The following is a 72,089-nucleotide window of genomic DNA, read 5'->3' on the forward strand; positions in this document are numbered from 1 at the left end:
CTAAGCAGTGCCAAGTCGATGGCTCCATGAACGTAGTCCATCCTCTCCCCCTGTCACACTGTGGACAACTTGATGTCTCTGAGTTGTAAAACAGTGAGTATTTTCATGTAACTGAAATTCTTGATCTACAAAGTGCAGACTTCTCCCTTGCAGACACTGGCTTTGGCATGCCTAAAACAGTAAGATAGCCTTTTTTATTTCACTCTACAGATATTTACTATATGTTAGTTAGTACAATATAAATAAGGCCATCTATTGAAATCTAGATGTAATTATACTCTACAAAAGGTCTATTTAAAAAAAAAATACCAGCTTATACTTGACTGCTAAAAAAGACAATTTCACATATATGTCCACATAACATACTAAAATACTCAGTACTCAAAGCAAATAGTAAAAATACTAATGATTGGTATACAAAGCAAATAGTAAAAATGTCTTCATTTTGTACAGTTCTAGAGTGCATAGATTCCAGTTACCATGCTTTAGTTAAATAATACCAGTACCCCAACAACACACAGTTCAAATTTCATTTACCATGGTACACTGACTGCCAGTAATTGAATAAAGTACAAACTTTACTGTTAGCTCTTCAATGCCTAAATTACTATGCACATAACAGATATACATTATGGTTAATGACCAATCACATCATTTTTTTTTCAGTCTTTTGGTGATTGGTCACTGAGCATGTATTTTGCTTATATGCAGTGAACAAAGCATGTGTTTATGTTGCCTCTTCATTTCTCACTGATAAACCCACATGACATTTAACAAAAATGTATAATGAAAGAGTGAATTATCCAATAAAGATGAAAGTTCAAAAAAGAAACTAAAAGTGATTTAAAAAAATAATGTATATATTTTTAACTCAATAATAATTAACATAATGTTATACTAGTTTGATGTATACAATATAATGTGAAATAAGTCAGTCAGAGTAAGACAAATACCATATGATTTCACCCATAAGTGGAATTTAAAAACAAATGAACGAGCAAAGAAAATGACAGACTGAGAAAAGAAAGAACCAGACCCTTAAGTGCAGAGAACAAACTGGTGGTTGCCAGAGGGAGGTGAGGGGATGGGTGAAATAGATAAAAGAGATTAAGAGTACACTTACCTTGATGAGTACAATGTATAGAATTATTGAATCATTATATTGTACACCCAAAATTAACAATGCTGTCTGTTAATTATACTTCAATTTTAAAAAAAAGAAAGAAGGAGAGAAAGAAAGAAAAGGGAACAGCTGTTGAGAAGAGACACTGCTGGCAAAGACAAACCTGCCAAAGAAATCCATGAAACTGTTGCCAAGTTTACCAAGAGGACCATCTTGAGAAATCACAATGACTGGGGAGGAGTTAAGATGGCAGAGCAGTAGGAGGACCCTATATGCTTGTCTCGTCCCTTGAACCCAGCTACATAAATATCGAATCATTCTGAACACCCAAGAAATCGATCTAAATGCTGAGAGAACAAACTGCAGAACTAGAGAGAGACAAGAAGCCACATCATAGAAGGTAGGAGGTGGGGAGACACGATTTGGGGTAGAAAAAGACAGTCTCTTCAATAAATGGTGCTGGCAAAATTGGACAGCTACATGCAAAAGAATGAACCTTGACCACTCTCTCACACCATACACAAAAATAAACTCCAAATGGATGAAACCTCAATGTGAGACAGGAATCCATCAAAATTCTAGAGGAGAACATAGGCAACAACTTCTATGACATCGGCCAGAGCAACCTTTTTCATGACACATCTCCAAAGGCAAGAGAAACAAAAGATAAAATGAACTTGTGGGACTTTATCAAGATAAAAAGCTTCTGCAAAGCTAAGGAAACAGTCAAAAAATCTAAAAGGCAGCCCACCGAATGGGAGAAGACATTTGCAAATGACACTACAGATAAAAGAATGGTATCCAAGGTCTACAAAGAACTTCTCAAACTCAATACACGAGAAACAAATAAACAAATCAAAAAATGGGCAGAAGATATAAACAGACAGTTTTCCAATGAAGACATACAAATGGCTAACAGACACATGAAAAAATGTTCTAAATCATTAGCCATTAGGTACATTCAAATCAAAACCACACTAAGATACCACCTTACGCCAGTTAGAATGGCAAAAATTGACAAGGCAAGAAACAATTGTTGAAGAGAATGTGGAGAAAGGGGATCCCTCCTACACTGTTGTTGGGAATGCAAGTTGGTACAGCCACTGTGGAAAACAGTGTGGAGGTCCCTTAAAAAGTTAAAATTGAGCTACCCTATGACCCAGCCATTGCACTACTGGGTGTTTACCCCAAAGATACAGACGTAGTAAAGAGAAGGGCCATATGCACCCCAATGTTCATAGCTGCATTGTCCACAATAGCCAAATCATGGAAGGAGCCGAGATGCCCTTCAACAGATGACTGGATTAAGAAGCTGTGGTCCATATATACAATGGAATATTACTCAGCTATCAGAAAGAACGAATTCTCAACATTTGCTGCAACATGGACGGCACTGGAGGAGATAATGCTAAGTGAAATAAGTCAAGCAGAGAAAGACAATTATCATATGATTTCTCTCATCTATGGAACATAAGAACTAGGATGATCGGTAGGGGAAGAAAGGGATAAAGAAAAGGGGGGTAATCAGAAGGGGGAATGAAACATGAGAGACTATGGACTATGAGAAACAAACTGAAGACTTCAGAGGGGAGGGGGTGGGGGAATGGGATAGACTGGTGATGGGTAGTAAGGAGGGCACGTATTGCATGGTGCACTGGGTGTTATACGCAACTAATGAAGCATCAAACTTTACATCGGAATCTGGGGATGTACTGTATGGTGATTAACANAGCACTGAAGTGCTGACCTGGTCATTAGTATAGGAACAGAGACACCTGCTTGGTGCTAGCTTTTTGCTGTGTTTTACCATAAACTCCAAGCCCAAGCATGGTAGTGCGACTGCTTTTCTGGGACTAACTGGTACCAACTACAGCATGAGAAGACCCTCCCCCAGAGAATCAGCACAGGTCCACGCACCACAGGATCCCTCAAATTCGGAGTTTTGAAACTGCTGTGTGCCTGAGATAAAACACAGAAGTACTGTGCCGCCTAGCAGGCAGTCAGCTAGGACACAGCCAGGGTAAAGGCAGGGACCTGACGGAATCCAGGAACACAAAAAAGGAGATTGTTCACTCTTCTGTGAGGGTTTCCTGAAGAGTGGCAGGTGTGAATCCCCCACTCCGGGGACATGAGAGGGGGATGTTGCCATTTCCCCCATGCCCAACAGCACTTGACAGACTTCAGTGAGAAACACAGCACCCTCAATGGAAGATGGAGCCACTTACACCAAGTCCTACCCCGCTGCAGCCTGCAGGTGAATCTTTACTAGGGCAAGTTGGCCTAAGAACCAGGGCAGCAGTCCCTTCCCAGAAGACCATATGATTTCACTCATAATGTGGAAATTAAGAACCAAAATAGATGAACATAGCAGAAGGGGGGAAAAAGAGAGAGGGAAGCAAACCATAAGACACTCTTAACTATGGGGAACAAACTGAGGGTTGATGGAGGGAGGTGGTCAGGGGTAGGCGAAATGGGTGACAGGTGTTAAGAAGGGCACTTATGATGAGCACCAGGTGTTATATGTAAGTGATGAATCACTAAATTCTACACCTGAAACCAATTTTACCATATATGTTAACTAACTAGAATTAAATAAAAACTTGAAATCAAATAAATAAATAAGAAAATCCCAATGACTGAAATGATAAACTTCAAAGCCTGAGATTTAGAGAAAGGAATCTTTTGTTCAGGACTTGGTTCTGCTTTGGGAGACGTGTGAGAGTCTCAAAGACGCAGCTCTTTCAGACATCATTTATACTTAATTTCATCAGCACCAGAAAGTTTGGGATATTTTTCAGATGAGTAAAGGACCAGGTGAAGACACTGACCTTTTTGATATGGAACAATTCAAAAGTTCATTTAAAAAAATTCTTCAGAGAACATTTAAAAATGTGAGTCAGGGGCGCCTGGGTGGCTCAGTCGTTAAGGCATCTGCCTTTGGCTCAGGGCATGATCCCAGTGTTCTGGGATTGAGCCCTGCATCAGGCTCCCTGCTCTGCTGGGAGCCTGCTTCCTCTCCCACTCCCCCTGCTTGTGTTCCCTCTCTCGCTGGCTGTCTCTCCCTCTGTCAAATAAATAAATAAAATCTTAAAAAAATAAAAATAAAAAATGTGAGTCGCCCTCAGAGATGCTGAGGAAATGCAGTATGGATTCAAGTTGGGATACAGTATAGAAAGCCAAACCAGGGGCGCCTGGGTGGCACCGCGGTTAAGCTTCTGCCTTTGGCTCAGGGCGTGATCCCGGCGTTATGGGATCGAGCCCCACATCAGGCTCCCCTGCTATGAGCCTGCTTCTTCCTCTCCCACTCCCCCTGCTTGTGTTCCCTCTCTCACTGGCTGTCTCTATCTCTGTCGAATAAACAAATAAAAATCTTTAAAAAAAAAAAAAAGAAAGAAAGCCAAACCAGTACAAACCTGGTTATGTGGGGTATTATTCCCAGACTCCTTATGCCTTCACTTCTTCCTGCCAACTGAAGAGCAATGTACCCCTTCTGGGTCAGGCACTAATTGTTGCTAGCAATCACAGTAAAATTGTGAATATGGACCTCTGTAGCCAGCACCTGGGTTCTCTTAAGTCTATTGTTTTTAAAAAGTAAAATCAGACCATTGAAACTCACAGCTCTACTAGACTTCTACAAGAAAGAACACTTGAGCTGGATATACACATGGATTCAATGATCATTCATGAAAAGAGAATAGAGAAAGAAAGTCCAGAGAGTGCCTCAAGAAACTTTTAGAGACTATCCTCAACCGAGACTAGAATTTTCACAAAATAAGTTTGAAACAAAATTCAAAAATGACTTAAATGGAGACATCTTGGCTGAGAGAAAAGAACCCCTCTAGTGCCTAAAAATTTTCTATAGCTCACATCTTCTGGAAGTGTTGAAATGCTTAGCACCAGCTGGTATTGCAAATGCACCACTTCCTCCATTGCAAACTTGCATACCCAATAAGGGAATGTATTATTTTAAAATTAGATATCTCTAATAAGAGGTGTGTGGTTTTGTAAGCACAGTATTCCCTTGACTATACTGCATATGCATTTCAGTTAACAGCTGGCTGGATGGCTTCTGTTTATAAACTTGTGTTTAAGAAATTAACTCTTCGAATTCTCAACATTTGCTGCAACATGGACGGCACTGGAGGAGATAATGCTAAGTGAAATAAGTCAAGCAGAGAAAGACAATTATCATATGGTTTCTCTCATCTATGGAACATAAGAACTAGGATGATCGGTAGGGGAAGAAAGGGATAAAGAAAGGGGGGGTAATCAGAAGGGGGAATGAAACATGAGAGACTATGGACTATGAGAAGCAAACTGAAGACTTCAGAGGGGAGGGGGTGGGGGAATGGGATAGACTGGTGATGGGTAGTAAGGAGGGCACGTATTGCATGGTGCACTGGGTGTTATACGCAACTAATGAAGCATCGAACTTTGCATCGGAATCCGGGGATCTACTGTATGGTGACTAACATAATATAATAATAAAATTTTAAAAAAGAAAAAAAAGAAATGAACTCTTGATATTGACAAGTTTAGAAATGTTCATATGATTGTTGGGACTAATTCTTTCTTCCTCCACTGTAAACTCCTCTCCCCCATACCCCGCAAAGCATAGCAATTGTGTACTTTTAAAAAGTGGCAAGATGCGCTTTTTCTCACACCTCTCTCTCCTCGATCCTGGAGACATCATGTTATAATTGCTTGTTTCCAAGGATTTTATCTTTTTTTTTTTTACAAGATTTAATATCAGTTTATTTGGGTAGTTCCATGTGGATAAATGGATCTTTTTTTAATGTTTTTTTAATTATATTACATTAGTCACCATACAGTACATCCTTGGTTTCTGATGTAAAGTTCGATGATTCTTAGTTGTGTATAACAACCAGTGCACCATGCAATACGTGCCCTCCTTACTACCCATCACCAGTCTATCCCATTACCCTACCCGCCTCCCCTCTGAAGCCCTCAGTTTGTTTCTCAGAGTCCATAGTCTCTCATACTTCATTCCCCCTTCTGATTATCCCCCTTTTTTATCCCTTTCTTCCCCTACTGATCTTCCTAGTTCTTATGTTCCATAGATGAGAGAAATCATATGATAATTGTCTTTCTCTGCTTGACTTATTTCACTTAGCATTATNAGTGCCGTCCATGTTGCAGCAAATGCTGAGAAATCGTTCTTTCTGATAGCTGAGTAATATTCCATTGTATATATGGACCACAACTTCTTAATCCAGTATCTGTTGAAGGGCATCTCTGTTCCTTCCACAATTTAGCTATTGTGGACAATGCTGTTATGAACATTGGGATGCATATGGCCCTTCTCTTCACTACATCTGTATCTTTGGGGTAAATACCCAGTAGTGCAATNTCTCATGTTTCATTCCCCCTTCTGATTACCCCCCTTTTCTTTATCCCTTTCTTCCCCTACCGATCCTCCTAGTTCTTATGTTCCATAGATGAGAGAAATCATATGATAATTGTCTTTCTCTGCTTGACTTATTTCACTTAGCATTATCTCCTCCAGTGCCGTCCATGTTGCAGCAAATGTTGAGAATTCGTTCTTTCTGATAGCTGAGTAATATTCCATTGTATATATGGACCACAGCTTCTTAATCCAGTCATCTGTTGAAGGGCATCTCGGCTCCTTCCATGATTTGGCTATTGTGGACAATGCAGCTATGAACATTGGGGTGCATATGGCCCTTCTCTTTACTACGTCTGTATCTTTGGGGTAAACACCCAGTAGTGCAATGGCTGGGTCATAGGGTAGTTCAATTTTTAACTTTTTAAGGGACCTCCACACTGTTTTCCAGAGTGGCTGTACCAACTTGCATTCCCACCAACAATGAAGTAGGAGGGATCCTCTTTCTCCACATCCTCTTCAACAATTGTTTCTTGCCTTGTCAATTTTTGCCATTCTAACTGGTGTAAGGTGGTATCTTAGTGTGGTTTTGATTTGAATTTCCCTGATGGCTAATGATTTTGAACATTTTTTCATGTGTCTGTTAGCCATTTGTATGTCTTCATTGGAAAAGTGTCTGTTCATATCTTCTGCCCATTTTATGATTTGTTTATTTGTTTCTCGTGTATTGAGTTTGAGAAGTTCTTTGTAGATCTTGGATACCAGTCCTTTATCTGTGGTGTCCTTTGCAAATATATTCTCCCATTCCGTGGGCTGTCTCTTAGTTTTTTTGACTGTTTCCTTGGCTGTGCAGAAGCTCTTTATCCTGATAAAGTCCCATAAGTTCATTTTATCTTTTATTTCTCTTGCCTTTGGAGATGTGTCGTGAAAAAGGTTGCTCTGGCCGATGTCATANATTACCAGTCTTCTGTCTGTAGCATCATTTGCAAATATATTCTCCCATTCCGTGGGCTGCCTCTTAGTTTTTTTGACTGTTTCCTTGGCTGTGCAGAAGCTCTTTATCCTGATAAAGTCCCATAAGTTCATTTTATCTTTTATTTCTCTTGCCTTTGGCGATGTGTCGTGAAAAAGGTTGCTCTGGCCGATGTCATAGAAGTTGTTGCCTATGTTCTCCTCTAGAATTTTGATGGATTCCTGTCTCACATTGAGGTCTTTCATCCATTTGGAGTTTATTTTTGTGTATGGTGTGAAAGAGTGGTCATGTTTCATTCTTTTGCATGTAGCTGTCCGATTTTCCCAGCACCATTTATTGAAGAGACTGTCTTTTTTCCACCGGATGTTTTTTCCTGCTTTATCAAAGATTAGTTGCCCAAAGAGCCGAGGGTCCATTTCTGGGTTCTCTATTCTGTTCCATTGGTCTATGTGTCTGTTTTTGCGCCAGTACCATGATGTCTTTGTGATCACAGCTTTGTAGTACAGCTCGAAATCCGGCATTGTGATGCCCCCAGGTTTGTTTCTCCTTTTCAACACTTCCTTGGCGATTCGGGGCCTTTTTTGATTCCATACAAATTTAAGGACTATTTGTTCCAGTTCCTTGAAAAATGTCATTGGGATTTTGATCGGGATTGAGTTGAAAGTGTAGATTGCTCTGGGTAGCACGGACATTTTAACTATGCTAATTCTTCTGATCCATGAGCATGGAATATTTTTCCATCTTTTTGTGTCTTCCTCAATGTCTTTCAAGAGTGATTTATAGTTTCTAGAATATAGATTCTTTACATCTCTGGTTAAGTTAAAACCAAGGTAACGTATGGTTTTTGGTGCTATTGTAAATGGGATGGATTCCCTAATTTCTTTTTCTTCAGTCTCATTATTCGTGTATAGAAATGCAACTGATTTCTGTGTGTTGATTTTGTATCCCGCCACATTACTGAATTGCTCTATAACTTCTAATAGTTTGGGAGTGGATTCTTTTGGGTTTTCCGTATAGAGTATCATGTCATCTGCGAAGAGAGACATTTTGACTTCTTCTTTGCNCTTTGCCGATTTGGATACCTTTGATCCCTTTTTGTCTTCTGATTGCTGTTGCAAGGACTTCTAGTACTATGTTGAATAATAGTGGCGAGAGTGGGCATCCTTGTCGTGTTCCTGATCTTAAGGGAAAGGCTTCCAGCTTTTCCCCATTGAGAATAATGCTTGCAGTAGGCTTTTCATAGATGGCTTTTATGAGATTGAGAAATGTACCCTCTATTCCTACACTCTGAAGGGTTTTAATCAGGAAAGGATGCTGTATTTTGTCAAATGCTTTTTCTGCATCAATTGAGAGGATCATATGGTTCTTGAGTCTGTTCTTGTTGATATGATGTATCAAGCTGATCGATTTGTGAATGTTGAACCATGCTTGCATCCCAGGGATGAATCCCACTTGGTCATGATGGATAATCCTTTTAATGTACTGTTAGATTCTNCCCTCTATTCCTACACTCTGAAGGGTTTTAATCAGGAAAGGATGCTGTATTTTGTCAAATGCTTTTTCTGCATCAATTGAGAGGATCATATGGTTCTTGAGTCTTTTCTTGTTGATATGATGTATCACATTGATTGATTTGCGAGTGTTGAACCATGCTTGCATCCCAGGTATGAATCCCACTTGGTCATGATGGATAATCCTTTTAATGTACTGTTGGATTCTATGAGCCAGGATCTTGTTGAGGATTTTGGCGTCCATATTCATTAGCAAAATTGGTCGGTAATTCTCCTTTTTGGGGGGGTCTTTGCCTGGTTTGGGGATCAAGGTAATATTGGCCTCATAGAATGAGTTTGGTAGCTTTCCTTCTGTTTCTATTTTTTGAAATAGCTTTAGGAGAATAGGTATTATTTCTTCTTTGAATGTTTGGTAGAATTCCCCAGGAAAACCGTCTGGGCCTGGAGTTTTATTATTTGGAAGGTTGTTTATCACTGACTCAATCTCTTCATAATTAATTGGCCTGTTTAAGAAATCAATTTCTTCCTGTTTCAGTCTTGGTAGTTTATAGGTTTCCAGGAAGGCCTCCATCTCTTCCAGATTGCTTAATTTAGTGGCATAAAGCTGTTGATAAAAGTTTTCTAATAACCCTTCCAATTTCATTGGTGTTGGTTGTGACCTCTCCTTTTTCATTCATAATTTTATTAATTTGGGTCCTTTCGCTATTCTTTTGGATAAGTCTTGCCAGTGGTCTGTCAATTTTATTAATTCTCTCCAAGAACCAGCTTCTAGTTCTGTTGATCTGCTCCTCTGTACTCCTGGTTTTTAATTTCTTGATTTCTGCTCTAATCTTGCTCAACTACTTCCGCATGCATGGATTAGGCCTGTCCCTCTGTTGCTGTTCCAGCTTCTTGAGGTAAGAATATAGAACTGCATTTTTTATTTTTCTCTTCTTTTGAGTGTGGCTTAGATGGCTATGTATTTCCCCCTTAGGACTGCCTTTGCAGTATCCCATAAGTTTTGGACCATTGTGTTTTCATTCTTGTTTGTCTCCATAAATTGTTTAAATTGATTTTTGATTTCCTGGTTTATTGAGTCATTCCTGAGCAGGATGGTTCTTAGTCTCCTCTTTTGGTATCGGTTGAGACCTGTTTCATGACCCAGAAGTTCCAATTTCAGAGCGTTGTGGTCTGAGAATATGCAGGGAATAATTTCAGTCTTTTGGTATCGGTTGAGACCTGTTTCATGACCCAGAACATAGTCTTCTTGAGAATGTTCCATGGGCATTAGAATAGAATGAGTATTCGTTGGTTCTGGGGTGTAATGTTCTATATATATGTATGAGGTCCAACTCGCCGAGTATGGCATTCAAAGCTCTTGTTTCTTTGCTGATTTCTTGCATTGGTGATCTGTCTATTGCTGATAGTGGAGTGTTGAGGTCTCCTGCTATTAGTATATTTTTATCTATAAGTCTCTTTATTGTGGTTATGAGTTAGTTGGCTTGTGTATCTTGCTGTTCCCCTGTTGGGGGCATATACATTTATAATTGTCATATCCACTTGTTGGAAACATCCTTTAAGAATAATATAGTGCCCTTCTGTGTCTCTAACTATAGTCTTTAGTTTAAAATCCAATCTGTCTGATATGAGAATTGCTACCCCAGCTTTCTTTTGAGGCCCATTGGCATGAAAAATTGTATTCCATCCCTTCACTTTCAGTCTGGATGTATCTTTAGGTTCAAAATGAGTCTCTTGTAGACAGCAAATGGATGGGTCATTTCTTTTTATCCAATCTGCAACCCTGTGGCATTTTATGGGAGCATTTAGGCCATTTACATTGAGACTGATTATTGAGAGATATGATTTTAATGATGCCATGTTGCCTGTAAAGTCTTTGTTTCTATGGATGGTGACTTTCTGTTCTGTATCACTCTTGGGGCCTTTCTACTTTTATAGAACCCCCTTTAATATCTCTTGGAGGGCTATTTTTGTGGTTACAAAATTGGTCAATGACTGCGGATTCTGGAACGTCTTTATTTCTCCATCAAATCTGAATGACAGCCTTGCTGGATAAAGGATCCTTGGCTGCATGTTTTTCTCTGAAAGAACTTTAAAAATGCCCCCCCCAACCCTTTCTCACATTCCAGGTCTGTGTAGACAGGTCTGACATAATTCTGATACCTTTGCCTTTCTACGTGAGAAAAATCTTTGCCCTGGCTGCTTTCAATACTGTATCCTTGGATCTAATATTTGCAAATTGCACTATGACATGACATGGTGTAGGTTGTCGTGGTTGAGCTCTGAGGGGTCCTCTCTGCCTCTTGGACTCGAATGTTTGTTTCCATTGCTAGATTAGGGAAGTTTTCAGCTACAATTTGTTCAAATATCTCTTCTAGACCTCTGTTCTTCTCCACCCCCTTGGGGATGCCAATGATTCTGATATTGAAACGTTTCATTGAGTCAGTAATGTCCTGTAACCTCCATTCCTGAGCGTGGATTTTTTTGAGTCCAGATTCTATTTTAGCTTTTTCTTCTACTAACCCATCCTCCAATTCACTGATACGTTCTTCTGCCTCATTCACCCTGGCCGTCAGAGCCTCTAGTTTTGACTGCATTTGGCTCATAGAATTTTTAATTTCTGCCAGATTCGCTCTCATTTCTGCCCTTAGAGATTCTATATTGTCATTAACATGTTCGTTAATACTTTTTTCAAGTCTACACATCATCTTGACCATTGTTACTCTGAATTCCATTTCTGATAATTGGGATACATCCATATGTATTAATTCTGTGGCAGAGGCCACAGACTCATTATCTTTTCTTTGCTGGGGGGGACTTCTCCTTCTCGTCATTCTGATGAGGAGAGGTTGCGGGGTTGTCCAGAGCCCAAATTATTGACTGGGACCCAGGCCACGCGCCCTTGTTTTATAGGGATCTTAGGGATGTGTGCTTCTTGATTTTTCAGCCTGCCATCTGCGGGAGGGGCTTGCCACGCTGATACTCAGGCAACCCTGTTTGGGTAGAATCTCCCTGCCCCCTGTGAGGGGGGATGGGGATAGGCACACTGTGAGCCGGTATTTCCAGTCTTTTGTTCTCTGGCAGCTTTCCCGGGCGGTTTTCTGTGCCTCTTCTGAGAGTCAGAGCAGCAGTGGCCAAATCTCAGCCTCTGTCTCAGAACAGAGGGATCGCGGACCATTCTCCACTGATGTTCTGGCCACTTTAACTCTGTTTCTGTTGGTGCTGTTCAACCCTTCAGCGTCCCGGGATATTGTCCCACACCCGGAGTCTCAGTCCTCACTTCCAGGGCTGGCACATCTCTGTCCTTTGTGTTTCTAACACCACCAGCCACCAGCCGCCCCTGCGTGCTCTGGAGCTCCATTTTTGTGTGGTTCACGCACTCCGCAGCTCCGGTTTTCAGACTGTTCGCACGGGTTCCCTGGCTCACGGTCTCAGTCTGCTCTCTCGCGGGTGCCGGTCCGCGAGTCCGCCCGCTCCTCCGTGCAGGTGGCTACCACTTCCAGGCGCCTGAACGTGGTGGCTCCCTCCCCCTTCCGTTTATCTTCCGATATCTGTGCGTGGTTTCACAGCTCCCCACTTTTACCTCAATACTCAGCACTGGAGATGTTCATTTGTAGAGATCCAGATGTCTCCAAGGATTTTATCTTAAGCCTTGAATCATGGAAAGCAGCAGCAAGAAACTATGCTCAACTCAAAACTTTCTAGGAAAAGTCATAAAACTGGTCCATTCAGAGGGTAGAGTTATGTACATTAAGTTATTGTTGGAGTTAGTGTATCAGATGATTCAGTTATATGAAATAATAGTTTCGTTGTGAATATGATACTTTTTATCATCTGTTTTACCATACATATGACATTCAAATCAATAATACTATACTGATTTGTGAGTAAAGATCTTTAGAAACTAGTAAAAAAAATTGAAAGAAAAAAGGAAAAGGTAAGTGGGGTCATAGAAGAAATAGTCGACCTTGGATCTGGTGACACTGCCACTGGTTGGAGAGGTTTGATGTATGAAGACAGCACATAAATTAGGAATCTGGTAGTGATGACCAACCACTGTTTAAGGTTGATGGCTTGCATCTACATTAGGGACTGTCAGCAATCCAACATAGTGGGTGTTAAAACTGTTTAAATAATAACACATCCCCATGTTGACTTTTAGTTTGAGATTATCGGTGACTGTGATTACTCCTTTTAGTATTAAATATCACTGCAAATAGTGAAATGATCTGTGGATATAAAGTATAAAATTTATATTCATCTTTATCCACATTTCCCAGTGGAGCCCCTGGCCCTGAGAATGTTTAACACTTCCTACTTTCCATTTTCATAGATACAAAGTACATGGTGATGTGGCTTCAACTGTTTTCTAGCTAAATTCTACCACAGAATAAAGTGATCCTCAAATTATTGTAACCCTGGATAATATCCTCTCTGGAGTACTGTGAAAACTAAACACAAAGTTACTAAACAAAACAAACAGTATACTCCACTCATTTTAAGCCCATTATCTTGTTTCCATGAGGTTTCCCCATAGGTTATGTATATCTGGTACTGCAGTGCATGAAACTAATGCCAACTATTATTTTCCAATGGTGTCTAAAAATTAACAAGGCAAAATATTAGAACTCACTTTGACTTTCTTGTGAGACACATCTTTCTTTCTGAGCTGGGGCCACATGATACTTCTGGGTTTTTGGTTTGTTTCATTTATTTAATTTGCTATGTTCTTTCTCCTTAGCATTGCCATCAAAGTGGTCTATTTCAAGTAAGACATTCTCTTTTCCCTCTGACCACTTGGCTAAAACTGAAGGCCTTGTTTGTCAGAGCACATCTTTCCAATTTATACTGTGAACCAGAGAAGGCCTAAGAGGTTTTAAAGGTAAGATTGGTATTGTTCCAGTTTCTCCTAATCCCTTTTCCTGTCCTCTCAGAGACAAAAGGCCTTCTGTTCTCCAGTTTCTTCACCATCTTCTTTCAAAATATGATCTGCTCTTAAAATTTTATCCATTAGTGTTAGGATGGTAAATAAATTTTATCTTGCATGCCAACTTTAAATTATTAATAGTAGCTACCTGAAATGCTATGTAAAGATTATGGGGCTGCATCCAGTTGTTTTGAGTTATGGGAAGAAGAGCGGGCTATTGTAAGGATGAAAAGCAACAATTCAATGGCTTAAACAAATATTCTCTTTCCTACATGACACTCCCAATGTAGAAAATTCAGGTTAGAGGGGAAACTCTATTTTTTAGTCACTCAGGGACTTGCTTTCTTACCAAATAATGGTACTTCCATCTCACAGGGAATGATTGTCATCTGTATGGTTGAAGGTAGGTATCTATTATGTCTATGTTGCAGGTGGTGGGAAGAAGTGAGAGAGTGGAGAGGTAATAATACACTAAGTCTTAAGAGCCAGGCCCAGAAATGGCACACATTACTTCCACTCACGTTTCAGTGGTTGTAACAATCATCTGCATACATGTAAGTGCAAAGGAGGCTGGGAATTGTAGTCTAGCTAGGCAGCCACATTTCAAGCAAGAAGGGACAATTGTATTTTTGTGGGCAACTAGCAGTCTCTAGGGACTAAACTTAGCAGGAATAAGTGCCAAAATTGTTTACTACTATCTGCCATGGGTTGGGAGAAAGAAACTGTGATATATTTATTATACACTGATCTTGCCTTATGTATGAAAATGTTTTCTCTCCTAGTGTGTTCTGAAGTTTAGGTCAAATTCAACAGATATTTGTTGAGCATCACCTATGCACAAGACACTGTTATTAGATTGTGTGCAGGTACAAAAACAAAATAAGCATAGTCCTTGTTTTGTCGCATATCAAAGAATCAAAGACTTATCTATAAATAATGGGATTTCAGACATCAGCTACCAAGAAGGGGAAATATAGGCTTGAGAAATGAGGCCTTCTTGTACCTTGAAGTCACACCACATAGGCACTATATATCTCTATCTGTATGCAAGGCTAGCTCTATAAAAGTGAGTTTATGGTGTTCCAGAGATATTAGGAAATGAACAGGCAGAACTTGGCAAGGTAAAAGCTGTAAATACTAAGGTGAGAAAGGATCAGAATATAAGCAAGGGTTATAGAGGCAACTAAATGGCATTGGTATCTGGTTAATCAGCCTATCAGATAACTGTGCACTCTCCTCCCCCACCAAATTAACATGTTTTGGGCCCCTAGGATATGGGAGTCCTTGCTTGATAACAGGGTCCTTCTGTGGCTTGCTATCCTAAAGCCTGCTGTCACTTCTGTAACTTCCTTTACAGGCTTATTTCCTCTAACACTGGCCATTCCTCCAGCATGCCTTATTCCAAAGATGGGAAGGTAAAGACAAAAAACAAAAACTATCAATCAAAAAGTAACCTGATGGAGGAAAAAGTGCTCAGGGATTGGCATTCGAAAGAGGGAACTGAGCACTGTTTCTGGCTCAATTAAGAATGGCATGAAATGGGACAAGTGCTTGACTTAGCATAATCATGATATTGACTGGAAACATAATCATGATATTGACTATTCTATTTCTTATTTCCACATGGTGTATTTATTCACTGCTTAATCTAGGGTCTGTTTATAGATCATCCAGACTTTCTTCTGGCCATTATCCTCTCCTTAGGAATGCAGGGAAAGGACAAGAAATAGAAGGGAAGAAATAAAGGGACCTCTGATTCCAGATTAGATATGGAAGGGAAATCATGGTTAGAACTTTGCTTTGACTTTTTCTTAGTCTTTTCAGAATAGCTAATGTTATGACTATTGGCTAATGTTATGACCTTTGGGTACTGGTAATCAATCGAGTGCCTAATGGGGTTGTTGTTACTAGAGCTATTTTCTGTCAACATTGTAGAATTCCAGCACACTCTCTTTTGCTAAAAATGGCAGGATTTACTACTTATCCTGAGTTTTCTCCAAAGCCAACTTGCCATCTATCATAATCAGTGGTAATTTCTATTTGGCAATAGTTCAATTAAGTCCCTTATCTCATGTCCTGTTTCTCAGCCCTTAGGTGCCCATGGCCAGAGCCCTTGTCCTAATGGGTGTTTTGGGTTCTAACTCAAAAATAATGTCAGTTGCTGTATCAAGAAATAGGTAGTACCTTTTAAAGAAGGTCTCCTCCATTGTACTGTGGTTCAGGCAATATTAGTCAGTGGCAGCTATATTCTTTATTCTCTTCCCTTTGAAGGCAATAGCTTAGTATAGACAAGATAGCTAAAACCACTTCTATACCTTTCACCACATCTTGGGGTTCCAGAATAACTTAATTCTCAAACTTAACCAGAGAGGTAAAGGATCTATACTCTAGAAACTACAGAGCACTGATGAAAGACATTGAAGAAGACACAAAAAGATGGAAAAACATTCCATGCCCATGGATTGGAAGAATAAACATAGTTAAAATGTCTATGCTACCCAGAGCAATGTACACTTTCAACGCCATCCCAATCAAAATACCAATGACATTTTTCAAAGAGATGAAACAAACAATCCTAAAATTTGTGTGGAACCAGAAAAGACCCCGACTCGCCAAGGAACTGTTGAAAAAGAAAAACAAAGCTGGGGGCATCACGTTGCTGGATTTCAAGCTATATTACAAAGCTGTGATCACCAAGATAGCATGGCGCTGGCATAAAAACAGACACATAGACCAATGGAACAGAATACAGACTCCAGAAATGGACCCTTGACTCTATGGTCAACTAATCTTTGACAGCAGGAAAACACATCCAGTGGAAAAAAGACAGTCTCTTCAATAAATGGTGTGGGAAAATTGGACAGCTACATGCAAAAGAATGAAGCTTGACCACTCTCTCACATCATACACAATGATAAACTCCAAATGGATGACAGACCTCGATCCATCAAAATCCTAGAGAGGAACATAGGCTGTAACCTCTTCGACATCGGCCACAGCAACTTCTTTCATGACACGTCTCCAAAGGCAAGGGAAACAAAAGCAAAAATGAACTTGTGGGACTTCATCAAGATAAAAAGCTTCTGCACAGCCAAGGATACAATCAAAAAAACTAAGAGGCAGCCCACGGAATGGGAGAAGATATTTGCAAATGACACTACAGATAAAAGATTAGTATCCAAGATCTACAAAGAACTTCTCAAACTCAATACACAGGAAACAAATAATCAAATCAAAAAATGGGCAGAAGATGTGAAAAGACACTTTTCCAATGAAGCCATACAAATGGTTAACAGACACATGAAAAAATGTTCAAAATAATTAGCCATCAGGGAAATTCAAGTCAAAACCACCTTGAGATACCACCTGACGCAAAAATTGACAAGGCAGGAAACAACAAATGTTGGAGAGGATGTGGAGAAAGGGGATCCCTATTACACTGTTGGTGGGAATGCAAGTTGGTACAGCCACTTTGGAAAACAGTGTGGAGGTGCCTTCAAAAGTTAAAAATTGAGTTTCAAATCTTGTCCTTTACAGAAACACATTTCTCACAATTCTCTTAGTATCTGTCCCCTTGAAACAATGTTTTTACACACAGTAAAAATGGCAAGCTCTTCCTTACAGGTCCAAGATGACCATGTGCATAAAAATAGCTAAGATCATGGGCAAACTGGTTTCTTGAAGGCTTTTTGGCCCATTCTTTGGAAAATCATCGCCATGTCTTTCAACCCCCAATCCCAATAAGAATTCATTTATAATGAATCCTTGTGAATTATCAAAGAGTGGCCATACCCACTTCAACTATATATTTAAATTATTATTATAGTTAGCATTTGTTTGCTTACTATGTGACAAACACTGTTGTACTTATATGCATTTTCGAATTTAAAACTGACTACATTCTATGAGATAGGTACTGTCATCATCTCAATCTTATTGAGGAAACAAAAGCAGAGATTTAATGATATCATAGTACGTGGCAAAAGCAAAACATAAACTCAGGCAATGATTCCCAAGAATGATGTACAATTACTATAATCCTGCCTTTAGGTAGTGTGTAAGACTTTCTCCATGAACATAATGACATGAAGTACTCTGCTGAAGGTTAGTTATAATTAGGGAGAGCTATTCCCAACTATAAGTTATTCACAATCCAAACTCTTCTCATAAAAAAAATGTTTCCCTTCTTATAAAAGAGGCTATATGGAATATATGGTGAGAAAATGACTAATTTAGATATCAAGTGATCTTAATCTGGGTTGGTTCACATCAGCTATGTCTATATTATGACATTGAGCAGTCATGTTCTCTGGACTTCAGGTGCCTCATCTTTATTATGTGCATTTATATACACAATGCTGATTACTCTGAGAATTACATGGCTAACACCCTCCTGCACAAAATCCAAAGGAATTTAATTGGAGTGAGGGAATAAAACCACCACACTATGAAAATGATTCCATCTGCAGTCATAAAACAGCAGTTTCTTAACCTCCAGCATTAGTGCCAAATGTCCCATGGGAATGGGAGGGCACAATAGCTCACCATCATAAATGGATTCCACATCTCTTCCTCTATTCTCAAAACGTGGATGGCATCCCAGGGATATTTTCTGAATCATTGACTGTTTAAAAATTCTAAAAGGAAAAGGGGATGGGATTTATTCCAGGTCTGGGGAGATAGATCCAATTGTTTCTTGTATAATTAAAAAGTGAGGCCCTCAAAACCCATCCTACCTTTAACATTCCTCTTCCATTTATTTTTCTTCCAGAGAAATAATGTTTTTTCATTCTATCTGCAAATTCTGTTTCCTCACCACTGAGTTCCTCACAGAAATGACAGGTTCTAATTAAGTAATTCACTATCTCCAAGTCTGCCTAAATCCAACTTCTTTCCTACCCTACTCTATATTCCCCTATTCCTTTGATCTTTCCTTATGCATTCAAGTGATGAGAACTTTCATCACTCTGGCACTCTAGAGAAGCTATGATTTTGATCTAGAGTACAGGTGGAAAAGAAATCAGAGTGGGTAAATGGAACATCACCATTAGGAATGCTGGTACTGGGAGAAAGACTGTAGCAAACCCAAGAACTGGTGACAATAAAACCCCTTAAAAATTATCTTTATTACTAAAAGGCAACCTACAGAATGGGAAAAGATACTTGCAAATGTCTTATCAGATAAGTGGCTAGTATCCAAAACCTTAAAGAACTTACCAAGCTCAACACCCCAAAAAACAAAAGAAACAAACAACAACAACAAACAGTCAAGTAATGGGCAGAAGACTTTCATGTCTCCAAAGAAGACATACAAATAGCCAACAGACACATTAAAAAAAATGCTGAACATCACTCATCATCAGAGAAATATAAATCAAATCCACGGTAAGATAACACTTCAGCATGGCTAACATTAAAAACCCAGGAAACACAATAGCCAAATCATGGAGGGAGCCGAGATGCCCTTCAACAGATGACTGGATTAAGAAGCTGTGGTCCATATATACAATGGAATATTACTCAGCTATCAGAAAGAACGAATTCTCAACATTTGCTGCAACATGGACAGCACTGGAGGAGATAATGCTAAGTGAAATAAGTCAAGCAGAGAAAGACAATTATCATATGATTTCTCTCATCTACGGAACATAAGAACTAGGATGATCGGTAGGGGAAGAAAGGGATAAAGAAAAGGGGGGTAATCAGAAGGGGGAATGAAACATGAGAGACTATGGTCTATGAGAAACAAACTGAAGACTTCAGAGGGGAGGGGGGTGGGGGAATGGGATAGACTGGTGATGGGTAGTAAGGAGGGCACGTATTGCATGGTGCACTGGGTGTTATACGCAACTAATGAAGCATCGAACTTTACATCGGAATCCGGGGATGTACTGTATGGTGATTAACATAATATAATAAAAAAAAAACCCAGGAAACAACAGATGTAGGCTAGGGTGTGGAGAAAGGGGAACCCTCTTACACTATTGATGGGAATGCAAACAGGTGCAGCCACTCTGGAAAACAGTATGGAAGTTCCACAAAAAGTTAAAAATAGAACTACCCTATGACCCAGCAATTGTACTACTAGGACACAGTGATTCAAAGGGGCACATTCACCCCAATGTTTATAGCAGCAATGTCCACAATAGCCAAAATATGGAAAGAGCCCAGATGTCCATCGATAGATGGATTATACACACACACACACACACACACACACACACACACACACACTGAAGTTTTATTCAGCCATAAAAAACAATGAAATCTTGCCATTTGTAATGATGTGGATGGAACTGGAGGGTATTATGCTGAGTGAAGTAAGTCAATCAGAGAAAGACAATTATCATATGGTTTCATTCATATGTGTAATTTAAGAAACAAAATAGATGAACATAGGGGAAGGGAAGGAAAATTAAGATGAAAACAGAGGGGAGGGATATCACAAGAGACAATAAGAAACAAACTGAGGGTTGCTGGAGTGGAGGTGGCGGGTGGGGTAATGGGGCAATTGGGTTATGGGCATTAAGGAGGGCACATGAAGTAATGAGCACTGGGTGTTGTATGCAACTGATGAATCACTAAATTCTACCTCTGAAACTAATAATACAGTGTATGCTAATTAAATTGAATTTAAATAAAATTTTTCAAATTACCTTTATCCAAGATATGGCAGCAACCTAAGTACCCATCAATAGACAAATGGGTAAGGAAGATGTGGCATACATATACAATGGAATATTGAGCAGCAATAAAAATGATGAGATCTTGCTATTTGTGACAACACAGATGGACCTAGAGGGTTTTATGCAAGTGAATTAAGTCAAACAGAGAAAGACAAATACCGTATGAATTCAGTCATGTGGAATCTAAGAAAACAAAACAAAACCAAAAACAAATGAATAAACAAAAAGCAGGACCAGACCTACAGAGAACAAAGCAATGGTGGCCATAGGGTGGGGGGTAGGAGGTTGGGCAAAACAGGTTAAAGGAAGTGGGAGATACAGGGTTCATTATGGAAGGAGTAGATCAGAGGAGTAAGGAAGTTAATAGCATTGTTAATGACATTGTATGGTGTTAGATGGCCGTTGTACTTGTGATGATCATAACATAATGTATAGAGAAGTTGAATCATTATGTTGTACACCTGGAACTAATGTAACATTGTGGGTCAACTATACTCATATTATTTTTTAAACATTTTATTTACTTATTTGAGACAGAGATAGAGCACAAGCAGTAAGGAGGGGGAGAAGCAGACTCCCTGCTGAGGAGGGAGCCTGATGTGGGGCTTGATCCCAGGACTGTGGGATCACAACCTGAGCCAAAGGCAGACGCCCAACTGAGCTGCCCAGGTGCCCCACTCATATTATTCTTTTAAAAAGAGATCACCTTTATGAAGTCAAGGGAAGCAATATAGTTAAGAGATTAAAGATATGGGACCTGGGGTGCCTGGGTGGTGCAGTCATTGAGCATCTGCCTTCAGCTCAGGGCGTGATCCCAGCGTTCTGGGATCAAGCCCCACATCGGGCTTCTCCTCTGAGAGCCTGCTTCTTCTTCTCCCAGTCCCCCTGCTTGTGTTCCTTCTCTCGCTGGCTGTCTCTATCAAATAAATAAATAAATAAAAATCTTTTAAAAAAATAAAAATAAAAAATAAAGATATGGGACCTGTTCATAGGTTTCCCCATTTACCATATAACTGTCATGATGCTCCATCATTTGGCATAATCCCTAGGAATGGTCTCAAGATCCTTCAGTTGGTATTCCTGGCCCCCCTTCATGTTTTTTTATAAAAGTTGCACCTATTAACTAGCAATTGTGATGCCTAATCATTGTGAACAGAACGGCTGGCTCAATTTTAGACCCAACTTAAATTATAAAATTCTCAATTTGAAACGGTAGGTTACCGATGTCTACTAGTCCCAGTAACATTACCTTTTCCAAAGAAATGACTGAAGAAAACTTCTCATAACCAAGGGTAAGAGTAACCGGACAGGAGACACAAATTAATCTGTGGGTGTGGCTTTGGCCTAGAACAAAACATGACTAGGAGCACACAGTGATCATCTCATCCTTATCCCATAGAATATACAAAAGCTGGAAAATACTACAATATGTTTTCACATTTTCTAAATATTCCTGTTGCCCTTTAAAACTGCCATATCCAACCTTTCCTCATTAAGTAGAGGACATGGTGCTTTTCACTTCCTCTCCATCAGAGGACTGTAACTGAGAATTTTAAGCACCAATGATACCACAAACCCAGGAGTAAGCAGAACAAAATGACAAGGAGACTGGTAAATCAGCCCATGAGGGAATCACAGCTGCCAGCGGAGACAGAGCCTCATTAGACATCCAAGAATAACCTCAGCAAGAACTGTTTCGTACCCTCTCCAGTTTTCCCCCACCAAATTATCCCTGTCCCACACAACATAGTGTTGCAGAGAAATGAAAATAAACAGTAAGGGCTACTTAGTTCTATTCCCTTTCAAAAGCAACACACCATGATATGGGTCAATTTTATCACCTGACACCCTACCGTTTATTAACAAGGTTATTATGAGTTCCCCAAGCATCAGTATTATAAGCACATGTCCTGAAGTCACATAGCCCATAATGACTTAAGACTTTCTTCAAAGACACTGTCAGTTTAATTGTCAAAAAAGGAGTAGAAACTCTTCCCTAGAAGCACTGCAAGGAGTCATATACCCATGAAGTCACCAATCTAGTATTCGGGTATTTAACCATTCAGAATTCTAGAACATCAAAGATCCATTCACCTAGTCAGGATTCTTTAATTACAGTGATTTCCTGCCTGAATACATTCTACTTCCCACCTCCTTACAAAAGCGTTTGTTATGTCTTACTCCTATACCACACCCATACCTCAATAGTTTTTTGCTTCTCACTTTTTTCTATTGGGTTTGTACTTCTCAGTATCCCTGGCCAAAACAACTGAAGGAATAAAGAAATGAGACCTCAAACCATTTATCCAAGGTGGGTGAAGGTAGTAAAAAAAAGAGACAGAGAGAGAGAGAGAGAGAGAGAAAGATTAATAGTATACCTAGGAACACTGAGGTAGAACTTGCCACATCAAAATACAAAACTTTCAAAACAGTACATTTTATTTGACATTAGACAACATTCCCCAAATTGTCTCAGTTGTGACATGTAGATGGCTTTAAGACTGTTTTTGTGGTCATCCATGCTGAGCAGGATTTTTCAATCTTCGAAACACTCAAAGCTCAAAAATTCTGCATTTCACATCAGTTCACAAGTCCAAGTATATCCTCCCATTTATCAAGTATTTGGCAGAGATTCCCCTTTAGGTAGAAAGGTAAAGACGAAGCCATTTTCTTTAAGAATGGATTTGTTCACAATTTCACTTATGCCATAAAAATCAGATGACAGCATGTTCTTATTCTTATCAGTAGCAGTTGTCTTAGGATGCCAGAAACTGTGAAAGGAAGGCTTTTAGTTACTTTCTCCTTTCCAATTTCCAATAAGGTACTCCCCGACCCCAATCTGAAAACAGGAGTGTTACAGAATCCAGCTGATACCACATATTAAAAGCCAAACGTTAGTATTTAGTTGACATTTAGTCTAAAATTGTTCTCAAAAACTTATAGAAAAGAGTTGAGACAAACTACTGTGTCTTCATCTCAACAATGACCAGTTATTGGAATTGCATTAAACTAAAAAAGCAATCCCTTAGTTAGATTTGGAGGTAGTAATGCTCTTAAAACCAATCCAAAACACAAGCAGGCTGCCCTTAGAAACTGGTTTGACCTTCTCTTTCACTCTTCCTCCTAATCCCACCCTCTGTGAGTGATTTAAAAATAGAAAAGGTCAAAGCCCAGTTGGGCCCTGGATTGAGGATTTTTTTTATTGTTTACCTCCAGTTTTTGCCAATTACTTCCAATTTCTATTATTTTTAAAATTTAAACATGGTAAAATTTAGCTATTTTTAGTCACTGACATAATTCCACTATAAGAGATCTTGAACATGTTTTGATGGTGAGATTTCTAAAGGTTAAGTTGCAAAGCTGTTGCAAGAGAAATCATGTCTCTCCCATTACGTTATGTACCATCTGAAGATTGTTCTTCAAAGAGATCTATTTTAGGCAGTGTATATTCATCAGAATGTAAAATAAAGAATTAAAAGCAGATAAAACTGATAAATGCGTTTCAAAACCAACTGTGGCTTGAGTAAGAGTGTTTCCCCAAGGCTGGTACCAATGAGACTGGGGTTTGGGAATTAGTTGTCATCCCTCCTTCTGCCCAGCAGTGGTCAGAACCATTTTTCCTGAGAGATGGGCCGGGAAAAATAAATTGTCTGCTCTAAGGAAACTTCCTCACACTTAAAGAGCTAGCTCAGTAGAAAACCCTACTTATTGTAGTGGCCAGAGTGGTAAAGAAACAGAGCAGGAATTAAAACCCACAACATTATCAAGGGACTAAGCCATGCCCCTAATCAGAAAACAAGCCAAAAGGAAAGTTTTAAAAGTTCTCTAGGAAAGCATTCACTTTCCATGTCTCTGGGGCAAAAAAACTGGGAACATAGCAAAAAGCCTTATGCAATAGGCACTAAAGTGTACTTTTAGAATGCATAAGTCAAGAAATGAACAGTAACTTCTTATATTCTAGTCTCCAAGCTAATAAAAAAGCAAGTTTCTTTCAGTCATGATCTTTTTTGTTTTCTGTCTAGCAATTATCAGAATACCTTGAAACAGACACTTTCATTTAAGGTAGAATTTCATTCCATTTTTTTGTTTTATTGCATCTCCAAGATAAACTAAGTACATTTCACACCAGATCTGTTCCAATTTAACATCATCTTCAATGTTAGTACGAATGAATAGAAAGCCTTCTCTTATTCCCACTCTACAAAACATGCTGAAGAGAAGATGGTCATTTGTTCTCAGTGTCTTAATATCACAGCTGCTCAATAATGTTTTTTCAACTAATAAAAGAACGCTTATTAAATGTGTTCTTGTGTTTCCACCATAAACTAGAGAGATTAAATTACATTTTGGTCTAGGACTTTTAAATTAATTCTCAGCATTTGAGAACAGTACTTTATTCAGGGTAAATAAATTTTTATAAATTTTTACAAAATACGGAAAACAGAAAAAAAAACCTATTGCTCAAGTGGCTTCCTGACTCTAAGCCAGGACAATGAGCAAGTATTTTTAAAACCAGTTATTTCATCTCATCTTAAATCATTCATCTATAATAAAAACAGAGTATTAAAGTAATGAATTAAAGGACAAGCCCTAAGCGCCCTTGTATCAGGCTTCAAATTAGTCAATGAGCAAGTGACACTGGGACTTTCTAGAACCAGGAGTAATGTCTTCATTTAATATTTAAAGAACCATGCCTTTTCTATTTTTTTAATCTCCAAGGCATGTCAATGTGTGTTTTCTGGACCAGACCCACTCAACAAATTTATCTAGCATAATCTCTTCCAGAGAATGGGCACTCAAATATTTGCTCAAAACTCAATGGTATTTTCTTATCTTCATCTATAATCTGTATTCTAACGCCCTTTAGACATGGCCCATTTCACTTCTCTTAGGACCTAGAATGATGTATTCTACATAAAAGATGTTCTGTTTATCAAATGAATCTAAAAGCAAACAAGAGCCATTTATTTTTACTCTTTTAATGACTCAAGCCAGGCCATGGTGGATCAAATTCACCTCCACCTTCAGCATTCAGCATTTTAAAGACTGATAGAGAACTCTAACACCTTGTTCCTTAAAAATATTTCCCATCTCTTCAGCCAGGCCAGGGAGCAAGTACACCTCTGATTCAGATTTTACATTTCCACAGAGGTCAGCATTTAGCATACTGCCTGGCAGAATTTCATTTTCCCCCACGTTTTTATTAAATGAGCTTTGCAGTGCTTAAGTAACTTTTAGTCTGGATCTTCCTTATTTCCTCCAATGAACACCACATAAGGATAAAATCATTTTCATATCCTAGGGCATGCACACTTCAGAGCCGCATAGAAAGTAGCCAGTAATCATTCATTAAGCCAAGTTATTTCTTTATATCTGTATAGAACAGCAGGCTCTGTAAATTTGCACAGACTTCTGATAATGAATTTTTGCATCCCCACTTGCTATCTCTGGGGATAAAAGAGCGTAAATAATCAATGTTCGCTCAGCAGATATTGTTTTTATATGTATGGCAACGTAAAACTTATAAACTGATTTTATACATTATCTGCTGCTACCCAGGACACAATAAAGATGGTTTATCTTCATATCCCCAATGCCTAGCAAGGAGATTGGCATATAAGAGACAATTATTATCCAGCTTTACATTTATCAGATATTTAATCCTTTATATATTATATCCAGAGTGTTCAACAGTTAACAATTCTTCCTCAAAAAATTTTCAACTTTTTTCATAACATAATGATGACTGTGATATAATTTTATAAGCCTGGTACTCAGCAGCAAATTAGAAAATAAGTAGTTACATTTACATGGTGCTTTAGAGTTCCCAAACTACTACACATGTATTGCCTTATTCTCAGCTATAAGCACAATGAAATGATAAGTCTGTGTATCTCTTTAGTGCCTATAATAGTGAGTTTACCTAGGGAGCAATTGATGATATTCATTCATTCAACAAGTATTTAAACCCTCAATTTGTATAACTACTTATACTACCTTCACCATAGTGGATGTCAAGCACACGATGAGAATGTTGTAGAGAAAATGCCTACCTCACAGAAAGTTTTATTCACACAGAAAACAGCTAATATCTTATATTTATATAGCACTTTAGAAGGTGCAAGGGCAATCTCAATCATTACATTTCCCTGTCACCTGGGAAAATATGCTGGTGATCATTTAATTTGACATGACCAGTAAAGTCTTGATTAAAACAAGCAATATCTAATTCCTTACATCTAAATAGTTTAGTACATAATCCTCCCTCTTATTACATGGGAGCATTATCTTAAATTTCACAGTACCCAAACAGTACATGGCCCATAAAAGGCAATTAATATTCATCCATTCATAAACATGTTTATAAGGCACTTTAATACGCACCTCATCATCTGAAATTTTTAATTCCGTAACGAGAACACGTCTTTTCCCATTGACATTTGTAGCACCTAGTATGGTATCCGGCACATTTTAAGTGCTCACAATAGCTTAATCCCCTGTGTTTGCAGTATATTTTATGGTTTCAAAGCAGTTTCCATGTGTTTGCTTCTCTGCTTCCTGGAATACTGTATTTTTACTTAAAATTACCAGAGCAGCAGAAACACGATAGCCACCAATGTAGGAGTTATTCATTTATCAAACAATTGTTAATATCTGCATAGTATTAAATACTTTTGACAATGTACTTTATTCAGGCTCCTTTTCATCTTTGTATCTACAGTGTCCAGTACAGCAGAATGTAGATAATATGTAATCAATATTCATTCATCAACTCTGAAACTCATAAACCTTTAAGTGCTTTATAGTTTACAAAGCACATTCACTTATTTTTCTTCAAGTCACCTGGATGTGATCATAAATAAATACTGCATCCTTAGTGCACAGGGACAGGTACACAGAAATAATATAATTCAGCACACAGTCCCTGGTATTTACATCAGGGGTGATAACTATGGCCCCCAGACCAAATTTACTCGGTTCACAAGCTAAGAATAGTTTTTCCTTTTTAAAGGGTTGTAAAAGAAAAAAGTATGTCAGAGACCACACGGCCCACAAAACCTAAAATATTACCATCTGACCCTTTATGGAAAGGGCATGATGACTCCTAATTTACATAATTCCTCACAACTGACAGTGCACTTTAAATGTTAGCTGTGCATGGCTGCCAATATACCATTAATGAGAATGCCTTGTTTTTTCTGTGCTTTACAGTGCTTTCACATATATTCTGTTATTTAAATTATCTTCCCACGTGGTAAGGGGGAAAAAATCAAGGAAAAGATTAAACCTGCTAAATATTCCCAAGTTTTCTCACCATTAAGCCTAGAGGTGGGTATTAAACACAGGAGCAGTGTTGTCACAATCTACCAAATTATTAGGCCACTACTATAAGCAGGGAGTTCAAACTGTGTCCTTGGGGCCTCACTCCATCCCAGGCCCAATCATTGTATTGTAACCATCACTAGGAATCCCAAACCCCAAGAATCCTGCTCACCCAAGCTCAAAGAAGAAGGTGTTGCAGGCTGGTGCTTCTCAACAGGCTGGTACATCTGAGTATTTCTTGTCTAATTCTTCTCATTGGCCTGGAACATCTCTTCACATTTTCTCTAGATAGCCTGGCACTTTTTTCCCCCAACAGCCTGATGCTTGCCTTTGCTCATCAGGCTAGAGCTTCTAAAGAAAAGGGAGGACTGATATATAACGTTACCTATATGTGTCTCTCAAGGAGTGGAGGTGAAGAGAAATGGAAATTTAAAAAATAAACACTTAATAAATGGATTAAAACCGTGATAAAAATTGGCTTAAGACTGACCCAAACATAATATTGTCAACCTAAAGATACGTTTCTTAAAGTAATAGCAACATCAAAAAGGGCTCCTCAAAAGAAGTGGGCTTAAATGAAAACATAAGAAGTGGAAAGGGAGAACTGAACATATCCAAGGGTAGGGAGGATGGCAAGAGAAAAAAGCTGGGGTTTAGTGTTCTCATCTTTGGTCTTGGGGCTTCTATCCTTCCTGGATTCTGTGTCATGGGCTTCCAGCTTCCCATCTAATTTAGTCTTAAGACACCTTTCTCTCTTCAGCCTTCCGTCCATCTAGGCAGGCAGGAGTCCTGGGTCTTTATGCGTGTCTGGGGCCTTCCATCCTTGGATCTTAGGTGCCTACAGTCTCCCACTGTGGGTCTTTGGACTTCTATCTAACTCAAGATTTCAACTTTCCATCCAACTCAGTCAGGTCTTCTATCCAACAGGGGCCACCTTTTTACATCATAGCTGTCACGGCTTTGATGGTCTCAAGCCTGAGGATTCCATCTATCTTGAAACACAGGTTTTCCATGTTTGCCTTCAGGTCTCAAGTCTCAAATCATCTGTCTTTTACTTTGGGCCCTCTATTCATTATGGGTCTTCCACCTTCTGTCCATCATAGGTCTTGGATCATCTCACAGGGTGTCCTGGCATAATGAACAGCTCTGCAATGCTTATTTTGATAGCTGGCACTCTGTACCTATTGGGAAGGGTTTAAGAAACCCCTCTGTCACAAACACACACACATGACCACACAGATGCACAAAAATATGCAAGGAGAGAGGACTGCAGAAAGTCAAAGAGAGGCAACACAGACACATAAAAAAGCTGAAATACTCAAAGGTAAGCAGAAGGGGAAAAGCAGAGAAGAAACAAGAGAACAGAGATGAATGCTGAAAATGGAAAATCACAAAGAACGGAGGTGAATGTTGAGATGGAAAACCACAAAGAACAAAGAGACGCTTAGCAGGAAAAAAAGAGAGAAAACGGCCCAACAGAGGCAGAAAAAAACACATAGAAAAGAGAAACGTGAGATATTGAGTAGAAAAAGCAGAAGGGAATCCAGAATGAGAAAAAAGTGAAGTGTCAAACCAACAAGAAGGGGAAGAAAAGACGAACAATCGGGGTTCACACAACAGTAAAAGAAGAGAGGTATAGGCAGAACAAGAAATGAACAAAAAGCACACAGCATGTGACACAGAGACACAAAGGAAAGAACACTGAAAGAAGAGCCAGATCTAGGAGAGCAAAGAGAATCAGTAACAGAATGAAGAAAAAACTAGAAAGACATATAAGACAAGGCACAGACCACTCTTAGGAACAAAAAGCAAAATGAGACAAAGATACACAGAGAAGAAACTAGCAAGAGAATCATGGGATGGCTAAGACACACTTTAGATAGAGAAAGACAACCAAAGAGATTGAAGAAAGAAATAGACAAGCAAAGAAATACACACTTATGAGTGAAAGAGACAAGCAAAGGCAGATATTCAGAGGAAGAGGGTAAGAAGTAAAGACAAGATACAGTAAGGGGCACAAAAGGCATATGAGAAGCATCACAAAAAAGAAGACAACAAAAGAAAACCAAAAAGTGCATTAATAATTACAATAAGTTATTAGTACCAATACTATTTATATTACTAACAATAATAATTATTGTAACAATAACCACCAACAACATAGACTTTTACCTTAATAAACTATTAATAAACTTTTACCTTACAAATTTCTTACACAGAACCAAAGCATGCCAATTCTGTCTGCCACTAGATGGTATTAGTGGTCATCTGTATTGTGTCAAATGAGCTTATAAAACTTCTTGGGTTACCTTTTACTTACCACGGGCCAAACACTGCACTAAACACTTACATACATGATTTCATTTAACCATCACCTACAAGTCTAACCAAAAACTCTAGACTGACAAAGGCCATACACCTAATGGGTGGCAGAAGATTTAAACACAGAATGTGTACTCTTTAATATTCTGCTTCAACTGTTTACAAGGATTTCCAAAAGAGCCAAACAAGATGCCACAGATGTATGAATATTATAATTAAGGGCCCTTACAGAGCACCTAGTTAATCCCCTCAGTTTATATCTTTACTTTTTCCCATTCCTTAAAAAATTCCTTCACAACTATAATGGCAGCTTCATGGACTGGGCTTCCTTTAACACTAAATCTTAACTGCAGACTGATTCTCTCACAAGAGAAGGTGAGAAAGAGCCACCCTTTCAGCAAAACAAAAACAAAAACAAAAAACCCACACAACTCTTTTTGTTTTAGGCTTCTACAATTTAGGCCTCTACAAGTGGCAAAGCATTTATACAGTGAAGATAAAGAAGAGACAAGGTGAGACTCAATTACTGGGACAGAACTGGTATGCAGACTGTAAAATCTTTGAATTGCTTCAGTGAACCCAGCTGGTAATACAGGTTACTGGTTATCTTCAGATCTCACACTGGGTACTCCCTCCATGTTAGACCATCAGGCCTCATCCCACACAAACCTACAACAAACAGCTATGAGCTCTAATGTGACCCTCACAGGATTACACCACCACCAACTTACTGCATTCCGCTGTTCTAAAATGCTAGCATGCCAGGCATGTTGATCTTCCTTTGTTATGTATGTTCCACTTTCTTGTGCTCTGCACTGCTTTTAGGAGACAGTGATTTGGCAGATAAGAAGGGAACAATCAGGAGCTATAAAAAATGAGAGAAAACCATGTAAATGCCATGTAGAAGTATTAACTGAGTACTGTGCAAGAGTTATGGGAAGGTTCAAATTAATGAGCTATAGAAACTATCCGTACAAAGCTTAGAAACGTATAAGGTTGAAGTTTGTAAGTCCTTAGAGATAAAACTAATACAAGTTCTTTGTTCAAAAGAATAGGAAACTATGGCAAACATAGGAAAATGTCTTGCCTAATAACACTCAGTGAGTCACTGGAAACACCATCCATCACACTCTTAGTCTTTTGGTTGAATAATCTCTACAAAATCTGTATAATCGGGGTTTACTACTCACTGAATGGTTACCTCCATCTCCCAACCTGCAACCCCCTAATCAGCTTCTCTTATCACCAACCTAGAATATACAAGGTCGTGGTTCTTTAGATCTTACCTGACAATGGAAACTTTGTGCTATTTCTGGTCAGGTTCCATTAATCAGCAAGGACAGCATTAAAAGATACAACTCCTATTTATCTTCTCAAACAGCTTGTTTTGTGTTTTATCCCAAAGACATCCTAAGCCATCTTGAAGTATGGAAATGATTGTCAAAATTCCCCAACAAGGCCTCAAGACTGACTTTGGGGACCAGAGGGTCCAAAATGATGATCTGCCCATGATCAATGTCACAGATGTGGCAGTTGTTGCCCATGTTCTCCTAAAAGAAAGAACAATTTAGCTGTAAGTCTCTACCACACACTAGTCCCACCCTAAACATCCTAACTCATGCAGCCTGCTACTCTCTTCACATCATTTTCACCCATTTCACACCCAGTTACTTCCCAGGTTAGTTAGGAAGCTATTTTTACCAAAGCAGACACGGTTCACAATGATGGAAACAATCTCAGTGGAAAGTTATGTGCAACATAAAACAAGGTCAAAATTAATAGCTATTAATTATGATTTTAGAGACAACTTACCCACCTCTGATGGGTGGTGGTTGTTTTGAGACTTCATCTTCCTCCTTGGGCCCAGGGAAGAATCTTGATAGAACTCCTGGCCTAGGGTTGTTGCCCAGTGGTAGTGAGCTTTTCCCCTGGAGGATCCTCATGCCCCATCTCCACCTAGGGATCGTCAAAGGGAACGGGTCACTAACACCGTAGAGCAACAAGCCTATTCCTCCGAGGAAGATCTGGAAAAGAGAGCAAAGAAAAATAAGTTACTGAAATGCAGAACACTAGGAAAGTCTGTCCCAAATTAGCAACTAGTAGTTAAATTAAACCGTATCTACCCTTTTCTTCAGATGGATTGAGGGGTGAAGATTGAGGGGTAAAGATTTAGTGCTCTATATCCTAGCTATAAGCCTAGCAACATGCAAATTCTTTTCATTCCAGCTCCATTCCTTGCACCTCTCCTCATCTCCAAGAGCAATTTAGAGCTGAATAATTACCAAAATTCCCATACTCTGCTTTATTCTTCAGTCTCCACTGATGAGCATTTCTCTAGAGTGTATTATTAATATCCTGGTATTTTCATTATAAAATATAGTGGGGTTCAAGAAATCAAGGACTTGAAAATAGTAGAAATACAGTTCTCTCAACCAAGTTAGCCATCAAGCTACTTAGAAAAGCTCCCATGTGATCTGACCCTATGAGTTAAGAATTCTTCATGTATTGCATGGTGCACTGGGTGTTATATGCAAGTAATGAATCATTGAACTTTACATCAAAAACTTGGGATATACTGTATGATGACTAACATAACATAAAAAAATTATTATTAAAAAAAAGAATTCTTCACATTGCCTCAGGCTTCTTTTATAAAGCACATTTTAAGAACTGAGTGATCTACCTCAATCAGAGTGCCTCTCATTCTAGTTTTATAGCATTCCCCTTTTTTAACTTGTATGTCAAGCAGTAAGTTGCCGGAGGATTGCCAAGGTAAACAAAACTGTTTTCTATTCAATCCACATGGTATTTCTTGAACAGCTTATATAAATGGGGCACCACCAGAGTCTCAGGATATTCAGAGAAATCAAGAATGGTTACAGGCATATAAAAAATGGTTACAGGCATATAAAAACACCAGTTATTACAACAGCTAAACAAATCTACGCAAAAGGAAAAACGAGATACAGAAAGCTAGGAAACCAGTAAATAGCTTACGCAGACCCATGGGTCTCTCTTTTTCTACCTTTCAACAAATTTATGATTTTTCAAATTAAAAAACCCTCAACTTTATTTTTTTTAAGAGAGAGAGAGCGCACAAACACGGGGAGGTGGGGGGCGGGAAGGGACAGAGGGAGAGGAGAGAGACAATCTTCAGCAAACTCCATGCACAGTGTGGAGCCCAATGCAGGGCTCGATCATTCTCACAATGGAGATCATGATCTGAACCAAAACCAAGAGTTGGAGGCTTAAGCAACTGAGCCACCCATGTGCCTCAACCCTCAACTTTTTAAAACAAGGAAATGACAGTGACAATAGAATTGGGTCTGCCAAAACAGGGCTATGACACATACTGAGTTGGTACTATGCATCAACGAATCTTCAACACTTAACTACCAGTCTGCCGAAGGAAGGTGGAAATAATTTCAAGGGCTGCTTATCAGAAGGTATAGGTTTGTTCAATCTTTCCTGCTAAGTATCTTTGAGATGTGAACGGAAGTAACTTACTGTCCCGTGTCTCTCATTCTTTATGAAATGAGGATCAAATATGCTTGCCCTTACAGATCTCACTGGAGCCTAACTCTGAGGGATAGATGAAATAATAGGCCAAACTCATCTGTAATGTTAAAATATATATGTATATGCAAAAAAAAACACACTACTGCAGGAATTGATAAAAACTGGCTCATGTTCTTTTTTAAAAAGTAGAGGTGCAGGAAGTTAAAGTCCATAAAGTTAAAGACAGAATTCCCACAATGATGAGCTCCCCAAACTACCTTTTTTTTTTCCAGGTGGCCTGAAAGCCATCATTTTAAAGATTATTTGGAGCTTATCCATATTCTCAAAAAGAAAGATATGCTGAATATGAAGCTGCTTACAGCTACTTGCAGTCCTCAGGTTTCACATACTCTGAATGTCCTTGAGAAGAAAGACAGGGCTCAGGAGGATAACAAAACTGCTGAGAAATCCTCAACAACAAAAAACTAGGAAGCATTAACCTGAAGAATTAGATATAGGCATCTCCCATCTCTCCTCTTTAGCCTATCTGGTCTCCCTAAGGTCTTATAAGAGCAAGCACTGGCAGTATCACAGAAGGATTAGGCAAGTACAGAAAAATGAAACGAAAATATGGCTCAAACCAATACCCACCTTAAGGGCTAAACAAATTTGTGGCTTAAAGGTCATCCTTTTGCGGAAAATACAAGATGCAAGGTAGCAGACCAATTACTACTACTACCTTAAATTACAACTGCCTTGACCTTTTTTACTAATTTGCTAGTCAACTTTACCATAGGACAGCGGCTTACTGAAGCAGGTCTAAGCCAGGGTTACAATCCTGAAAGCACTTTGTACAGTATGGAAAGCACCAGGTATGGTTTACAGATTCCTAATCAGGAATTCCCATATTATAAGGACCTTTATATCAATATCAAACAAGTTCTAACAGTAGTATATGAAAGATCACCTATTCAACTCTACTCTCTAGACAAGATGTCCAGTGAAACCAAACCGTGTCCTATGATGTTCTCAATATGAGTAGAACAGGCTTCAAAATCTCTTAACAACATCCTTCACCACCGCTATCTAATTTAAGATTAGATACTTTATCCCCAAATATGGGCTTCCAAGTTAAATATGGCAGTTCACACATATTTATACATATTTATTCTGCCCCTTCCTGAAACCCCATTAATGACAGTAAACGGACACTCCATGTACAAGCAAATTTACCCAAAGAATTTTTAAATTAATGGATTGAAGTACAAATTCATTTATACACACCCTAGTTAAGATACCTAAAAGAGGGGCGCCTGGGTGGCACAGCGGTTAAGCGTCTGCCTTCGGCTCAGGGCGTGATCCTGGCGTTGTGGGATCGAGCCCCACATCAGGCTCCTCTGCTGGGAGCCTGCTTCTTCCTCTCCCACTCCCCCTGCTTGTGTTCCCTCTCTCGCTGGCTGTCTCTATCTCTGTCAAATAAATAAATAAAATCTTTAAAAAAAAAAAAAAGATACCTAAAAGAAAATGACTATTCCAATCTCCCCAGATCTTTGAGCCACTCTGAACCATATTTACTGAGTATGGCTGCTTTAGATCAAAGCCTTCTAGTTTTGTGTGTTGCTATAGTGATGAAATATTCAAGAAGATTCCCTTTCCCTTAAAAGGAATCTAAGGCCAGAGAAAGCAGTCACATTTTGGAACTGGTACAGAACCATACATAAGGGTTCCATATTCACTGACAAGAATTTTGAGACTCCTGATCTGTCATCTCATAGTTCAACAAAATGTCAACATACTTTAGTCATAAAAACCAAGTGGCATAACTGGCCAGCTGGTTCAAGTACTCCAACACTAGCCAAGTCACAGAAGCATCACAGCTAAAAAAAAAAAAAAGGGTATTAATGATCATGTAATCAGACATTTTCATTCTCTACATAAGGAAACTGGAAGCCCTGAAGATGAGACTCCATCAACATTATACAATTAGTAAGTAGGTGGCCAAGTGGTACTTAAACGCACGCTGTCTCTCAATTCAGGTTTTTTGCCTCTGGGATATGGGCAAGGACACTCAGGGGTATAGGAAGTTTCTATAAAATTTTTTACCATATTTATATTTCACCATAAAAACCAGTCTAGATCATCTAGAGGACTACCTTATAATGGAGAATTCCAGTGCCAGATTGGCGGCAGGTGGTACGACTTTTGTTGCCTGGAGCTCAAAGAACAGAGGAAAACAATATATAAATGCGGTTTGTACCAAATGAAAAAAAAATAGCATTGGTATGTGCTATAACAAGATCTTGCAGCAGCTTGAAAAAAGTAATTTGGGTAAGGGCATTAACAAAGCACATGAGAGAGGAGACATGCCATGCTGCAAAGAAGCAATATGATAATAGTACCATTTACCCATTTTAGTAGCCATTTATTTACTATGATTCTGTACATTTGCTGTGTTTTACAGTTTTATTGTAGATGTAAGCAGAAAGGCTTTATTTTTATTTTGTTCGTACCCTTGGCTTAAAAATTATTTCCATGAACTCAAAGGGACATAAGAATTTTTTTAAGGAAAAGTTTAATCAAAATTACAAAAAAAAGTTTAATCAAATTAAGGCAAAATGGTAATTGTAGAATCTAAGAGGTGAGCATGCTGGTGTTCACCGAACACATTTTTCATCTTTTCTGAAGATGTTCATAATAAATTTTGGAGGGCAAAAAGGAAAAATATGAGATGACAGCTCCCTACTGTCAAACTTGTTACACAGACTTCAGAAAGTTTCTCAAATATTTGAAATAAAATATTAAAATTATGCCCAACACAAATTTATAGTATTTTGTTACCACTCTATATGCAATACTTGCGACATTAATCAGAACACTTTAAAATTAGCATACATTAGCCTGAGTAAAATCAAATAAAATTAAAATGTTAACAATCACATTTGGATTACATATTGCCAAGAAATAAATCTACTCTTTGAGTCTTATATAGGTACTTTGGACAACTAGCTGGAGATCACTAAATGGATTTTCCCCACCTCACATAGGAACAGGTCTTTCTCCTTCTGCCCCCCACCACCAGTGTTCTCAAGGTACTGTAACTATCAGAAAGAAAAAAAAAACTGAGAAGATAAATGCGTAACCAAGGAACAGACTACCTAACTGTATCAGAGTAATTTAATCTGACAATGAGGTGCAAAATGTGGAAATTGGGATAGATCCTAGTTCTTAACAAAGGCTTGTTTCTGATAAGTTTCAAAACTAAGAGAAACATTTGGCATTTTTAGTTTTTAGTTTCAGGAACTTCTAGTCATTTTTAGTTTCAGGAACTTTTAATCAACCTATAGCTAAACTCTCCCTAAACTCAACCATAGAGACAACTGTCAATGTTCTCACCTACCCTAACATGAACATAAAAAAATCTCCCAACCAAGCCAGGTTGTTGGGAGTGGGAAGTAACAGATAAGCAGAGGAGACTATAATGATTCACGGGTAACAGATCAGAGTTGGAAACATCTGTACAAATCCATGTTTAGCTTAAAATAGATATAGATTATTACATATACAAATATTAATAAATACATGCATGTGAGTCAATATGCATGTGTATATCTCCTCATTCTGATAAACTCAGAAGGTGCTGCAGCAATGACACCCCAGTAGCAATGAGCACACCGAACACCCACATCTTGATTTCTAATACTGTTCTCCAATAGAAAGAATCAGGACTCCTCGAAGAAATGGTAGATCCTAGGACTAGGATAAGAAACATAAAAATGAGCCTAGAGCATCCTGGTAGTGCCAGAAAGTAAGAAAGTGCTCAAACAAAAAACAGAAACCCACAAGGATGGGGTTATGTCCAATGAGCTAACTGAAAGAACTCCCAAAGGACAAAGTTAGAACAACCTGAACAAAAATAAGTAGTAATATATTCTTATGTAGACACTCAACCATCAAAAAGGTGGAACATAACTCCCCATTCTTTTTTTTAAAGATTTTATTTATTTATTTGACATAGAGAGAGAGACAGACAGCAAGAGAGGGAACACAAGCAGGGGGAGTGCGAGGGAAAGAAGCAGGCTCCCAGCGGAGCAGGGAGCCCGATGTGGGGCTGGATGCCAGGACTCTGGGATCACACCCTGAGCCAAAGGCAGACACTTAATGACTGAGCCACCCAGGCACCCCAATAACTCCCCATTCTTTAAGTACATAGTAGCTTTCCTTCGAATACAGTATGGGAATGGAAAAAAATAATTTTTTTAAATATTTTATTTATTTATTTGACAGAGAGAGACAGCTAGTGAGAGAGGGAACACAAGCAGGGGGAGTGGGGAAGGAAGAAGCAGGCTCACAGCGGAGGAGCTTGATGTGGGGCTCGATCCCAGGACCCCAGGATCACGCCCTGAGCCAAAGGCAGACACTTAACGACTACGCCACCAAGGCGCCCTGGGAAAAAAATAATTTTAAATGTTATGTGGAGAAACTTGGCAAACAGTACCTTAGCCAAGTGATAACAGTCAGCATCATAAGTGATATGTCACGTTGACAGTATGTACTCGAGAAAGAATGGCAGTGTACAGCTATGGTCTTCTTCCCAAAAACTCAAGCACGGTCTAGTCATGAGAAGAACATCAGACAAATCCCAATGGAGGGACATTCTATGGAATACTTGACCATTAGTCCTCAAAATTGTCAAGGACATCAAAAACAAGGAAAGTCTGAGAAACTATCATAACTAGGAAGAGCCTAAGGAAGACATGACTACTAGACACAAGGTGGTATCTTGGATGGGGTCCTGGAACATAAGAAGAGCATTAGAGAAAAACTGAGGAAATGTAAATAAAGTATGGACTTTAGTTATTAAGAATGTATCAGTGTTGGTTCACTAATTGTGACAAATGTATCATAGTACTATAAAATGTTAATAATAAGGTAAAATGGGTATGGGGTATACAGGAACTCTCTCTGTACTATTTTCAAAACCATTCTGTAATACTCTAAAATAAGAAAGATTTTTTTCTTTTAAATTTGCCAACTAGATGCTGAAGGCTTACAAATTGCAGGGTTTTTTTTAAAGCAAGCAAAATGGAACCTGAGAACTGGTAATTCTGTTTTCCAGATTTTACTACAGTAGGTACGATCACTTTTGGCAAATAGGGCCTAAAGACCTACCTTTTCTTTTCGGTTTACAGGGATTTAGTTATAGTCAGTTTTAAAGTTGAAATATATGAGGCCCAAATATCATGAATCCATTAATAACAAAAAGCTATTAAAATTAGCAACTTAAACTCTTGTTCTTGTTCATCAACAGATCATATGAAAGGACCTACTCAATCCATTATATAAAATGAAGGCAGTAGTTATTGCAGTTTTCAGTCAAGGGAGACATGTAAGGCTAGAAAACTCTAATGATCATAAGAAACTGCATACCAATTACATTATAAAATGGCAAGCACACTATAGTATGCCAAAAGTTTTCAAAGCTATGGATTAAAGCAACCTAGATATTTTATGAGACCCAGTAACGTAAAAATACAGTATGCCAAAGGTTTTCAGAGCTATGGATAAGGTAACCTAGACACTTCATAATGAAACCCAGTAATGTACACTGATCTTCCAGCCATATCCCTATTTTGAAACTGTTACAAGCATTCAATTACATATTTTATGCATAAGAAGGTACTGGGTCTGCTGCATAGCTTCTAATATTTCTGTGGAAACTAGAAGAATAGCATTCTAGTTGGTCAAACAAAATAATTCTTTAAGTCTACCCATCATCTAAGAAATCTAGCATGGATAAAATTTAAATTTTGCATCAATCTCTCACCCTAACATGAAGAAATCAAAAGCTCATTTCCAATTTAGTCATCAAAATAGTAAAGGAAAGAGCTCTTCATAAAACTCATTTGTACAGGGTGCACAAGGAGCCTGACATTCCATGGCTCAGTGCTCTAATTTGGAGAGGTCAAGGAAGATCAAGGAAAGCCTAAATCGCCAATAAAAATAGCCAACTCAATGCCATCAATACAACGATATATAACTGTGCACGGCCATTTAAGTTTAACTTGTTAAATTCAGTGGATCAGCTAAGTCTCAAACAAATACTTGAGATCCAACCTGAGTTGGATTTTGAGGGATACAAGTGTTGACCGCTATTTGTCTATAGCCAAAACTATGGTAGTGAGAAAATCAAGTTTTCATCCAATCCAATCTGTAAGACTTCACACAGAAAAAGGCATTAGCTCTGTTTAATCACACAAATCAGTAGTCTTCACCATCCAAACTTATAAGGTTTGGGGGACCAGTGAGCTCAGTTCAGGTATCAGTTTTCTTCTTTCTTTAAGCTGGTAATAAATTCTCCCAGGATGCTTTCACAAATAAGAATATTTTAGGAGCCACCACAGATCAACTTTTAAAATTCTTCACTTAAGTCAAAAACTCCCATGCAGGTATACATTTGCTAACCAGGGCCCAGATAGCCTGAAAATTTATGAATGCTTAATCATAGCAGCCCTAGGTTTTATGATTTTCCACAATTTAGGGAGGTGGTTAGAGAAATGTATAGATAAGTTACAGAAAAATAGGTAGAAAAACTAAAGGGGGATATGGGAAAAGATGCACAAAACCAGGGTCAGAAAACTTCCTCCAATCCTGTGTTATCAAGGTTCTATAAGGAAGTCAGAAATGAACACACAATAACCACTTACAGAAATGCCAAAAAAACAAAAACAAAACGAAACAAAACAAAAAACAAAACTTAAGTACCTTCAATTTTCCAAATGACAAAATGTCATTTTCGGGGATTGAGATATTCAATTCAAGTCTCTGTCTTAATCCATCAGCCATTCCTAGACACTGAAGTTCAGATGGATGGTGATTTGACCCAAGGTTAGAGTCAGAACCAAAGGCTAGGTGTTCTTATTGCCAGTTCAGAACTTTTTCCTAATTTTGCCAGCATCTCATTCCTTCTGCCCCCAAACCCATGAAAAAAACAGTGATTCATTCTAGGGGTGCCTGGGTGGCACAGTCAGGTTAAGCATCTGACTCTTGGTTTCGGCTCAGGTGGTGATCTCATGGTGGTGGGATAGGGCCCCACACTCTATGCTCAGAGTGGAGTCGGCTTGAGTTTCTCTCTCCTTCTCCCTTGGCCCCTCCCTCCTCAATTCTCTCTCTCCGCCCCCCCTTTCTCTCTGGAATAAGTAAATCTTTTTTAAAAAGTGATTCACTCTATAAAACATGTGCTTCATTAAAATGCACTTACAAAAAGTAAGAAATACTGGCGTACTGTCTGTAAACCCTCACCTTACATATCCCGAGTAAACTGACCAAGGTGCTCCCTAGTCACACTTTTCATTTCCCCCTTGCAATCACTTTGCTTAGTAAGTATGTTTCCACCACTCTTCTTCCTCTGTGCCCCACAGAACTTCCCAATATTTTTTATGGTACACATCAAATTGCCCAACACCATAATGATTTGTTCATTTTGGCATCTTCCTTAACAAGAATCATGTCTTCGGTTTCGTTATTTATTCCAGTGTGTGACCCAATAAACTTTGCTGAGTTAACACAAGGATTATCTCAATTTTGAAGATGCCCACATTTCCAGGGTATCCCATTTTACAAATTCTAGAGACTTTATTTCAAGCAATTAATTGAAATACAACTCCAAGATTCACCTTTGGATGTTGTCTAATGCCGGCTTCAATCCACTTAAAGTTGATCCATCCTTCCTCTTGACTGGGGGTACAGAACCAGCTCAGAATTCATCCCTTTAAAACAAATTTCAATAAAGTTATACTTGTATATTAATACAGAATAATTTGATTAGTAACAATAAAAGATCTCATAAACATAGACCAGTGTTTCTCAAATTGGGGTGATAAGAACCCTGGGGGTTTGTGGATATATCTTCATGGATCCTTAAATCCTACATAAATTATATAAGACATTGTATATCTTTAATAAAGATATCTTAGAACTGGAAAACATGTTTACATTTCAAATAACTTTAAGGCAGTGTTCCTCAAAACATATTCTTTAGGATCTCAAAAAATTTTGTTCCTTTAAAAGGCATTTTATCCCGACAAATTACTTAAGTTTGAGAAACAACGGCATAGACCACATTTCCAAGAAGGCTCAGGACCATTTATATACTACCCCCAATCAGTTAGACTGGGGGATGTCTTCAGGCATTAGTGGGAAACGAGCCATGAGGAAATATGGATGTGAATTAAAATGGGCAGTAAGCGATGCCCACTCAACATGGTTCTTCTTGCTCCTGCCAGGATGCATGGATGGGCACAAAAAAAAGTCTCAAATTTGATATTAATATATTTTTCAGCTGGACCTCTGTGTTTGTTTTACATCAGGGAGACTAAGCTTTTTGGCTTACCAATGTATCTGCTGAAAAAGGTGAAGGGGAAAGGGCACAATTATCTTCATAAAGTGGGCAATGTCATAGTTTCCTTATAAAACTTACACTTCTCCATTGCCTTCTTGCCAAACAGGTTCCACAAATATCTCAAACTAAAAAGGCATCACTACTTTCATGTTCCGTGGCAGAGATAGAATAAAAAGGTACAAAATGCCAACATATCATATTTAGATCCCCAATCCCTGAACCTTGAAAAGCTCAAGCTTATGATGAGATTTAACAATGAACAATTTCCCAGCCTTGGCATATAGCCAAACACAAACAACAGCTAGGCCTTATCTCTTTAATCACTTTTCATACTTCTAAAAGAAGTAAAAACCAAATTACATTAAAATAAACCAACCGGACTACACATATGGCTGCAATATTAATCATACCCTGGACCAAAGAGAAAAAGTAAACCCACCAAGTTTATCCAACTAACTTCAAACCCTAGTGGGCTCCCTTTTTAAAACTCTGTAATTTATAATTCACACAATGCAGCACTTGATTATCATTTCCTAAAGGTATTTCAAGTGTGCTTATTATAAGCTCCTCGGCAATACATCACAGGAATGAGGTTATATAGGACCACATCATTTCTACCCCTCACTTCAGGATAACCTAGCATAGGACAGGGTATACAATATTTCTGTTGGTTAACCATATGGTGATAAATACATATGCATATATAAATGCAGATGAGGTAGGAACACGGAAAGAGACTTACAGGACCCTCTGACTTTTCTACAGGTAGCATTTAAGAGAAAGAAAAAGAACAGGGAAAAGATTACTTAACAGCTACAAAGTAGTACTTACAGTATTCTAAAGAGCCAGAGACTCTTCTTACAGCTGTCCAAGGAACTAGTAGTGCATACTGCACCCTGAGCTGGGCCGTTCTTTTGACATCCTTGTCAGAGGAATAGTATCCTTTTTCAGTGATTACAAAGAACTGCTGCTGTGATGCCTAGTTATTTGCTTCAGCAGTTCCATGTTAGACACTTCTCTGCCACACCCTGCACACTAGAGGCTAGGATATTATTCATTTTACCAGGAAGCTATCTCACTGATGAAATTTATGTCCAGAAGAATGATTAGATCTTGGCTTATTTCTCCTTTAATATAAAACAGGGAAATCGGTCCCATCATTTCCCATCATTTCAGTGTAGTGCTTCAGGCTACTGTAAATTAGCAGAATTAAACAGGGTGCATTTCGTTTATGGAACAGATTAATCAAGTAAGGTGAACTATGGTTTTCAAAAGTGCCTCAGCATATGTTCTCTCAGTTCATTCATTTACAGCAATCTTCTTGAAATAAGTAGGGGGTGGTTGATGATCCAAGATGAAGAAATTTAAGGATTAGAAAGTTTAGGTAGTTTTTCTAAAAGTGAATGGTGGTAAAGCCCGAATAAAGAATGGTCTTAAAATGGTGGTAGAGCCCAAAGATATCTGTCTTAGAATTCCACTCTAGAACTCTTGGGAATACTAAAATAGCAAGATTCACAGTGGTCTATCCACAGACCCACCACCCATAGTAAAATGAGAGACACTGGTCATCAGGTACATGGTATAAAAGGGTTTTGGGATTTCAAAAATTAATTGACCAGGTTTACAATTCCATCTTGCAAACAGCGTTTTTTTTGTGGGGTTTTTTTTAATTGTATCCTGGCAACCGGCACCGTACAAGCAATAAACAAGAGGGAAGAGAGATTCTTGGCCAGGCAATCTGCTCTGGAAGGAAGAATGCACAGATGGTGCTAACCTTTCTTCCTGGGGAGACAATTTTCAACTGATACTTATATTGAAAACCCATAATAAAGGGTGGCAATCCAGCTTTCTAAGACTGACTTGCCTTGAGCATTTTGCTCAGTAAAGCAGTAACAGAGGTGGGCAGGGATGGTTCCTGTCCCAGAACGTCACAACTGGAACTGGATCATTAACAAATGCAGAAAAAGGAGTGAAGGCCCATCCACCTAATTCAGGTCTGCTTTTGGTAGTCAACACTGCACACAACATCAAAGTGGTAGGAAAATTTGGGGCTGATAAGCTAAAAAATGGGACAATCAGTACTGTGTTAATAACACAGAAGGGAGTCTGGGTGTCAGCAATGCAATGCAAGGAAGTGGAGGGGTCCATGTCTGATGGGTGGAACTAAGAAAAGTGCAACTGAGGCATTACAGCCATATAAAGTGGGCAAGGCAATGACATCAGGGATTGTTAATGTTTTAAGTCCAAGAGAAAGGGCCTTGCCCAGTCAACATTCCCCAGCAATAATGCAAAAGGGGAGCGGGGGGGGGATCTTATTTAATGGCTGAATACACGAACACCTGAAACTGTGACAAAGGTCCACAGAAGGGTCAGAGGGTGAGCACAGTGTGAGAAGAGGGAGGATAAGGGGAAGACCATGACTACTTGGAATTTTATACATAGGAGCAATACAAAAGGAGAGGGAGTATGGGTTGCTATTGGACGGACAAGTTCACAGCATACTGCAATGTTTATATTTAATTATGTCATGCAAAATTGGGGTGGGATTATTTGCCTAACAAGGTTGGGAGTGTTTGCCTAACAAGGCCAGGGAGGAAAAACTCATTGCCAATTGCCATTGTGCCCAATTAACAGTCCCAGGAGAAGTTTTGTGTGGTCAGCAACCCCTATAGTAACGCAAAGGAGATTTAAGGGAATGTTATCCTAAATCTAACAGAAGGGAACATAGATAATTGCTCATTGACAATCCAAGAAAGGGGCCTTAGTCCGTACCCCTGATGTATACAAATGGGGTACATAGGTCCCATCATTGCCAGTGGTGCACATTAATTGTTCAAGAGCTGAGGTCATGATAGCAGTCCTCAGCAGCAATCCAAAGGCAGTGGTAGGGGCATAGAGCATCCTTTCACACTGCACAAATCCACAAACAAATGCAAGTATGTATATTAATAATCTCGAGAAGAGCTCATTTATGGTTAAAATGCCCCTGATGCACAAAGAGGGTTTGAGGAGATGCAGTCCTAGTCCAACAGAAAAGAAGGACAATTGCAATTATACACATTAAAGTCCAAAAGAAAGGGCATCAGGTAAATAGCATCTCCCTACTCCAAAGCGAAGAGGGTGCAGGGGTTCTAGTATAAGGCATGCTTAGCAAACTGCATTTTATACATGAACTTTCTAAGTCAAAGAGTCTTAAATAGTGGACCCTACCTGCTAAACATGCTTAGGAAGTAGGAGGGGTCCTTACAGTACACAAAACAGGAAAAAAGGCAATTGCACATATAACAGTCCAAAAGAGGGCCTTAGTTCATCAGCACGCTCTGCTGTATTGCAAGGGAAGGTGATGGTGTAGGACTTTAGTCTACTGAGGACAACAGACAATTTCAATTATGAATGTTAGTGGTTTGCCAGAGGGAATTTGGGAGAAGAGTATCCCCTGCAGCAGTGCAAAGGAGACACAATAGTTCTGGAAGTGATAGGGTTGTGGAAAAATACAATTCTGCACATTAACCGTCCAAATGTAAGTGTCTTAGCAGTGGGCTCCACCTACTAGAAGGCTTAGAAGTAGGGGTGGTGGATGTCTCCTCATCTAGTGCATAAGAACCCGGACAAATGCAATTATGCACATTAACAGGACGAGTTAGGGGTCAGCAACCCTGGTATACTGCAATGACATACAACAGGGTAGGATGAACTAAGCTGCAATTATGTACGTTAATGCCCAAGGGATATGGTATGGTTAATTAAAACCGTGTACCTTGTACAAATATAAGGATCTTAAAGTAATGGGCACTCCCTGCTAAAAGGTTAAGGGAGTGGAGAGAGGGGTGTCCTTATTTAGTGTACAGGAACATGTACAAATGCAATTACGCATAATCACAAGCCATAAAAAAAGGCCTTAGTGATCAGTACCCCCGCGGTACTACAAAAGAGGTCTGAGAGGGTAGTACCTTATTCAAATGGGATGAGCCATGTGCAATTATGCACATTAGTATCCATGGTGCATGGCTGTGGTCAATTACAATTGTGTTCCTTGACTACTCAAGTGTAACAACCTTGTAGAGGGGGCACTCCCTGCATAATAAACAACAGACAGAGGGAGTGGGAAGAGGTGTTCTTCTCTATTTCACAGGAACCCAGACAAATACAATCATGCCTCTTAACAGGCCAAGAAATGGGACCTTATGGGTCAGAATTCCCTGTAGTACTTCAAAGGCAGTGTAAAAAGGAAGAATCCTAATTTGTCATTATGCACATTAACAGTTCGAGAAAGGGGCCTTAAATTGACAGTATCCCATACAGTAAGGCTTAGAGGTTCTGAAAAGAGTCAGAGACCCAGGTTAACTCAAAGGAGAGTGGACAACTGAAACTACACACATCCACAGTCCCAAGAGAAAGGCTTTAATGTGGTCAGTCACCTCTGTTTCGGTTAAGTGCAAAGTCCTGAACTAAAAGGCACAGTTGTGGACAACTGAGTGTGTACAAAACAATGAAGGTTGTGTGTATTAACTGCATTAGTGAGTAAAATCTTGAGTAATAGGCACCTCCTGCTGGAGTATAAATAATATGGGGAAGATCCTTACCTGGTGTACAGGTATAAGAGCAAATGTTAAGTATGCACATTAACAGTCCAAGAGAGTGTATTTTGGCTAGTCAGAAGCCCCTGCAATAATGTATATGGGGCAAGGAAATGAGATCTTATATGACCATAAGGGAGCACGGACTGCTATAACTACGCACATTTAAACCACACAGGAGAAGCAGTCATAGTTGGTCAGCACCCCTGACACAGAGAAGGTGTGATGGGGATGGGATCCCAGTGCAATTTGGCACATTAACTGTCCAACAGAAAGACTGTAGGTGGTCAGTACCCCCTAGTATAATACTAAGAAGTAAGGATATTAGCTTATCAACAGGACACATGCACATTAAAAGTCCCAAGAAAAGAACTTTGAGATACAAGCATCCCCTGATGTAATATAAAGAAGGTGGGAAATTAGTTTAAAGAGAAGGACCATAAACATAGGAATTCTGCACACAGTCCCAGAAAAAAAGTAACTGAGGTAATTATTCAAAGAGAGCACAGGGGACTTAAATGAAAGACACAGTGTGGTCAATTACCATAGTTCACTTTATCCTAATACAAAAGTCTTAAATAAAGTGCATCCACTGCTGAATACACGGGAAATTAGTGAAATCTTATCTACTACAGAGAAAAAGGAACAAATACAATTATGCACATTAACAGTGCAAAAAAAGGAGGGCCTTAGTTTTCAGCAACCCCCCACTATAACGCTAACAGGGTGTGAGTGAATGGGATACACCTTAATAGTCCCAAGTACTTTCTGAGGCAATGTAAAAGGAGTGAGAGGGCATGGGATCCTAGACTAACAAAAGGGACCACTACTACATTTAAGCACATTCACAGTCGCAAGTACCCTCTGCTATAATGCAAAAATAGCAGGAGGGCATGGAAAAATATACCAGCAAAGGGAACCACTGCTAAAATTAAGCACTGTATCCTTCCCAAATACACTCCCAGATAATGTAAAGGGAGTAGGTGGGCATGGGATCCTACAAATCAGAAGGTACCACAGCTGCGAGCATGTGACAGGCCCAAGTACTCTCTGCCGTGATGCAAAGAGAGTTGGAGGTGTAGGATCCTAAACGAACAGAAGGGAACACGGCTGCAATTAAGCACCTTTCAGTAACAAATCTGCTCCCAGGTAAGATAAAGGGAGGAGGTGGTCATGAACCAGCAAAATGGACCACACCTGTATTTAACTTAAGCACATTTACAGTCCCAAATACCACCTGCTGTAATGCAGCAAAGGGAGTTAGAGGGCATCGGATCCTAGACTAACAAAGGGCGTCACAGGCGCAAATGAGCACTTAAATGGTCCCCCAAATCCTCCCAGGTAATGTAAAGGGAGTGAAAGGGGATGGGATCCTAAACCAACAAAAGTGAATACACCAGCAATTAAGTACTTTAACAGCCCCAAGTACCCACTGCTATAATGCAAAAGAGTAGGAGGGAATGGGAAACTAGACACACGAAAGGGACCACAGCTCCAACTGAGCGTTTAAACAGTTCCAAATACAACCTAAGGTAGTGCCAAGTGAGTTGGAGGACATGGGATCCCAGGTTAACAAAAGGGACCAGGGCTGCAATTAAGCCCATTAAAAGTCCCAAATATCCTCTGCTGTTAATGGACAGAGAGTTAGAGGGCATGGGATGCTAGACTAACAGAAGGGACCACAGCTGCAGCACATTACAGTCCCAAATCGGTTCCTAGGTAATGCAAGGGGAGTTGGAAGGGACTGGAAACTAGACTAAGAGAAGGGACTACAACTGTAATTAAGCATGTTAACATTCCCAAATCGGCTCCCAGTAATGTAAAAGGAGAAGGGAATGAGATCCTAGACTAACAGATGGGACCACACCTGCAATTAAGTACTTAACAGTCCCAAGTACCATCTGTTGTAATGCAAAGAGAATAGTAGGGCATGGGAAACTATACTAACAAAAAATGGTCAATTTAGTTGTGTGGTGCCTTCTAACAGTCCCAAAAATCCTCCCAGATAATGTAAACAGAGTAGGAGAAGATGGGATCCCAGGAATTAGAGAAAGTACAACAGCAGCAATTAACAATCCCAAGGACCCTCTTGTTGTAATGTAAATTGCATAGAAGGGCATGGAAAACTATACTAATAGAAGAGACAACAGCTGCAATTAAGCAATTTAACGATCCCAAATACACTCCCAGGTAACACAAAGGCAGTTGGAGGGCTTACACTAGAGTAACAGAAGGAACCACCACTACAGTTAAGCCTTTTTTTATTATTACGTTATGTTAGTCACCATACAGTACATCATTAGTTTTTGATGTAGTGTTCCATGATTCATTGTTTGCTTATAATACCCAGTGCTCCATGCAATACGGGCCCTCCTTAGTACCCATGACCGGGTACAGTTAAGCCTGTTAACAGGCTAATGCCCTATGCTGTAATACAAAGAGAGTTGGAGAACACTGGGATCCTATAACAACAAAAGGGACCACAGGTGCAATTAAGTACTTTTTAGTCCCAAATGCTACCAGGTAATACAAAGGTGTAGGAGAAGATGGGATCCTAGACTACTGGAAGGGACCACAGCTAAAATTAAACATATTAATAGTCCCAAGTAGTCCCTGCTGTGTGCAGGAGTTGCAACACATGGGACCCCAGACTAACAAAAGGGACCACAGTCGCAAATAAGCACAATAGTCCCAAATCCACTTCCAGGTAATACAAAGTGAGTAGGAAGGGATGGGACCCTAGACTAAGAAAAGGGACCACAGCTGCAACTAAGCAATTTTACAGTCCCAAAGACAATCCCAGGGAATACAAAGGAAGTTAAAGGATGTGAGATCCTAGACTAACAGAAGGGACCATAGCTGCAATCAAACACCTTAAAGGTCTCAAGTATTCTCTGCTGTGATGCAAAGCAGGAGGGCATGGGAAGCTAGATTAACAGAAGGGACTGTAACTGCAATTAAGCACATGAACAGTCCCAAATGCCCTGCCATGTAATGTAAAGGGAGTAAAAGGGGAATGGGATCCTAGACTGACAGAAGGCACCACAGCTACATTTAAGGACCTTTAGGTGCCAAGTCCCCTCTGCTGTAATGCATAGGAATCCTACATTAACATAAGGGACAAGGCTTCATTTAAGCATATAAGAGACTCATATACAATATGTATGATGCAAAAGAAGTTAGGTGGGGATAGGATTCTACCTTAACATAAGGGACCACAGCTGCATTTAAGCACAATTAACAGTCTCATGTAAACTCTGTAATGCAATGGATGGGATCCTAGACAAACTAAAGGGACTCTGGTGGCAATTAACAGTCCCAAGTATCCTCTGCAGTAATGCAAAGGAAGTAGGAGGGGATGGGATCCTAGACTAACAGAAGGCACCATAGCTGCCTCTGAGGACCTTGAAGATCCCAACTACCCTCTGCCATAATGCAGTAATGCAAAGGAAGTAGGAGGGGATGGGATCCTAGACTAACAGAAGGCACCATAGAATGCAAAGGGAGTAGGTAGGGATGGGATCCTAGTCTAAAAGAAGGGACCATAGCTGCATTAGAGCACATTAACAGTCCCTCACACCCTCAGTGGTACTGCAAACCCTGTAAGAGGGGATGGGATCCTAGACAAACAGAAAGGACTATAGCAGCAATTAGGCACATTAACAGTCCCAAGTATCCTCTGCAGTAATGCAAAATAGGAGAGGATGGAAACATAAACAGAAGGGTACACAGCTGCCTTTAAGCACCTTAAAGGTCTCAAGTACCTCTTTGTAATGCAAAGGAAGTTAGGTGGGAATGGGATCCTAGACTAACAGAAGGCACCATAGCTGCCTTTGAGGACCTTGAAGATCTCAACCACCCTCTGCTGTAATACATAGAGAGTTAGAGAGGATGAAATCCCTACACTAACATATGGGCTGTAGCTGCATTTAAGCAACATTAACAGTCCCATGTACCCTCCATGATAACGCAAAGAGAATAGGTGGGGATGGAATCCTAGTCTAACAGAAGGGACCATAAGTACATTTAAGCACATTAACAGTTCCTCGCACCACTGGTGTTTAATGCAAACCCTGTAGGAAGGGATGGGATCCTGGACAAACAGGACTACAGTGGCAAGTAGGCACATTAACAGTCCCAAGTATCCTCTGCAGTAATGCAAGGTAGGAGAGGATGTAAAACAGGAGGGGCCATAGCGGCACTTAAGCACCTTAAAGGTCTCAAGTACCCTCTGCTGTAATGCAAAGGGAGTTAGGTGGGGATGGGATCCTAGGCTCTCAGAAGGCACAACAGCTGTGTTTAAGAACCTTAAAGGTCCCAACTACCCTCTGCTGTAATGCATAGGAAATTAGAGAGAATGGAATCTTACATTAACATAAGGGATCATAGCTGCATGTAAGCACATTAACAGTCGCAAGTACCCTCTGCAATTATGCAAATGGCATTAGGTGGGGATGGAATCCTAGGTTAACAGAAGAGACCTTAGCTGCCTTTAAGTACATTAACAGTCCCTTGTACTTTTTGTGATATTGCAAACCCTGTAGGAGGGGACAGGATCCCAGAAAAACAGAAGGGACCATAGTGGCAGTTAGGCACATTAACGGTCCCTTATACCTACTGTGGCAATGGAAACCCAGTAAGAGGAAAGGATGCTAGATTAACAGAAGAGACAGTAGCTGCATTTCAACACTTAATTGTCCTTTTTACCTTCTGTAGCAATGCAAATGGTTTAGGGGGGGATGGGATTACAGACAAAGAGAAGGGACTATAGCAGCAATTAGGCACATTAACAGTCCCAAGCATCCTCTGCAGTAATGCAAAATAGGAGAAGATGGAAACATAAACAGAAGGGTACACAGCTGCTTTTAAGCGCCTTAAAGGTCTCAAGTACCCTCTTTGTAATGCAAAGCAAGTTAGATGGGGATGGGATCCTAGACTAACAGAAGGCACCATAGCTGCCTCTGAGGACCTTGAAGATCCCAACTACCCTCTGCCATAATGCACAGAGTTGAAGGGGATTCATTTAAGCACATTAACAGTCCCATATACGCTCCATGATAATGCAAAGGGAGTAGGTAGGGATGGGATCCTAGTCTAAAAGAAGGGACCATAGCTGCATTAGAGCACATTAACAGTCCCTCACACCCTCAGTGGTAATGCAAACCCTGTAAGAGGGGATGGAATCCTAGACAAACAGAAGGGACTATAGCAGCAATTAGGCACATTAACAGTCCCAAGTATCCTCTGCAGAAATGCAAAAGAAGTAGGAGGGGATGGGATCCTAGACTAACAGAAGGCACCATAACTGCCTCTGAGGACCTGAAAGATCCCAATTACCCTCTGCTGTAATGCACAGGGAGTTGAAGAGGATGGAATCCTACACTAACTTGAGGGACCATGGCTTCATTTAAGCACATTAACAGTTCCACGTATGCTCCATGATAATGCAAAGGGAGTAGGTAGGGATGGGATCCTAGTCTAACAGAAGTGACCACAGCTTCATTAAAGGACATTAACAGTCCCAAGTACCCTCTGCAATAATGCAAACAGAGTTAGGTGGGGACCAGGTCCTAGGTTAACAGAAGAGATCTTAGCTGCATTTAAGCACATTAACAATCCCTTGTACCCTCTGTGGTAATGTAAACGGTGTGGAATGGGATGCAATCCTAGACTAACAGAAGGGATTGTAGCAGCAATTAGGCATGCTAACAGTCCCAAGTATCCTCTGCAGTAATGCAAAGTAGGAGAGGATAGGAACATAAACTAACAGAAAGGGCCACAGCTGCATGTAAGCACCTTGAAGGTCAAAACTACCCTCTGCTGTAATGTCTGGGGAGTTGGCCAGGATGGCATCCTACACTAACATAAGGGTCTGTGGGTGCATTTAAGCACATTAACAGTCCCATGTACCCTCCATGATAATGTAAAGGGAGTATGTGGGAATGGGTCTAATAGAAGGCACCACTGCTACAGTAAGTTCACTGGCGGTCTCAAGTACCCTCTGCAATAATGCAAAGAGAATTAGGTGGGGATGGGAACTTAAGTTACAGAAAAGACAGCTCCATTTAAGCACCTTAACAGTCCCTTGTACTCTCTTTGGTAATGCAAACTATGCAGGAGAGGATAAGAATCTAAACAAACAAAAGGGACTATAGTGGCAACTAGGCACATTAACAGTCCCTTGTAGCCTCTGCAGTAATGCAAAGGAAGTAGGAGGGGATGGGAACAGAAATAGAAGAGGCCATATCTGCACTTAAGCACCTTAAAGGTCTCAAGTACCCTCTGCTGAAATGAAAGAAAGTAGGAGTGCATGGGAAACTAGATTAACAGACGGGACCATAGCTGCAATTAACCTCATTAACAGTCCCAAATACCATCCACTCTAATGCAAAGTGGGAGGGCATGGGATCCTAGACTAACAGAAGGGACTGTAACTGCAGTTAAGCACATGAACCGTCCCAAATGCCCTGCCAATGTAATGTAAAGGGAGTAGAAGGGGAATGGGATCCTAGGCTGACAGAAGGCACCACGGCTACATTCAAGCACCTTAAATGTGTCAAGTACCCTCTTCTATAATGCACAGAGGGTTGGGGAGGATGGAATCCTACATTAACATAAGGGACAGAGCTGCATTTAAGAACATTAACAGTCCCGTGTACACTGTGTGCTAATGTAAAGGGAGTAGAAGGTGGAGGGAATCCTAGACTACTGGAAGGGACCACAGCTAAAATTAAACATATTAAGAGTCCCAAGTAGTCCCTGCTGTGTGCAGGAGTTGCAACACATGGGACCCCAGACTAACAAAAGGGACCACAGTGGCAAATAAGCACAATAGTCCCAAATCCACTTCCAGGTAATACAAAGTGAGTAGGAAGGGATGGGACCCTAGACTAAGAAAAGGGACCACAGCTGCAACTAAGCAATTTCACAGTCCCAAAGACAATCCCAGGGAATACAAAGGAAGTTAAAGGATGTGAGATCCTAGACTAACAGAAGGGACCATAGCTGCAATCAAACACCTTAAAGGTCTCAAGTACTCTCTGCTGTGATGCAAAGCAGGAGGGCATGGGAAGCTAGATTAACAGAAGGGACTGTAACTGCAATTAAGCACATGAACAGTCCCAAATGCCCTGCCATGTAATGTAAAGGGAGTAAAAGGGGAATGGGATCCTAGACTGACAGAAGGCACCACAGCTACATTTAAGGACCTTTAGGTGCCAAGTCCCCTCTGCTATAATGCATAGGGAGTTCGAGAGGATGGAATCCTACATTAATGTAAGGGACAGAGCTGCGTTTAAGCATATTAACAGTCCCATACACACTGTTGTGCTAATGCAAAATGAATAGAAAGGTATGGAATCCTAAACTTACATGAGGGGTTGTAACTGCAATTAAGCACATTTACAGTCCCAAGTAGCCTCTGCAGCAATGCAAGGGAAACAGGAGGGGATAGGAACATAAACTAACAGAAAGGGCCATAGCTGCACTTAAGCATCTTAAAGGGCCCAAGTACACTGTACAGTAATGCATAGGGAGTTACAGAGAATGGAATCTTACAGTGATGTAAGGAACCACAACTGCCTTAGAGGACATTAACAGTCCCAAATACCCTTGGCAATAATGCAAAGGAAGTTAGAGGAGGACTGGATCCCAGGTTAAGAGAAGAAACCATAGCTGCCTTTAAGCACATCAATAGCTCCTTGTACCTTCTGTGGTAATGCAAATGCTGTAGGAGGGGATGGGATCCCTGACAAACAGAAGGGACTATAGTGGCAAGTAGGCACACTAATAGTCCCAAGGATCCTCTGCAGTAATGCAAAGTAAGAGGGGATGGGAACATAAACAGAAGGGGCCATAGGTGTATTTAAACACCTTAAAGGTCTCAAGTACCCTCTGCTGTAATGCAAAGGGAGTTAGGTGGGGATGAGAAACTAAGCTCATTAATAGGCCCATTGTACCCTTCATGATAATGCAAAGGGAGTAGGTGAGGATAGGATCCAACCGAAGGGACCATAACTGCAATTATGCACATCAGCAGTCCCAAGCACCATCTGCAATAATGCAAAGAAATTTAGATAGGGAAGGGATCCTAGGTTAGCAGAGGAGACCGTAGCTGCCATTTGAGCACATTAGCAGTCCCTTGTTCTCTGTGTAATGCAAACTCAGTAAGAGGAAGGGGACTGGGATCCTAGACAAACTGAAAGGATGCTGGCAGCAATTATCCATGTTACAGTCCCAAGTACCCTCTGCAGAAATGCAAAGGAAGTGCGAGGGGATGGGATCCTAGACTAACATGAGGCACCATAGCTGCCTCTGAGGACCTTAAAGATCCCAACTACCCCTGCTGTAATGCACAGGGAGTTGAAGAGGATGGAATCCTACACTACCATAAGGGACGGAGCTGCATTTAAGCACATTAACAGTCCCATGCACACTTTGTGCTAATGCAAAATGAGCAGGAAGGGATAGGATCCTAGACTAACAGAAGGGATGATAGCTGCAATTAAGAGCATTAACATTTCCAAGTATTCAGTTCAGTAATGCAAAGGAAGTAGGAGGGGATGGGAACAAAGACTAACAGAAGGGACCATAACTGCCTTAAACCCCTTAAAGGGCCCAAGTAGCCTCTGCAGTAATGCAAAGGGAGTTAGGTGGAATTGGGATTCTAGGTTAACCACAGGAGACACTGAGGATCGCAATTTTGCACTTGAACAATTTTACGAGAAGAGCCTTACCACCTTTTAAAGGTGATGTAAAGATGGTGCAGAGTTCCTAATACAAAAGGCTCAGTCTAATCAATTAATATTGTACACATAAAGTGTCCTAAGTGTATAGTTCTTGAGTAGTAAAGATCCCCTGCTAGAATACAAAGGGAGTGGGTGTGTCTAGTTCACAGAACACGTGCCAATGCAATTATGAAAATTATCAATTCAAGAGGATGCTTGAGTGATCAGCCCACATTATAGCATCCAATGGGATACAGTGGCCCTTTCAAATGGACAGGACTCTGCACAACTGTAACTGTGCAAATTAACTGTCTAAGAACTGAGTTCTCGGATAATCTGCATTCCCTAGCAACATCCCACAGAGGGCAGGATGGGGTGGGATTTCATTTTTTATCGCACAGCACCATGGATATATGCAATTATGCACATCAACTGTTTAAGAGAAGTGACATTGGGTAATCAGAACTCCTCATAAGCAATGGCATAAAGATAAGGTTATATCCTAGACTAACTGGTGGAGCCATGGGCAATAAGGATTTTACTATTAATGCAAGGTAGTAAGTAGTCTGCACTACCTAGGAGTAATGAAGAGCATGAGTGGGTGTTATCTTTTAGGCAGGACCATGAACAATAATGATTGTATTCATTAATATCCCAAAGTAAAGGACTTTAAGGATGAGCACCTCTGCTACAATGCAAAGAAGTTGCAAAGGACTTGTGTAATGAACACGGGTGTGGACAATTGGGATTATACTCATTAATCATTCAAGGAACATGGTCGCAGGTAGTCAGCACTTCCTAGCAGCAATGCAAAGGGGATGGAGGGTCATTGATTACTGGGCAAGACAATGTACAATTATGATTTGGTACTTTAATCCCAGAAGCAGGACAAAAATGGTAGGGTGCCTTTGTTTAATGAACAAGACTGATACAACTGGGACTGAGTATGTTAACTGTTTAAAGACTCATGTTTTCTGCACCCACTCCTGAATTCAGCAAAAGGGTTTTGGACTGGGATCTAATCCAATGGGCAGGATTATGGACAATTAAAACTTTACTCAGTGTAGAGTTCAGGTGATCAGCACAATTTATGAACACTGCCCGGAAAACTGGGACTATGACTACTGCAGCAATGACAGAGGAATGGTTTCTCCTTCCTCAAGGGCAGGGGAGAGAGGATAAATAACCAAAATTACGAATAGGTGTCTGATACGAAGCTCTCAACTAACATTTTCTAACATTAACACAAAGGTACATGGATTGTTTGTTCTAACATGGGACAGCGGACAAATGGGATTATGTACATTAATTGAAAATGAGGACTCAGGTAGTCAACTCAGAAAATCAGCAATGCTAGAAGCCGACAGGGTATTCCAGTCTTATGGACTAGCAATGGACAACTTACTTCTAGCACCAAATCAATGCAAATTGGGAGTGACTTTAGGGGTGATGGCTGGAGCTGGGGCTGGGGCTGGGGCAGGGCTGGACAAAGGGCAGGGGAAGGGCTGGTGCTAGATTGGGGGGGGCATTGCTGGGAGCAGGGCTAGGGAGATCTGGGGGCTGTGGAGACAAGGCACCACAGAAAATTGAAACTGTGGGCATTAACACTCAATAATGTTTGACTGGAGGAACAAGTCCACACAAGTCAAGTTTCCTGATAGGTAAGTTATTAATTAGTGCAGCATTCTGGATGGGAACAAAGCAAGGCCTGGACTGGAGTGGACCTTCAAATATTCCTTATTACATTTAATCATAAAGTTAAAATTCTAATTATTTCTGTGTTATGACTCTTCAAAAATCCAAAAGGTAGTAGTTTATTAAGTCAACTTCAAAGTATAAAAGTAGCAAAAAGTTTGTAAATGCCGATTTGACTTTGAATATCTAAAGCCAAAAAAATAGTTTGAGCAATTTGTAAAAAAAGAAATTGAAAACTTTAAGGAATTTTAAGGAACCCAAAAATGAAAACTCATTTAATGTAATTGAATTCTACAAATAAGCTCCTAAATACATTCCCAGAATAGTCACTTAAAGCTTAAAACTAAAACTAGCAAACCATATAATCAAACTATATAAGACTGACATCCAAGAAATAAATATAAATCAAAATCCGACCCCAGCATTAGCCACGGGGTAGGTGTTCCTCTTGAGGAAGGCAGGGATTCCTCTTCTGCCACCTGTTGGCCAACGATCATCTGTGATCCATTCTGGTTCTCGCCAGGACTCACCACCATGTTCACACCTGGCAGGCATGGAGCACTGCCCCTGGCCACATTGCAGAAGAGCAAAGGCCCGGGGGAGGGGGAGTAGACTAGCCAAAGGCCATGGCACCAATGCAGAGAAATGGGGGTTAGGTTCAGCCCAGAGCCAAATATCCAACACTGCAAGAGGCAATGCTGGAGGGGAGGGAGCAAATTAGAGGGGAGGGAGCAAGTGAGAGGGGAGGGAAGTGGTAAAGGCAAGTGTCCTTGGAAAGTCCTTGGGTACCACCCACTGGGAGAAGACGTACAAACATGGCTCCTCTGCTTCCTCCTGACTGGCTGAATAAAGACGGCAGTGAGGTGCTATGCTAACTCACACAGTCTAATTCCATCCTCCAGTAATTGGCTATGCCCAATTCTACCACCCTTTCTGATTGGGTGGGTCATGAGGCAATCCAACATTGTCCATCCCACCTTTCTCTCACTTTTCGCGGCAAACACGACAACGCCCGCCATCTTTAACAATGCGGCAGGCCCACCTGGTGCAAAGCCCGCCAAGAATGTACCGGGCAATCCCCGCCATGACGTCCACGTGACAAACTGCCATGATATCCAAATGACAAGGTCTGCCATATTGTCCCTGCGGCAAAACCTGTCAGGAAATGCACACGGCAAAGACAAAAGCCCGCCATGTTTTACACTGCGGCAAGTGCTCCAGCCGCCATCTTTTACTATGTAACAGAATATTTGCACCGCCATGCTGTGCACTAGAACAAAGACACCACCATGATGTGGCCTTCCCGCCACATGAACACTGCGGTAAAATTGGTCCGCCATTTTGGACACTCTAACAAAGCAGAGAGCCATGCTGAGCAATGCCGCAAACCCAAAATCGCCATTTTGAACCCTGTGCCTAAGTCTTCTCCCTATCATTTTCGACCAGCCTCTTGTAACATGACACAAGACCATGTTTTTGTACCTCATGATACCACAATCCATGCAAAGCTCCTAAGAAGCCCCAAATCAGCTCATTCAAAACATGTAGCTAATGCAACACATATAACTGCCTCTGCCTGTCCCGCTATCCATCTTAGCTCCCTAATTTATAGTTGGCACAAACAACCAGCCCCCAGCCGACCGGCTAAAGTGGCCGCCATCTTTCCTCCCCAGCCTAACTAACCCCTTAGCCTAACTGCAAAGTCATCTCCCAGCCAAAGCCGTAGGTCCACTCACACAACACCAAACGATTAGCAGCATAAATTTGTAGACATTCCAGATAGCACAACCAACACTTCCATCCATAAAAGGCCCCGATGGGCAATGAGAAAAAAAAAAATCTAAACAGGTATCCACAGCCCCGATGGGCAAGGAAAAAAAAAATTAAAGCAGGTATCCGAGGCCCCGATGGGCAAGGGGAAAAAAAAAAAAAAAGCAGGTATCCGAGGCCCCGATGGGCCAAAAAGTAAATTTTTTTTTAAGCAGGTATCCATTGCCCCGATGGGCCAGGGGGTTGGGGAGAGAGAGGGGGGACACAGCTGGTATCCGAGGCCCCGATGGGCTAAGGGGAAAAAAAAAATTAAAGCAGGTATCCGCGGCCCCGATGGGCAAATTTTAAAAAAGAAAGAAAGAAAAGAAAAGAAAAGAATTAAAAGGCAGGTATCCACAGCCCCGTTGGGCAAAAATAATGATACTACTACTAATAGTGAAACCCGGTATCCGCAGCCCCGATGGGCAAAATATAGAATATAGAAGGAAAAAGAAAACTAAACCACGTAAAAAGAGGCATCAACCAAAAATCATTCCAATGAAAAATTCCTTTAAAATTGAAAATTGCCTAAAAATATCCCAAATATCTGAAAAATAGGGAGGAGGTGTCAAGAAAATACTCGAAGAAAGTTTAGAATTATTAAAATATTTTATGGAATTTTGGTGAATTTTCTTAAAGAAATACGCCATAAGAGGTGGTTGGGGCTGGAAAATGTTCCAGAAAGAACCACACGGGCAAAGATATCCACGGTTAGCAAGCTTCCACCCCGGGAAAGGAAGAAATATGGCGGCAGCAGCAAATTGCAGGGCTTTAAGAAGTGAGGGGGAGGAGACCTGAGGGGGAGGGAGTAGAAGAGGAGTGGCCTAGAAGATTGAAAGCCAGACATCTTTGTGGTTTAACTGGTTCAAAATTTAACCAGTAACAAGAAAAAGGGAGATTTTAAGTAAACAGCAATATGTTAGAAAGAACACTAGACAGGAAGTAGGCTTCATTTCTTGACCACAAATTCAATGGGTTTTCAATGGGTTCTTATCCATAAAATAGGGACGTTGAGTAAATCAAATTAGGTAACTGATGCTAAAATTCTCCACAAACAGCATAGCAAATGAAAGCGTTTTAGTTTAGTTTGGTTTTGAAATGGGAGGAAGAGGGAGGTAAAGCTTTGATATGTTGATAAAGAATCCCAATACCTCTTTCAGCCAGAATGTATAAATCCCGCACCAAACGTTTGAATCAAGGAAGCTAGGAAGGGCACTACATTAAGGTTAGAACCCTCTCCGAGGGACTTTCCCTTCCATTATCTAATGAGATAGTGCCCGTTTATTCCTATGTTTTATAGATAACGAAGCTGTTACATGATATGCATGAGGTCACACACCATAATTTTGAGTCAGTGTATGTTCTACTCCAGCACTCTACCTTTGTATGGCCCCTGGTCATAGAGATTAGAAGTGCTTTTAAGTCGAATGGTGAGCAAGAGAAAGGAAGGAATAGAAGGTAATTCACAGAACGTCATTTTGGCCCCTAAGTAATCAAGAAGATGCACTGTTTGTGATCTGTTTTTAATTTTTAAACTGTGAGTCCTTAATCTTTAGTATTTTCCTGTTTCCTCTATGAATCCGGTGACCCCCAACACTGAACCAATCATTAGGGCACAGCAGTGAAGTTCACTCACTGGCAGTAACTGATAGGCAAAAGGTCTTATAAAAGCCGAAGTTGCCCCCAGAAACCTGACTATTTCAGTGAGAAGCATTTAATCTCATAAACTAGCCTACATTGTTTATCAAGGAAACAATGGAGAACGAGAGGGAGACAATGAAAACTAAGTATCACACAATGACTCCTAGAAAGTCAGAGGATACATTGCCCTCCCACCGGCTGAACTAGAAAGTGTAACTATTAAGCCAAATACTATCAGGTAAGCATGCCGTCCAGTCTCCAGAAAATAATAAAGTACGTAAAATTTTCTTCCTTAAAGGATACACTCCATCTTCTAAGTGCTCTTGGTTCAGACACAAAAAAAGTATCTGAGTTGTCATTCCAAATGAGGAAAATTGTGTTGTACAAGTGGTAGCCTTAAGAAGACAATACAAAGAGAGTCTAGTAACAGAATTTCAGTCTGAAAGATAATTCTCCACAGGAGCCTTCCTGAACACCCAAAAATTAACTATAGAGCAAAAACCTACAAACAAGACCTGCTATGCTTCCCAGATTTGGGGCAAGAAATGGGATTATAATTCTGAATATCTTTAAGATTTCACCCTAATTTAAGTTTTCACAAGTTTCTAGTGAAAGAAATAGGGGGAAAGGAGTCTTATTGTATAGGTTGGTAAGTGAGTTTGAGGGATATTGATTTCTTTGCATTTAGTTTAAATGCTAGACAGCATGAGGATCTGAGTAGAGGTCCTTGGACTCATAGTTTTGGTTGCACTTTAGTGAAATAATTCTGTTGAGAAGATTGCCTTGTGTGTTAGATCTCTCTAGTGAGAATTGTGGAATTTATGTGGAGTTCTCAATCACTGTAGTGATCATGGTGTATTTCAAAAATAACAGCCATACCTGTAAAAGTCAGTCTCTACAACTACTTTGATATCACTCAGTTATCATTGAAAAACAATGATTATATGAGTACTATTCCCTTAACACCTGGGCTCTCAGCCTGGACTCACCAGTAGGACTTAAAAAGCAAGCCAACTACCATCGGCAGCAGCACTATCAGGTCACCTGAACCAATCTTACTTCTCTATAGGCCATGAACTAATAGTATCACCAAGAATCTGACCCCCCCCCATAGAATTTAATGTGTTTCGGTTTATTGTGTCTTTAGCATAGGTTACCAATCGTTAGGGTAACTAGGCCTGCCTAATACAGCTCTGTCCAATAGAATTTCTACAATTGTGGTAATGTTCTATACTTCTTAGACCTCGGGTTAAAGAAATTTTTCTTAAACAAGACTCAGATCATCAACTACAAAAGATTGATAAATTTGACTTTTTGAAATTAAAATGTTTTGTCTCACAAAAACACCTTAAAAAGTAAAAGACAAGCTATAAACTGGTTGTCCTGGAGTTCTGCAGCCAGGCTCTGGTTCCTGGAGAGCAGCCAAGCTAGCAGATTACTCCTATAGCCTCTCATAGTAATTTCTTCCATGGGATTGGGTGAGATTAGGCCACCAAAATGGTGACGATGTGCTGATTCTGGATGACTCTCACTCACATCACACACGGGGCATTTTCAGTCTCTAGGCTGCTAAGATCCACAGCCAACACAGGCTAAAAGAACTGCAGAGGCAAGAAATCTATAATCTTCTGATACAAAAGTTTCCAAAGAGTCATCGCATTAGAAGTTATAACAGTGTTGCTACCTTTTCTCATAATAGGAATTATAAAATCAACCAGGTATGGTGCATTTGACAATAAAGAACTTGAAGAAATGGTTTCTGGACCTGAAAAGGAAGAGGTGACACATGGCCATTATGAAGAATTTCCATACGAACTGATGAATAAAAAAATCTGTAACTACCTCTTTCTACCTATTATTCTAAATCTTCATTGCTTAATTACTACACTTCGCATGGGCCCGTGAATTTTATAATATATTTTAATTGAATCACTTACATAGAAAGGTCTCCTCAAATTTTTGCCTAAGATCGTGAATGCCTTGGAGAAGCCCTGCTCTCTCCTGTCATTTATCACCTTTGGGCTTTAATTATTCCCCCCCCACCCCCCCACCCTCAGACTTCAGTCCTTTACTTCACATTCTTCCCTTTGCCTTTACTACTACTTGGCTTTTTTCTGTGGCTATACCCTAGCTGTGTCCACATCCTCTACTTTGGGATTCCAAATGCATGGAATACAACAGGAGTTGTATGGGGGGAAAAGAATCAAGACCGCTTTCTAAAAGACTCCAATTATTCTACTACCAGGCTTGTCATTTTGTTAACCTGTGCTTTCTCTCCCCTGCTCAACTAGTTCAAAAAAAGGCAAAAACTACCTGACTTAGCCAGCAGATGGCAGCATGAAATTATCAAAGAAACACTGAGCCAGCCTGCAGAAAAGGAGCCAAGATCTTACACTAACCCCAACTGAGTCTGAGTTGAAGGGGGAAACATCTTATTCATACAAGTTCAGTAGCAGAAGAAAGAGTGAAAAAAAAATACTCACATCCCTTTAATTCGAACAGTCCTCCTGAGTGGGAGTTTTCCCTTGGTTCAATGCAGTGCCACTTAAAGAGGACTTTCATAAAACATTCAGAATCAAATTAGCAGACTAGTGAAGGCCCTGAAAGCCATAATTAGTGAAAAACAGTTAAAGAAACTAAGACAAGGGAATACTTGGGGAAGGGCTCTTTACAATTCATAAGGACTGTCTACAGTGGGAGAAAAATGATGAGTTTTGTTGTGTGTAGCTTTATATAAATAAGGATGTCTGAATACTCTGAGCTGTCCAAAGATGGAACAAACTACCTCCAAAACTGGTGAGATGCCAATCTCTGAAGGTAGGAAAGCCAATGATGGATTTCGTGGGTATGCGAGGAGAATCATCAGGTAGAAAAGTTGGGCCCCGTGCCCTGTAAGGATCTTCTAACTAGCTCAAGATCCTATATATGGGATCTTACCTTTTTTATTTTTGTAAGGTAGTAATAAGTGATTACTATTATCACATAATAAGTGATCACTATGATTACATAGTAGTAATCGATTCTCATGATCAATCGAAGGCCAAAAATTTATATAACCCAGATGAAATGGGCAAATTCCAAGAAACACACAAATTACCAAATTTGCCTCAAGAAGAAATAATAAATCTAAGCAAACCTATACCAAGTAAGGAGGTTGAGTCAGTAACGAAAAACCTCCCAACAAAGAAAAATCCAGGACCGGAGGGCTTCACTGGGAAATCTACCAAAAGTTTGAGGAAAAGTTAACACCAATCATTCTCAAACTTTTCAAAAAACAAGAGTAGAAAACACCTCCCAACACATTCTATGACACCAGAGCCGGATGAAGGCACCACAAAAAAGGAAAGCTATGGACCAATATTCTTTATGTACGCAGATGTAGAAATTCTCAGTAAAATATTAGCAAATCAAATCCAGCACCATAAAATGTTTATACACCATAATCAATTGAAATTTATCCCAGGAATGTGAGAGTATTTCAACAACTGAATATCATGGTCATCTTTTTTAAATTATTTTTTTAGATTTTATTTATTTATTTGTCAGAGAGAGCCTGCACAAGCAGGGGAGTGGCAGGCAGAGGGAGAAGCAGGCTTCTTGGATGCAGGACTCGATCCCAGGACCCTGGGATCATGACCTGAGCTGAAGGCAGATGCTTAACCGACTGAGCCACCCAGGTGTCCCTGAATACCATGATCATCTTAATTGATATAGAAAAAGCATTTGATAAAATCCAACATTTTGTATCATAGAAACAGTCACAAGCTATAAATAGAAGGAAACTTCCTAAACATGGTATAGGGCCTTTTTTTAATTAAAAAAAAAAACACAGCTAATATCACACTCGGTGGTAAAATTCTGAAAGTTTTCCTCCTAAAACCAAGAACAAGACAAGAATGCCCACTTTGACCACTGCTTTCAACATTGTCCTAGAAGATATAACCCAAGAAATTAGCCAAGAAAAAGGTATAAAAGACATCCAAATTGGGAAAGTAGAAGTAAATCTATTTCTGTTCATAGATGACATGATGGTATATATATGTATAATCTTAAAGCAATCAAAAATACTATTAGTGTTAATAAATGAATTCAGCAATGGTACAGGATACCAAATCAGTTGTATTTCTATATATTAGCAATGAGCAATTTGAAAAGGAAATTAAGAATATTATGCATGGACGGGGGTGGGGGAATGGGATAGACTGGTGATGGGTGGTAAGGAGGGCACGTATTGCATGGTGCACTGGGTGTTATACGCAACTAATGGAGCATCAAACTTTACATCGGAATCCGGGGATCTACTGTATGGTGACTAACATAATATAATAAAAAATCATTTAAAAAAAGAATATTATGCATGGTAGTCAAAAGATGGAAACAACCTAAATGTAAATGTCCACCAACTGATGAATGGGTAAACGAAAGTGGTATAGCCATTAAATGGAATATTATTGAACAATAAAAAGAACAAAGTACTGAGATATGCTACAAGGTAGATGAACCTCAAAAACATGCTAATTCAAAGAAGCCACACACAAAAAAGGCCACATATTGCAAGATTCAATTTCTATGAAATATCCAGACAGTGCAAGTCTATGGAGTCCGAAAGGAGATTCATGGTTTCCAGGGGCTGGAGGGAGTGAGAGGAATGGGGAGCCGCTTAATGGAAGAGGTTTCCTTTTAAAGTCATGAAAAAGTTCTGGAACTAGATATTGGACATAATTGCACAACATTCAAATGTACTAAATGTCACTGAATTGTACACTTTAAAATGGCTCAAATGGTAAATTTTATGGCTTATGAATTTTATAACAATTTAAAAAATAAAATGTTGACAAAAATGGGGGAGGTCATAGACATATTGGGGCCCTGACCTAACATTTGAATAGTTTGATTACCCTGATAGAGAGAGGTCCAGCAGCTTCCAGCCATTCCAGCTACCCCAGCTAAGGTAACAAACTAGTGACCAAAACTATCTTGGACTTTCCAGCCCTAGTCAAGCTCCTGGTTGAAAGAAGCTGCATAAGTGATTCCAGACAATGCCACATTAATCAGAACTGTCCAGTTGAGCCTAGCCAATCCACAGAATCATGAGAAATAGTGAATTGTAGATATTTTAAGCCAAAAAAAAAAAGAAACATAATGTAGTCCCAAGTGATTTGACAGCACATCAAAGTTTACTCCTCCAGAAAGGACGAGATAGGAAGAGACTGTAGCTCGCCTCTTAAAAAGGAACTCAACAAATAAGCATAAACTTGAATAAAATAATCCACCAGAAGTTGACCTGGTCCCAATTCTGAGTAGCATAGGCAATCAGTAGTGAAAGAAGAATGGTCATACTTGCCACTCAGAGCCATATACATTTTCTTATCACCTCTCAGATTAATTCTATTCAAATTGGGATATTTGACTGTTTCACATTGTTTTGTTGTTGTTGTTGTTGATATCTACCAATGTAGTATGCTAATAGACTAGGTCAGTCTACCCACTCAAAGAGTGGGTAGGTCCAGCAAACCAGCAGCATCAGAATTATTTCAAGTAGTTTGCATTGGGTTACTTTCTCTGCAATGATAATAACTGCCATCATATGTTCAACACATATTCCATGCATAGCTTTAAATATATTATTCCACTTGATGCTTACAAAAGGCATTACAAGTAGTCTTCATCATACAGATGCAGAAATCAATCTCAGAGATATGAAGTGATCTGCCCAGGACCACACAAACTGGAAACGGAAAGTACTGACATTTGAACCTGATCTGTCTTAATGCCAGAGTCCATGATATAAGCACTACTTCTTATCATCTCTAAAGACTTATCCTATCCCATGGGTGCCAACCACACCAAACTGCCACATGAGGCCCTACTGTGGATTCTTAAAGTCAGGAAGTAAAAAAAAGACAAAGTAAGATCTTAAATTCAGAGTTCACAACTCCATCTTTTTAAAACATAATTCTATCTTGCCTTGTCTAAGAATGCTTCCTTGGAGATCCAAACCAAAATTAATTTCTGATTTTCCCATACTTTTACAAAGTTTGTAACATGTGACACAATCATCCTAGCTTAACCCCCAGCCTTTTGCGATTTAGTGCTGTATGCTCTGTATGCCAGCTCAGTGTAACAGAAAAGAAGTGTCACATGAAGTTTTTTCAAAAATGGCTTTCACTGGAGTGCCTGGGAGGCTCAGTTGGTTGATCAGCTGATTTGATTTCAGCTCAGGTCATGATCTCAGGGTCCTGGAATTGAGCCCAGTGTCAAGCTCCAGGTTCAGTGGGGAGTCTGCTTGAGGATTCTCTCTCTCCCTCTCCTTCTGCCCCTCCCCCAGCTCATTGCCTCTCTCTCTCTCAATAAATAAATAAATAAATAAATAAATAAATAAATAAATAAATCTTTAAAAAATGACTTTCATCTTCAACAAATGGTATTGGGAAAACTGGACAATTGCATGCAAAGGAATAAAACTGGACCACTTTCTTACACCATACACAAAAATAAACTCACGAAGGATTAAGACCTACATGTGAGACCTGAAAGCATAAAAATCCTGTACCAAGGGTGCCTGGGTGGCTCAGTCAGTTAAGCGTTTTGGCTCAGGTCATGATCTCTGGGTAGTGAGATTGAGCCCTGCATCAGGCTCTGTGCTGGAGGTGGAGCCTGCTTAAGATTCTCTCTCTCTCTCCCTCTGCCCCTCCCCTCCCCCCACTCAAGCACGTGCTCGTGCTCTTTCTCTAAAAAAATAAAATAAAAAATAAAAATATTTTTAATTTAAAAAATAAAATAAACAATTTTTAAAAAAAATCCTAGAGGACAGCACAGGCAATAACCTCTTTGACGTTGGCCGTAGCAACATTTTTCTATATATGTCTCCTGGGGCAAGGGCAATAAAAGCAAAAATAAACTTCTGGGACTACATCAAAATAAAAAGTTTCTGCAGAGTGAAGGAATCAATCAACAAAACTAAAGGGAAGCCTATTGAGTGGGAGAAAATATTTGCAAATAACATATCTGATAAGGGGTTAGTATCCAAAATGTATCAAAAACTGATAAAACTCAACACCCCCTAAAAAATGGAACTCTTGCACACTGTTGGTGGGAACGTAAATTGGTACAGCCATATGAAAAACAGTATGGACAGTCCTTTAAAGATTAAAAATAGAGAGGCGCCTGGATGGCTCATTCGGTTAAGCATCTTCCTTCAACTCGGGTTATGATCCCGGGGTCCTGGGATCAAACCCTGAGCCGGGCTCCCTGCTCAGTGGAGAGTCTGCTTCTCCCTCTTCCTCCACCCCTCTCCCCTGCTCATGCTCTCCCTCTCTCTCTCTCTCAAATAAATAAATAAAATATTTTTTATAAAATTAAAAATAGAATTACTATACAATTGTGCAATCACACTTCTGGATATATATACAAAGGAAATAAAATATGTTTCTTAAAGAGATATCTGCACTCCCATGTTCACTGTCGCATTATTACACAATAGATAAACAAAATGTGATTGTATATATCTGTGAACACACACAACACATACACGTACACATACATTATTCAGCCGTAAAAAAGAAGGAAATCCTACCATATGCAACAACATGGATGGACTTATAAAGCATTACGCTATTTGGAATAAGTCAGACAGAGAAAGACTAATACTTATGGTATCACTTATACGTAGAATCCAAAAAAAGTCAGACTCTTTGAAACGGAGAGTAGAATGGCAGTTGCCAGGGGCTGGGGTAGGAGAAATGGGGAGATGCTGGTCTAAGGATACAAACTTTCGGTTATAAGATGAGTATGTTCCAAGGATCTAATGTACAGCATGGTGATTATGTCACTATAGTGGACTGGAGCTCCTCCCTCCTGCCTCCTAGGACTCCAGATTTCGGAGTTCCCTATCCATTTCAAATTCTGTCTTTAGACAAACATATTTCTAGCATTGGCCTCCTAGTCACAGTATATTCCAAGTCCCTGAACGCTAGCTCAGGTCTAGACCTAGTAGGCAAACCCAAAAAACACTTTAATGAAGTTTCACTTAAGTCTTCTTGTACTGCAAAAGGGTTTTTTCTAATTAGTCAAGTGGCTTTAAGCATAAATTCCCTGGAAACATGATAAACTTATGCTCTCACACACAGAAATCCTTTTCCATTTTCTTTTTTAAAGATTTATTTATTTATTTGTTTGTTTGTTTGAGAGAGGAGGTGAGGGGCAAAGGGAGAGAATCTTCAAGCAGACTCCCAGCTGAACACAGAGCCTGATGTGGGACTCCATCTCACAACTCATGAGATCATGACTTGAGCTGAAACCAAGAGTCGGAGGTTTAACCCACTGAGCCACCCAGGTGACCCTCCATTTTCAAAATAAGCAAAAGCAAAACCATTTGCAAGCCTTAAAAACACCTTTCCTTGACAACTTACTTCCTGCTCCACCTTTTTTGCTGCTCTTTAGCATCATTCATTAAACATATCATTAGTTGCAAGAGTAGCCCTTCTGCTTAGAATCGAGTGGAAATAAGAGTTAAATGAGTTTCAGGCCGCTGGGTGGCTCAGTCAGTTGAACGTCCGACTCTTAGTTTTGGCTCAGGTCGTGATCTCAGGGTTGTGGTCTCAGGGTCATGAGGTCAAGCCCCAGTTCAGGCTCTGCACAGGGTGGAGTCTGCTTGGGATTCTCTCTCTCCCTCTCCCTGACCCCTCCCCCTGCTCCCGTTTTCTCTCTCTCTCTCTCTCTCTTTCTCTCAAATAAATAAATAAATACGTTTTTAAAAAGAGTTAAATGAGTTTATCATGTCAAATTTTTTATTTTGAGATTATTATAGATTAATTGGCATGAGGTTGTGAGACATAATACAGAGAGACCATGTGCCATTTACTAAGTTTCACCCAATGGTAATATCTTGCAAAACTTGGTAAAATATTACAACCAGAAAAAGATGCTGACATAGTCAAAATACAAAATATTTCCATCCCCTGAAGAATGGCTCCTGTTGTCCTTTTCTATCCATAGCCACCTTCTTGCCCTACCCCCTCCACACACATCCTGAGCTCTGGCAACCACTAATCTGTTTTCTATTTCTATAATTTTGTCATTTCAATAATGTTATATAAATGGAACCATACAGTATGTAACTTTTGGGGATTGGGTCTTTTGCTCAGCATAATTCAGTAGAAAGTCATCTAAGTTGTCATATCCATCAATAGTTCATTCTTATTACTGCTTAATAGCATTCCATGTTATGGATGTGTCACAGTTTGTTTGGCCATTCACCTGTGGAAATATACCTGAATTGTTTAAAATTTTTGGCTATTAAGAATAAGGATGCTATGAACATTCATTTATAGGGTTTTATGTAACCAGAGTTTTCATTTCTTTGGGATAAATGACCAAGAATTAATTTGCTAGGTCATATGGTAGTGCATGTTTAGTCTATAAGCTGCCGAAGTGTTTTCCAGAGAGATTTACTATTTTACATTCCAACTGCAATATATAAGTGATCCAATTTCCCTGAGCCTTCACAAGCATCTAGATACTAGTTCTTTGTGAGATAAGTAGTTTGCAAATATTTTCTCCTTATCTGTAGCTTGTCTTCTTTATAGGGCCTTTTGCTGAGCAAAAGTTTTAAAATTTGATGCTGTGTAACTTATCAGTATTTCCTTTTATGGATCATACTATTGGTGTCAAATACATGAACTCTTTGCTTCATCCTAGAAGTCCAAAGGTTTTCCCCTATGTTTTTCTAAAAGTCATATAGTTTTGCATTTTACAATTAATTTTGTGATCCATTTTGAGTTAAGTTTTATAAAAGATATGAGACTCAGGCAAGGGTTCATTTTGCTTATTTATGTCCAATTGTTCTACCATCATCTGTTTAAAAGGTTATCCTTGGGGCGCCTGGGTGTCACAGTTGGATGACTCTTGGTTTCAGCTCAGGTCATGATCTCAGGGTCGTGACATCAAGGCCCACATCGGGCTCCACCATGCTCAGCATGGAGTTGGATTGAGATTCTCTCTCGCTCTCCCTCTGCCCCCCCACTTGTGCTCTCTCTTTCTCTCAAATAAAGAAATCTTTTAAAAAATTTTTTTATAAAGTTTATCCTTACTCCATTGAATTGCTTTTGCAACTTCAACAAAAACCAATTGTACATATTTGTGGGTGTCTATTTCTGAGTTCTCTATTTTCTTCCACTGGCTATCTCTCTGCCCATACCATGTTGTTCTGATTACTCTAGATAGATAGTAGGCATGTATCAGGTAGAATAATTACTCGTAGTCTATTTTTTCTCAAGATTGTTTTAGATATTCTAGTCCTCTGTGAAACATGTGGTTTGCTTCTGTCCTTCCATATGAATTTTAGAATCATCTTTCTATGTCTACAAAATGTGCTGTAATGTGAATAGGAATGTTATTAAACCCATAGATCAGTTAGAGAAACTTGACATATTTACTATGTTGAATTTTCTAGTTCATGGACATGGTAAGTCTTTCCAATTATTTAGGTCTTCTTTGCTTTTTTTCATCAATACTTTGTAATATTTAGCATACAGATCCAGTATGCGTTTAATTAAGTTTATACCTAAATATTATTTTTTTCTCTGGGGTGCTTATAAATGCTATAGTGTTTTAAATTTAGTTTCTACATATTTATTGTCAGTATATAGAAATTCAGTTGATACTTGTATGTTGATTCTGTGGCTTGATGCATTGTTGAACTCATTAATTCTATGAGTTTTTTTGTAGATTCCTCGGGATTTTCACATAGACAATCATGTCCTCTGGGAAAAGAGACACTTTTACTTCTTTCTTTCCAATTAGAAAGCCTTTTATTTCTTTTTCTGGCCCTACTGCAATGGCTTGAACTTCCAGCAATATATCAAATGGGAGCGATAAGAGCAAGCATCATTTCCTTTCTCCCATTCTTAGGTGAAAATCTTTCACTACTAAGTATGTCATCTATAGGTGTTTTTGTAGATGCTTTTTTATCACATTGAGAAAGTTCCTCTCTATTCTTCATTTTCTGAAAACTTTTATTGGAACTTGGTGATGGACTTTATTCTGAAGGCATCAGAAAAGTATAGAAGAGGTTTTTTTTTTTATCAACAGATTTCAGTGCTTGGGGTGAATGATCTGGCATTTCTGCCAAGATGGACTGATTATATCCAATAATGGGTCAATATCCAAAATATGTAAAGAACTTATACAACTCAAAACCAAAAAACCCAAATAATCCAATTAAGAATGGGAAGAAGACATGAACAGACATTCCTGCAAAGAAGACATACAGAAGACCAACAGACACATGAAAGGATGCTCACATCACTCACCATCAGGGACATGCAAATCAAAACCACAATGCAATATGACCTCACACCTGTCAGAACAGCTAAAATCAAAAATACAAGAAACAACTGTTGGAAGGATGTGGAGAAAAGGGAACCCTCACACACTGTTGGTGGGAATGCAAACTGGTGCAGCCACTGTGGAAAACAGTGTGGAGGTTTCTCAAAAAATTAAAAATAGAATGATCATA

At 39.7% G+C, this 72,089-nt stretch overlaps 2 long non-coding RNA genes and 1 pseudogene across 6 annotated transcripts; 2 read left to right on the plus strand and 1 right to left on the minus strand.

The window, feature by feature from the left end:
- Nucleotides 1-3,334: 3,334 nt before the first annotated feature.
- On the plus strand, nucleotides 3,335-5,109 carry LOC100476435 (annotated as a pseudogene).
- Nucleotides 5,110-23,003: 17,894 nt separating this feature from the next.
- Nucleotides 23,004-50,133, minus strand: LOC105234730. Of its 5 annotated transcripts, none has more exons than XR_853258.3 (7): nucleotides 42,955-50,133; nucleotides 41,399-41,491; nucleotides 32,040-32,251; nucleotides 31,514-31,777; nucleotides 30,959-31,092; nucleotides 28,078-29,842; nucleotides 23,004-23,353 (listed from the first exon to the last, which is right to left on the minus strand). It is a non-coding gene; the product is annotated as an uncharacterized LOC105234730 (long non-coding RNA). The 5 variants fall into 5 exon arrangements; XR_004622527.1 differs by adding an exon at nucleotides 35,522-35,602 and having other exon boundaries at nucleotides 23,004-29,842; XR_002141522.2 differs by having other exon boundaries at nucleotides 23,004-29,842; nucleotides 32,044-32,251.
- LOC117797514 lies at nucleotides 50,000-51,778 on the plus strand. Its single transcript, XR_004622528.1, has 3 exons — nucleotides 50,000-50,138; nucleotides 50,208-50,210; nucleotides 51,707-51,778. It is a non-coding gene; the product is annotated as an uncharacterized LOC117797514 (long non-coding RNA).
- The last annotated feature ends 20,311 nt before the right edge of the window (nucleotides 51,779-72,089 follow it).

The sequence above is a fragment of the Ailuropoda melanoleuca genome, chromosome X, assembly GCF_002007445.2.
Source record: "Ailuropoda melanoleuca isolate Jingjing chromosome X, ASM200744v2, whole genome shotgun sequence".
NCBI lineage: Eukaryota > Metazoa > Chordata > Mammalia > Carnivora > Ursidae > Ailuropoda > Ailuropoda melanoleuca.